Genomic DNA, 72089 nt, shown 5'->3' on the forward strand with positions numbered 1-72089 from the left:
TAAAGACCATCAGTGAAGAAGATTTGATCCTCGTTCCAGAAAATTTATTCCAATGCTTAACTATCCTGACCATCTACAAGCCTTGATTGATACATAACCTTAATCTCCCTTGCTGAAAACTAATGTTTTATTTCTGACATACTAGACACAGAACAGTTCATTCCCTTTCCATTTATATCAATCCTTTTTTCATGTTTTGTGTCATATAAGCAGGTGCTTTCCATACCAGCCCTTCCTTCTTTTGACTGAACTACTCCCACCTGTTCTGTCTTTGATCACACAATATGCCCTTCAGTCTCTGGAATCTCTTACATTGGACCACCTCTTTCTGCAAGTACAGTATCTACAACTGGACACCATATTTCAGTCTGAGTCCCTTTCTCTGGTGTGGCAATATTCTAACATTGCATAGGTGACTACATAACCAAGTCCCAGTTTGCTTCAGGGACTCCTTACACCTGGTCCAAACCTGATTGAGAGGATTTAAATTCCCTGTGTATCTGTTACCTCCCCAAGCTTTCTTCAACTCTCCACTCCTTAAATGTAGAGAGGCTATAACAAGTTGTGCAATGATGTAATATGAAGTTACATTACTGTAGCAGACGTAAGCAACAAGAAATGTTAAAAACAACTCTTGTGATTCTCTTTCCAAACTCAGTCAAACTTCTAAGTAAGGTTGAAGGGACAGGGTTCCGGTTTAAGGGATGGGTACAATCATAGAACACGATTCATTATCACAAGGCCAGAAAGAGGCAAAACGAGACAATGCAGAAGAATGATGCAAGATCACTTTTCCAAGTGTTACAGTTGTGTGTGCACTGGTGGACTTACTCTCCTCAGAGAGCCTCCTGATATAGTTGTATGTGCATTCTCTAGAGCTCCGGTAACTTTGTTGTAACCTGAGTGATCAAATGTGCAGACAAAAATGGCAAAGCTCAGAGCAAACCATGGACAATGGAAGGCATACAGGAGTCTTCTGACTGGGGAGAGGAATGGTGGGGAGCCTGCCATTCAGCAAATAAAATGGGTCATTTCCCAGAAATCAAAGAAGGCTACAGTCAGAAAGCAGGAAAGTTCAGAAAACACTTTCCAAAATTCCCTGAACAACTCTAGTTTAGTGTTGACACTAAGGAAAGACCGCTGCTCTTCCCAAGGCGAGGCTCTAACCCTGTAGCAATCCCTTTTCAACAGTCAAAAAGCCCTGCAGACCCCCACACACCCCCGTAGGTGTGTAACTGCCATTGAAAAATGGTTATATCAGAGGCTCAGTTAAAAAGAGGATGAAATGAGCTTTTCTACAGTGCCATAAAGATTTAGCAAAGATAAGAGTAGGAGTCAACAGCATTACTAAGAGCCGGCTTCTAGCCTGCTCAATTCCTCGTGCCGTTTGACTGAGTTCAATGGAGTCAGGCATAGCTCAGGTCAGGGGAGAGTTTGGCCCCCAGTGGCTCCCTTGAACTTTTTGATCTGGCCTTCAGGGCTCCTACCTGTCTGTGTCTGTAGAGCTGGAAGAGAAAAACTATCCCAACGAAAAAGAAAAAGAAACAAAATGAAATAAAATCCAAGTACAAAAATGAGAAAAATCAAACATTACACGTTACAGATAATACATTTGTTAGACTTGGTTAAAACAGGAGGGAAAGTCACTGTAATTTCCACTTTCTGAGGAAGTCTGTTAGGCCAGTCACTGGATCTGTGGGCAGCACACTCTCTTCTTTACAAACTATTGGCCTGCCTTTGTTCCCACCTTGTGAAAAAGTTAATGAAGAACAGCCAGTTCTAGTGGCATTTGTGGAAAACAAGCAAGTACCCCCAGAGACTTTGCCTATGAGGTAACGAGCTTTAATATTACTGCAACATGGGAAGTGTCCATGGAATTTGTGGCTCAAAAAAACCCCTCCATCCACATCCATTGAAACCTGTAACCCTAGAACTTGCTTAGACCAGAGTGAGCTAGGCGGGCAAAAACAAAGATACGTTTATCAGGACATTTTCATAATGTATTGAATGGAACAATTGATAGGCACAGTGCCTTGGAAGCTACTTTCCCTTGCAGGAATATTAAAAACAACTATTTTCCTCTGACTTCCTACTAAGCAGCATTATCATAAATTATCATTATCATATCAACACCTATAACCAAGGAGTTTCACAGATTAGAAGCCGGATTTTGAAAACTTTGTGAGCACCTGCAGCCGATGTCCACAGCCGGAGTACATCCTGGGTGTTCATCGATTCTCTAACCAGAGTTAAGAGTTGCTGAGCCATTCCACACGTCTCTCAAGTGCAACACATTAGCCTGAGGGTTAGAAAGGAAAAATGCTTTTGGTCACACAAGGCTGATTTCATTTGTAGAAAGCCCAAATTGGACCATACAAAGAGGATTCATAAGAAGCAACTCTGATAGCTGCAATTCCCAGACACAGATTCTGGCAAGGAGAAAAATCCTGGCCAGAATGACTGCTTGTGCAAAACTGTAAGCAGAATATCACAAGCTGGGCTGAAGCTCTTTTGAAAATGTGGCAACCTGTTTTATTCATCTCTCTTTCTTAGATGGGGAATATGTTGCTAATTACGTACTGGACTGCACAGCATTCTACTGAGTAGCAAACTCTGTTTTCTGACAGCTGTTACTGTACTTTTAGGACACCTTGATCCTTTAGAAGATACTGTGCTGTCTCAGACAGTTATATTAAAACCTTTTTCTCTGAGAACAAAATCTGAAAAAGAGGAATGAGTTGGGCATTTGGGTTCTTCTCCTCTAACAGGCTTCCAAAAGCACGAGGTCTCGCAAAAACCATTCCCAACAGTTATCTTTTCTCCAAGAGGCATATGGTCCCGCAGAATAAAGATCTGCTCTATCCTTTCTTGATGGGGGTGAGTTTTGCAAAGTGCTTTTGTATTGTGTTTAAGGGAAGATTACAATAGCAAACAGGAACAATAAGCATATCAGCTGGAAGGCAAAAACAGACAATGACACAACGCAGGGAGTGGAGATCCTAATCATAAAGATTTTGGCAAGTATAGTCACACAAATACTCAGTTGTTGAAATAGTGGGCGACAGTGCAGATCTTAAGAATATTTTTCTGGAGGAGATAAAGAAAATAGGCAACAGTTGTACCCAAACTTGGGGTGAACAGACATGATTTGCAAGGAATCTACACATGCAGAAAAATGAGGTGTGTAGGAGGAAGAATCCCTATTTTGGGGCTCAAGATGAGAAGATTTTTCAAAATCTAAGACTGAAGAAAGCTGTCAGACTCTTCACCTCCTTAAATTGTTATTCTTTTTCTTGTAAGAACATGTAATACTATCACAACTCCACTGTAACTTGGAGGTACCAGAAATATGAAAGAAAACTCTCAAAGCAGTATCTGTTCTTGTATGAGTTCACGAAAACCCAGGTAAATTTCATCCTGAGCATCTGAACACATCCATGATTATCCTGTCTATAGGTTTTACAGCCCATCACTACGTAAACAATACTCTGATATCAAAAGCCAATTAAAAGTCCTATAGACCTCGTTTGATTAGATTCAAAGGGTAAATACTGAAAGTTAGGCACACTGTATGCATTTTACTGAATTCATTCATTACTGAGTGAATTGTACTTAATCTCTTAATTTGAGGTTTATACAGTGTAAACCATATATTTCATAGCGAGTTTTACCTTAGAAACACACAAATTTTCCTCTCAGAAAATTCAGTTAAAATGCTTCTTTGGTGTTTAAAGTCATTCATCCTTCAGCCTCATCCTTTATAAAACCAAGACCTACAATAGTCGCTGCTTAGTTTTTAATAATAGCAAGCTAATGATAATGGCATTTAACTCATAACCAGCACATAAATTAAACAGTTTCAAGGTTGTGCTTATGCGCTCTGTTACATTTTTTTGTTTCTTTTGTTCAATGTTCATCTACATCTCTTAGTTTTCTGGAGCTATGCTGGCTTATGAAAATTCAGTGTGGTTATTCAGATAGTTTCATCATTAGTAACAAGAGGTAAGTAATTAAAGTCAAAATACACCTTTTAATATTCAGGGAACAGTAAGAGTATAAAAATAACAAAACCAAAAAAGGAAAAAATTACCATTGAAAATACACTTAGGCATGGAATAGTAGAATAAAAACCAATAAAACACCACCACCACAATATGGCATAAAGAGCAGAAAATGCAAAGCATATAAAAAAATCCCTCTAAACTAAATCATCTGCAACAAGGCCTGTTTTTCAATGGAGCTCCAGCTTTTGTAAATGACTGAAGATTAGCCCTTGATTGTACAGTATGTTCACCAGGAATTCTGCTGCTCTCTTATTGCAATGGACAACAACTGTAAAAATAACCTGTGCCTGGTAGTGCTGGAGAAGGTGGTGGAGCATGGAACACTAAACACTTGAATCAATAAAGCTGATGACAAAAGGAGTGTTTCCAATTATCGGGATCTCCTTGAGTCAAATACAGAGATTCAGTACTGAGGTATGCACTGTCAGTTTTTTTAATCATATCTGCCAATTCAACTCCCTAAAGTCAGATCCCGACATGTACTTGGCTCGGTGTAAAACAAGGGATAGAATATGCCTTTGAAATTGGTACAATGGCTGCCTTCAAAATGCTGGTCAGGTACCTGGAGGTCCTTTCCAGCTCTTTATAACGGGGTGTGACTAACGCTCTTGAAAGCCCATGTTGTAGCCTTCTAGACAAACCACTGAGAACTGCCAACGTCGCACCAGACTGGAGTGCCACAAAAAGCCTGTTGACCAAATCCATGGAAACATTTTTTTGGATCAGCTAAAGACTTTGTGTGCTATCTTGGACAACGAGGATATTCATTCTCCTTAGGTGTCTAACCCAGAGTAACTGGGACCCCCATTTTGGAGGCTACAGGACACCCAAGAGCCTACTTCAGTAACTACTGAGAGAATCTACCTCCTAATTTCAGGTGGTTTGCATCCTAGTGAAACACCTGCAACAGCACTAAGGAGGTAGAGTGAACATCTTCCTTAATGTTACCTTGCCTCCATCTCTCACCTGTAGAATGGGAATCAGAGTGCTTTTCTACCTTACCAATGTTGGTGAAAACGGAGGCACATTAAATTGAAACAAAATCAGATATTCCTTTTCTGGGAAGAAAGGGAATTTCTGGGGAGAAGATAAGGACCTTATATAGTTAGTATTTTTAAATAAAAGTGTATCATTTGAAAACTTAATTATTTTGGTAGTGAAAAATGCTAATTATGAAAGTCTAATTAAAAGAAAACAATTTTCATTTTAATTATCTTTCATAACTGTAACACATTTATGAGAAAGTCTGCAGTAGCAATGGCTTATGCACTTTTAAGCAATTAAATTTCCTACTTGTCTGATTTTGTTAGACTAATAAATTATACCAGAAATTTAATAAAGTGGTCAGTTAAAGGAATTTAATCTATTCTCTCTAGAACAAACAAGATTAACAAGATAAGGTTCAGATTTGAGAAAAATATTTAAGAGATAAGCTAAATTAGAAAGTGAAAAAAGCTCTTGTGACTCCCAAGCAGTCACACAACTGAAGGAAATAATTAAAAAAAAAAAAAACAACTAAAAAAAAACCCAAAGGTTAACAGGCAATATAGGAGTAATTTCTTTTCTCATAAAATAATTAACCTTTGGAAAAGGCTTCCTGTCAACACAGAGGCTTTTACGGTGCCATTTAAGGAACTAGGCACATTCCTGAAAAATGAACAATAGGGAAACTTAAATAAGCCTTTGAAAATAAAGCATCTTAGATGTAGGCAGTTCCTGTAAAAGTGGTTCTTTGCAGCATGGAAACCAAACCATTCTCTCCATCTCTTGAACAGGGAAAACAAACTAAACAGGTATTTTATAAGTAGGAGAAAAGATGAAGCAACCTATTTTAAGTCTCTTCTCCTTCATACATCCTTTAGTGGTTGGTTTAATTTCAGGACTATGATTTTCCACTAGGTGGATTTGCTGATTAACCATATGCAGGTCTGAACACCAAACTCGAATGATTGAAGTATCATCCATACCATGACTAGCTCCCTTCATATGAGTTGCCCTGCCAAAGGTCTATTTTGTGAACAATGCTTGCATATTCTCTGTATTATAATTCTCATTTTGAATTAAATAATGAGAGAAACTCCTACTTTCAAAGCAGATTTCAGAGATAAATACCTCATTCTTACTGAAAATAGGTAGGATTGAGGTGCCTGACTCCCCTGGACTCCTCTGACACTTCTGGAAGAAGTCTCTTATGATGAATAATCAGCAGGCTTACCAAAAAAAAAAAAAAAAAAAGAAGAAGATAAAGTAAGATCCTAATAAATCTGGGGGAAAACTTTTAAATTCCATAAAGGACATTTATTTTATGTGAAGAAAGAATCATAAAGAAAAGCTGTATTGGAACAGCAGTAAAACACCATTCATTGGTAAAGCATTTCATTTCTGGGCAGATGGGAGAGCTGAACACATTCACCATCTATCTAGGAATCAAATATCACATACATCTACTTGCTCTTTATTACTTAATTCTATGCTGTGTATAGGTTACAGTGATTTCTCCAGGGTGAAATTGTCCTTCCCCATCTCACCATATTCTGATAATGACTGGAATGAGTTTGATATATTGAAACACTTTTGCTTTGATTGTGTTTTCATTCATTACTAAAGCTGAGAATATTGGAGTTCCAAATAGTATACAATATTTTATTAGAAAAATAAGTGGTTCCAGGTCTCAAACAAAAGACTGGCAACTGACATTGTAATAAACTGATACAGTACCCTATGCTGAAATAATTATTCTACGGACCTGATGCAGAAAAATAGAAAACCATTACATTCACATTTGATAATTATATTTGGAAGATGCCCCAGGACACAACAACCAAGCAGTGAACTATTCATCTCACTTATAAGAGCCACTGTGTTAAAGTGGAAGCTAACATACTCAAGAAAGACGGATAAAATGATGGAATGTGAACTGCAAGACTTGAACAAAATGGCTGTAACCCGGCAAGGAAGAAACCATTTCCTCTGAAACAGTGGAAAGATTCATGATGCATCTCTCCACATCAGCTTCCCCCCTACAGCTCTGCTTCAACAGAAAGTACAAGAAAAGTATTTCTACCGAGGGCTTTCACAAGGCTTTAAGCAAGCAACAATTTGGGGTATATTGATAATTTTCCCTTTTTAAAGGTATTCTGTTTGCTGTAAAGATGGGACTGCTGCAAAACACGGAGTGGTAGCACATCATGACTATACAGTATTCCTCAGACTACTGAGCGCACAGTGAAGATGATAGTGCAAATCAGGTGTGCTGATCTCTATGGAGCTCTGTCGTTTTACTTCACTTGAGGGTCTTTAAATAGGCACCAGATACAAAAAGGAATATTCATTACTCATACGTCTGTATTTTGAGGCATGAAGGGCTGGGAAAGATATATCAAGGAACAGCAGAAGTCCGCTTAATTAAGGCTGCAACATGGATTTCCATTATAACATAAAATTTGGCTCCTATCCCCAGTTTTAAATTCCAGATTCACAAATCATATTGGCCTCAAGATTTGTAGTCTAGGTCTCAAGCTGAGGTAGGGTTTTTCTACCAAATTTGCAGTAAATCAGACAAGGAGTTCATGAATTATGAGCCTACAAAATAGAGATGTTCAGCATAGTTCAAAAAGTCTCAACTTTTTTGTCACTTCATAGCCAAAAAAAGTAAATAACAATAACTGTAACCTGGAAAAAAAAGAAGGCAGATAAGACTTCATTTAGTAGACTGTTGTGGTTGAGGTCTGTGGCACAGCACAAAAACTGCTTGATAGCAATCATATCAGACACATCATTAACATTTATATAGGAATGCTGATGTAAGTTATTCGTCCCATGGAAGAGACGTGTAGCAGATACTTGTCCCTTGAATCTGGTTTCATTCAGGCAAGCATGACTACTCATCAATTTTATGTGTCCACAGAAAGTAGCCACACACACACAGACACACACACATACACCCCCTGTCCTAAGGCCTTCTTGTAATTGGAAAACTGTGCTTCTCTAGGAATGAATGGAGGTGGGGGAAAGGCAAATATCTAACTACCATCCTAAATCCTAAGTCTCAAAAGGTGAGTTAATACACATTTCTTCAAAACCACTCAGGTGAATCTATCAACACAGGCTCCTAATCTATTTTATTTAATGTTTAATATATTAAAAATATATTGTGCAGAGTATAAATACAACAGTGGGGCCATTGTTGTCTTTATTTATAATCTCTTAGAGCATAATCCTGCAAATTTTTCCCATGGGGTCTTGTGAGGTAATGATCAGACAAAAGCATTTGCAGGGGTACACCTTTAAAGCATGTTTGCAGCATGATTTTAGTTAAGGTAACAGGTATTTTGGAGCTGACTAATTTTACTGACTTTTATGATATAACAATAGCATGACAATAAAAATAAGAAGAGTCATAAGGATTGGCATAAAAACATGCCTAATACCACATCAGGTTTGTTTATTACGCAGCCCTCCAGAGATACAGCCAGTGTTACCCAGGGCTGTACAATAGACCAAGCTCTTTATGTTACAAACCATCCTTTTTGATTCTCCTAATCGCTCTACCTCCAATTTTTGGCAGGACAGAGACAGCTGGTTAAAAAACAATGAAAAGAAGCTGCCAGGCGTGACAGCACTGTCGTACCTTGAGCCTGGTGCAAGCCGAGGAAGAGGAAGGGTCAGCACCGTGGAGCGCTCTGCCCAGCGGAGGAGCCTCCCCACTTCCCCATTTCTATTCAGCAGCAGTCCTTGCATACGGATTGCGAATGGGCTCCTGGCCAGCCAACGCAGAGGTGCCCAGTAATTTGCTTTTGTGCATTCTCTCAGCCAAGGATTATTTCTGTGCCAAACAGGAGATGGACCAACCGCTGTGTCAGGAACAACAAATACCCTGTTCCTTATCCAGCCTCTCTTCTCCACCCAAATGAATACTAAATGTTCAAACCAGAAGCCTTCGCATTTTCACACACGCACCAGGCTGGAGAAGTGCATCTTTTCCAGAGCTGGTTGAAAGAGTAGGGCAAAATGGTCTTTAACAAAGGCAGTCTTTTTCCAAAAGTGAACCATTTTGTAATGGAGAAAATATTGGTTTGAAATATTCCAGTTTTCAGTGAGCTCTTATTTTTCACTCTTCGCTTTTTCATTTCTGTCCAGTGACGTCATGGAAAACAGACCTTCTATCCCTCTCTAACCTTTACACATAGAGGTTTCCTCCCCTCCTCCTTCCATTTTGGAAGCACTGACTGTGTTTAATGGCCGTTCTTGATGTACAGGATCATGAAAACATCAGAGATGCCTTTCTAGGCTTTATTCAGGAGTGGACTATCTTCTGTGTTAGGAAGCTTCCAACTTCTAGAAAAAAATTTAAATTGCTTTAAGCTGTTTCAATAGGAAAATGAAGGGCACATTAAGAAATAAACAGCTGCTTTGACATTACTGTGATATATGAAAAGCAGGTAAAATTCAGCTTAATTTATTTTTCCTTCTGAGACATGTAGGTGGCTGAAACCAGCTTTTCTAAAGATGACTGAGAAATTTACTTGAAAGTGTATAACCAATAGAACAGTCCTTTATTAACAAAAAACAGGAAAACAACAAAAGAATTTTTACAATTTCTTCAGTGCTTGAACATAATCCCTAACTGTGACTTTTGCTCCCAATGCTGTTCTGCAACATTTCCTTGTACAACCAGCCTAGAGCTTGAAAAAGAACACTACAATAGCATTAAGGCTCAACATGGTGTGCATTAATAAGTGACTGGTGCATACCTTGGATTTGTTGCATTAGGTAAGAGGATGAAAGCACAATGCCTTCCCTTTTGGCCACCTAAGAAGCATGCAGCCAGCTTAATAACACACATCCTGAGGAGGTTAATTACTGGTATAGTGGATTTTTTTTTTTAATTATTAAAAAAAAAAAACCCTATTAATTTTGGTTTTTTTAAAACTTTTTAAAAACAGTGTTATATGGCTTTTTTTTTTTTTTCCCCCAGAGTGCCTTTCCACTCTAAAAAGTGGGTCTCAGCAAAGAGATGTCAAGAAAATAAGAATGGACAGATTATTCATACCTCCTTCTGTGTTATTCCAAATAAACATTTGTTAATTTGCTTACTTAAAATTTCCTAAAATTCTTATTCTCTTCTCTTTATTCCCATGAAGCTAGTAGCCTTTTTAGCCATAGTTACTGGCCTCAACAGCAAGTTTTAATTCATTTTCCTTTGTAAAAATTAGACTAAACTTTTATTACTGAGCCACTTCTGGTGTTAGACAAAAAAAACCCACCAAAAATCCCACAAAAACCTTAGAAGTAGCTGAAAACTCAGAACCTGCTGCTGAAATAGCAACAGAGCACTCTAAAGGGCTGTCGTTTTCCCTGTCCTACTCAAAGCTCTGCCTTTTCTCAAGCACCTATTTAGTCTTCTACCACATTAATGTCCTCTTCCCAATGATACTTTTTTGTGTCTTGAGCTGTGTAAGGGACGGCTGGGGAGCAAGTGTGGGCAGGAGAAGCAGCAGCCCTGCAGGTATCCTGCTGGATCCTTTTAGATGAAATGCCTCTGGCTGCAGAAGCGATTCACTGGCACACGTGGTCCCATCGCCTTCTATATTCTCCTCAGAAATACCCATCAATGGGCATGGGAAGTTCTCAGACCGTTAGTGAGCAGCAAGATATCAGGGTACAGTACTGGGAGTGGAAATTAAGTTCACCTGCCCACAAAGAAGGCCCAGCTAATCAGTCCAACTGTAGCTTTGAAAAGTCAATATTCTTACCTAGACAATAACAATGACTATTTCTGACAGCTCTTTAAGGAGCACGTGCCAGTCAGAGCTTACTAGCACTGCAGATGAGAGGAAAAAAAAACAAAACCAAACAGCTTTGAAGACTTTACATTGTAACAACACCAACCTGCAAAGCTGTATGCAAATGATTATCTCTGCATGCTGTGCAAGCATGCCTACTGACTTGCACAGGTGCATAAAGTCAAGCTTAGGTTTTAAGAATTTTCCAGATGAAGATCTGTTTAGACAGACCACACTCCATCAGGTTTTCCCAGCCTTTTACAGTAGCATTAACCATAGTCCCTCAGCTCTTGCGACAGGTTACCACACCTATAATTCTTTTCATCAGCTCTAACTGATCTGCCACGGGCCCAATGACAGCCTTGTCAGGAGATTTCTGACAGATCCACCATCGGGATTATTTCTGAATTGAACAGGGGAGGAAATATAGTTGCTGTTACCTTAGGAGGTAGCAGCAATCCTTCTCTATCTGCTGTGGAGAAAGGTTAAAAAACACAAGAGCAATTAAAAAAAAAAAAACAAACCACAAACAAACAAACAAACAAAAAACCCCAACCAAAGAAGAAAAGCAAAGGAGAGGAGGTTATAGACACATTAGAATCAGGAAGAAAAAAAAAAAAAATCATCCCCCCCCGAAAACTGTACATTTTTCACACTAATACCAAAAAAGGTACAAAAATAAGATTTTATGACTTTACATAGGAACATCCCCATGCATACTTCCTGTATTACATGATGCATGTGCATGGCAAGGAAATAAATTATTATCTTTCCTTTGGGGTCTTTATTTTGTTTCCTCCTTAAATAAATAAATAAACCCCCAACAACAGAAAAAGATTCAATAGAGGGAGATATTCAGAAAAGCTCAGAATGAGAAGAAAGCAGGGTTAACTATTCTTTCACATTTCTATTAGCCTTTCCACCTATGTGAGGATATCCACCTTGGCAGGGCTTGTGTAGATTTACTCTGAAGAATTTATGCCTTTGGTCTGAATAAGTTAAGTTAGTAACAAGGCTAGATCTCAGTCTCACAACAAAAGCTATTGCTTCAAAGGCTGCTGTGTTGCAAATTCACATGCATACCCTCTTCCCCCCAGAAAACAAACAAACAAACAAAAATCCCAGTCATTTGATAAATCTTTACATATGCTACTCTAATAAATGGATGCATACATTTTAGGAGAAATTTAAATGTATATGAAATGAAGCGGGAAGGGAAAGGGGAAAAATAAGTTTCTCACTTCAAAAAACCTGTAATAAAATCATGTTCATTGCTGTGGTGTGCACTTTATCAGTTACACTTCTGAAGGTTTTGAAAAATGTGACTGGGAGTTTTTAACAGTACAGTGTTCACAGTTAATCATCAACAACTTAAAAAGACATTGACATCTGTTGTCTAGAGAGAAAAAGAAAAATGTAGGGGGGAAGTGGGCAGGGGGGGATTGAAAGTTAAATCAGTTTGAATCCTCCTTAGTGTTACAGGGTCAATAGCAGGAAATTTGCTCTCAGAAAAATGTGGGGTTGTGACCTTCTGTGTTTCAAGACATCCTAATTTAGCTTGATCCTTCACGCTCTCTGCTCCTCCTACTTGTACCCTAGAGGCAGGTTTTGTCCTACTGAGAAAGAGATTCAGGGGGAAAGTGCTGAAAGAGGGAGGGAGAGAAAGAAGATAAGACAGGAATAAACTGGAACTGAAGTCCTAAAAATCTAAGAGATTATTAAAATTCAACCACTCTGCAACGAAACTTATTTTTATGCAGACACCAACGACTTCTTTGAACTGATGTTGAAAGGTAACATGAAAACTTTTTATTAGTGTTTGAGACCATTTCCTGAGGACACCAAAGAGCTGTTTTTGACATATACAAGTAGTGCTCATACACTATATAATGAGTATATATCTACCAAGATACTTTTCTTCATCTCAGTATGGACCATATGAGTGAATCAACTTCCCAATTAAGTGGTAAACTGTGCAGGCTATGAGACAGCTGACAAATGGTAGCTCCCTAGCAATTAGTGAAGGGGGAAAAAAAAAAAAGCCTATATAGAAGACACTAACAAAATTAATCAGTTGTTAATACTACTCAGCTCCAAACCCACTAACTATTGTTGCATTGCTTATCCAAGTAGTGTATTTATGACTTTCCAAGCAGATGACACCATTATGTGGCTGAGTAGAAGCTCCCCAGCTTGCAGAGATAAGCCTGGGCAGCCCCCTGCAAATAGCAGAGCAAGGAGGGATGAGGAGGTGTGGGAAGTGAGTGCAGCCTTGACTCTTCTGCCTTTTCCCATTCATTAACTACTCAGAGAAGTGTACCTCTGGCAAGTCACCTCCCCTATGCGGTCCACGGGAACTCAGAGGAAACAGAAGTCCATTGGTATTTAAAGTGCCTCCTCAAGGCTAGGCTGGAGATGAGATCCCACTCTTCACTCCCAGCAGCACACCAACAAACAAGGATTTCCATGCATAGCACCCAGCTCCCTCTGCTCTGACTGCGCCTGGGCTCCATGCCTGGCCCACCATATGTCCCTGCCTCTGTCCTCCCAGCTCTATCCCAGCGAAAGAGATGGGTAGACTAGACAGCTCACGTCCCACACTGTGGCATGTCCCAGTGCAAAGGCAGGCTCCTGCTGGCCCAGGCAACCTGCAAGGGCAGCAGGTCTCAGAAGTCCAGCAGGTTTTGTCCGCTGTCAGGTTCAGACTGCACATGCAGTGTTGACCACCCCACCAGTGCTGGTGTACACTAGCACATTACCAGAGGAGATAAAAGGGGCTGGAGTAACCTACCGGAGTCCAGGTTTCTAAGGTCTGATCATAATGCATTTGTGGTATGATCTGAAACTCCGTAAATTCAGCAGTTGTCTTTCCATAGATGTCGAGGATTTTTGCTTCAGGTTCATAAACGGCACCATCGATTGCATTGAAGTTACTTGACACATGACAATATCCACCTCAGAAAATGTTCCAGAACTGGGCACTTAAACTTGTGACCAAACACTGATATCAATGTCTGTGGGGATCATCTTCGCAAGCTGATTGTATATCAGTTTGATAGAGATAAATTATAAAATAGGCTGTCCTTGACTGACAGCTTTACTATCTAGCCAGGGAAAAAATCAAAAGAGGACAGTTTAGATCAAAGTTTAAATTGTTCCTATTCATAGATGTTGGGGGGGAAAAAAGAAACCACACACATTCATCCAGCCTGACCTCCCACATATCATGGGCAAAAAAATTTTATATTCTACCCATAACTTCTGGGTAACCATAAACATATTTTTAGAAAGACATGCCATCTCAATTAATATCATTCAAGATAGGAAGAATTTGTTGCATGCTTAGGTAAATTGTTTCGAAGTCAATTACCTTCACTATTAAAAACATGGTATTGAATTCAAGTCTGGATTTAACTAGGCTAGCCGACTGTCATTAAAAGCTGCTCTGCTGTATTCGAGAGCTCTTGATGCACCCTGAAGTGCAAAGAAACACAAGAGAAAAGGAAATCCCCCTTTTCCCAATGAAATACTAGAATCATCCTATACCACTAATAGAGCTTTATATAAAACATTCTAATTTGGTGAACTATGTTCAGTTCCAGTAATATTTTTTTTCAGTTTGATAAGCAAACAAAAAAATATTGGGAATATGCATTCTGTATCAACCAGAAATTAGTTTTGGTGTGCCTCTGAAAAGAACCTGGGTCAAATATATTTTTTTAATTACACTTTGGCACATCTAATGTAAAGAACTGATTTGAAAATTAAAAAAAACTAAAACATTTTTTCTGAAAATTTTGGAATAAAATTTCTAGTTTGCTCTTGGCCAAAACAGTTTACAAAACTTATGAATCATTTCAGTCAGCCTATCTGAAAATGAATAAATAATTTGAAAGGTTCACTCAACTGTAATGGTACCTAATAATAGTAGCCACATAATTAATACTTACTGTATATTTTTATTTTCACAGAAAGAGTTTACAACTGATTCTTATCTTACATCTTAAGCAGACACTGATATTTTTCATAAATATTCATCATGAATGCTCATAAATATTTGATTAATATTAATTGTTTGTTTGTTTTTTAAAACAAATGCAAATACCTTCCTCTATAGTCATGACAACTAAAGGAAAAGCTATGTAAACATAGGAAAAAAAGTGGAGAGGAAAAGCTTTCAAAGATCCAGAAGCAGAAATGAGAGACTAAGGCAGCACATTACTTCCTAGATTTTGATTGAACAAACAATTCTCTCCTTGTGATAGCAGTCTGGAAGGATGCATATTTGCCCTGTATTGTGTTCTGTCCTTTGCAACACAATGGGGAGCTTATGGATATCTTGTGGTAGCTACATCAAGTCAAATGAACTCAGGATGTCGCAAACACATAGGTGATATTGGATTTTATTGTTCTAAGGATAACTGGGAATAAAAGTAGGCTCCTCCCACCATGGAAAAGGGAGTAGGACAGGGAAGAGTATAGCTAGGTTGCATGTGTGTCTTCCACACTCATGCACACTGCATATCTACACAAATTATGTAAGATTTGGAAATCACTGGCTATAAACTAAACATGAATTTCCAATTAATTTCTGTTGCCAAAAACAAGTTAAGTTCTGGAGGACAGAAACTGCACAGGAACCTCTAACAGGGCAGGTCAGGTCATATTTCTTCTGTACCCTCAGTTACTACAGCTGCACTTGGAATACTGATGGCAGTCTGGGTCTCTTAAACTTAATATCTGCATTGGAAAGATAGAAAAAGCTTAGCTAAAATGAATAACTTTGTTTAGTTTTGAAACAGACATTCGAGAAAGTAGTTGTCATGAGAACTTTTGCATTTTTTACAAAGAAAACTATATTAGGACTACAAAGTCAAATACTCAGGAGTTAGAAAATGGCAGAATTAAGCTCACCTTTTCAACCTTCATTATGTTCTTCCCTGAAAATATCTTTAATTACACGATAACATAGTGTTTTTTCCAAGCAAACCCCTCCTTCAATCAGCCTGTAACGTGGAAGGTGCTTACTAAATATGCAGCTCTTCAATCTGTGTTTTTATCCCAACCATTCATGCTCCCAATACACTTTACAAACATGACTGAATACACATATCTTAGTTCCAGCTAGAGGTTTCATACATGGGCTGCACTGTAGTACTTGAAAAAATGGAAAGTATTCACGATTTTAATTTTGTTTCCACAGCACTCAATTTTAAAGGTGGCAAGTTGAACTTCAGTGATATTCAGGTGAAATTCCTTACTAATATCCTAATGTTCCAGACCACCTGAACATTTGCAACAGGTGGAAAGAAAAAATATCATTGCAGTTGTCAATTATTTAAAGGTTTTTGCCCTAGGAGGTTATACATGCAATGTTTATAGCATTTTAAAAGAATCAGTATATTTACTTCTAAGACTGCTGCAGACCAACAAACAATTTCTCATTCACTGCCCAACTGATTGTCTTCATGGGGAGCTGATGTAAGGTAAATGTTAGTTTATCCTTACATTCAGTCCCCTAATGTCTTCTGAATTATCAGTGGAGATATGGCAGAATGATATCAATGATCTGCATAACAATAAAAATGAAATACATTTTGTTCAAATCTAACAGATGAAACCTGAGTCATATTGCCTGGAGTGGCATGAGTGGAAAATGTGATTAAAAACATAAAAGTGAAAGGGAAAGAGAACAGCAAAAGTAGTTTCTAGTTTACAGCTATTAAAGTGCATGAAAATTACTAGAGTTACTGCACTTCAGAAGGTCTGGTTTGTGCCTCTGAGATTCCAAAACCCTCAAACAGCAATAAACTCAATATTGGATATAAAGACACATGCATAATATTTCCACCTCAAAATGAACAAGCAAGAGAAAATCTTCACAATACCTGAGAGAACCGATATTTAAAAACTTGGTATTTAAATACTTCACAAAATAAATATAAAAGTTGTGCTTCTGTGTGGTTTTTTTCTCATTTTTACAAATAGAGAAATGAGCTAAGACCCCAAAAATTTCTGATCTCATCTGGTTTTTAGATACCAGTGAGTTCAGCCTCGCATAGATCAATGGTTCTAGGTTGATACATTACAAAAGTGCAATCTTTCTGGGGAATGTAGATACAGGTTTGAATTTCCGAATGTACAGAAAAACTTGCAATGGGTCAATTTAGGTACTTGTCTAATTGCAAATATCATTAAGGTTAGCTGATTTTCTTCTGTCAATATTGGCATTTTACATAAAAATATACTACATATATCTCAGCCCTTCCCTCTTCTTTCAGCAACTGAATCTCCCAAAATCTATTATTTGCCAGTTCTACTCAGAAACAGAGAACAAAATCCTCTTGCTATCTCCTGGTGAAAAGTCAATAACAGCTTATTAACATCGGTCTTAGTTTAAAGCAGAATCCAGGCTGCAGGAATGCGGTCAAGTAAACCACCAGTGCGATGACCCCCAGATGACCATGGAGCCAGAGAAGTGCGGTACGGGGCAGTGTATACAAAGCAAGATGTTCTGCTTAGATATCTTAATAGGAGGCCAGAGTTCCTCACAGACAGCTTGAAAATTGCCTTCTGCATCACAAATATTACCTTTCCCTGAAAGGAAAATATATCAATTTTATGCAGCTGGAAAAGCAGTTAAGTAAACCCAGGAATCTAGTCACAAAATACTAGGTTTAGGTCCTCCTTTTCTACTCCCTCTTCCTTCTCCATTGTTAAAGTTTTTTGGTACAGTCTGTAATAATATGTGCTTGACAAATGGTCATTAACTGCAATTAAGCAATTCTAATCCTGTAAAAATTAGTCAGGTTGTTATTGCTACTGATCTGATGAGTCTGCTAAAATTAGTGTAACACTGTGGTTTGCTCTGAAAACATGTTATTGATTGGATGCTTATTCTGCCATTTGACTACAAAACCCCACCACAGCCAATATCCCAGTCTCAGTGAGGTCAGTCCATAGATTCATTGTCTTGTCAAGGAAGAGAAATATCAGTTAAACACAGCCCTCTGTGCTTTGGACCACTTAAACAAGAGTATGGAATGGCAATTGAAGAAACACCAGTATTTCCCTAAAGTAGGGTTACTATATGTTGTCCCTAGCCAGTACATCTTTGACCTTTGGAAGGCACTGTTAAAGGTGCAGTCATGGAGTCCCTATGTAAAACAAAATTACATTTATTTCAAATATTTTAAGATCTCCTTATGGCCAAGGAAAACACAAGACTTTTACAAAAAAATCCGAGTATTCTGATAGGTCTTACTGCTCCGTTATGATGTGAACCATGATTGAGTTGCAGCAATCTAAGAGGCTACTGCTTGTCAGCTGAGCAGTAATGACCCTGTGGGTAGGTTCTCACTCTGCTCTAACTCTGAGATGAAATTTAGTTGTTTACGCAGCTACAAAAGCTCAGCTGATTTGTGGATACCTTGCCTACTTGCTGTAACCTAACTGTTAGTACAAGCCGTTTGGCTCGGTCTACACATTGTCTGCAAAGTAAAACTATTTTGGTTAAAGGTAGATGATTTTTTTAAACCAAATATTTTTACTCATTTATAACCTCAAGGTTATATATGTGGCTATAGCTATCTACAGATGCTTTATTGCTATGGTGAGTCATTTTCTTTCATAAACAAGATCTATTCTGCTTTTATAAGAAGATAACTGCAGTCGCACTAAACTAAGCAGGGCCATTCCCTGTTAAATATATTACTATACATGAAGGTTTCCCAAATTTTGCTTATAAAAAAAACGGAAAAACACATTTTTCAGCGCTTCCCCCCTCCCCTTCCCATTAAGTGTCATAAGCAATATTGGAGGAGGGAGGTTGTAAAGTGTCCCCCACCCTTGCGGTTTCTCAGGCAAGCAGAATAAGTCAGAAACTATTATTTGGTTACTAGAATTTTTCATCCTCCATTGAACAACTTACATGACCTTTAGTGTAGGTTTTAAAGCTCAGTTGCCCATTCATTAGGTTGACAAACTTGTCAAAACCCTGCAGAACTATGTCAATTATGTCGAAAATGCTTACAGGTGCTACAATACGTGTCAGCACTCAACTGACTCCTGTCAGCCATTGCTGAAATGACAAGAAACCCTTCTGGGGACAAAAGGCAGCAGAGGGAAAGGAGAGAATCCCACTCATTTTGTTGATGCCAGCCACTCTTTTACACTAGTGAGGGTTATTGCAATCCTTTCTTTTACTGGAATCTGCAGCATTGTTCTTTAATGAAATGAGTAATTAGTTAGTTTCCTCCTTCACATCCCTGCTGTTGATCATATTATACTCCGACCATACAGGTCAGATAACTTAATAGTTGGGTTCTAGCTTCAGTACTAGCTTTGGGAAATGTAACCAGAAGTCAGTGAGTTCTAGGCCTGGGTAGAACATGTCAAAAAAAGTTAACGTTTCATGATTATTTAATTGTTTGTTACAATAGCATTCTGATAAACACCTTTGAAAAAAAAACAAAAACAACAAAAAAAACAGAACAAACCCTTGTGGTTAAGATAAAATTTGATTAAAAGTACTAATATATTCAGAAATTTTCTGGAAAACTCTTTTCCCATTTTGCAGCCAGTAATAATCTGCAGTGAAGTTTCTGAATATCAGCAAATACACCGTAAATTGCCACATAGATATGAATCTACAAAATGCAAACAGTTTCCCTGTGCTCTCATTCATGTGATGATTAGAATTATTTCCCTCCATTTAAACCATCCATAAGGAATGCAGGGAAATAAACAGCAGCTGGAGGAGAAACAGCAGATGCAAACAGATTGGACAGTAGGTAGCAGTTGTCATTCTCCTTGCCTATTTAGACTGCCCTGAACTATTACCTAACTAAACAATCCTGTTTTCTTTCTCCATAAAACCTTTCCAGTAAATGACAGAGAGTGCTTTACAGGCCAACCTGGTGACAGCAGAAGGGTTTACAATGTCACTGGCTAATAGCAGGGCAGAAGAAAGTGGCTAGATGAAGTGTCCTAGAGATTTTAGATTAAATACAAACCAGAAGCTGTTGTGTATTAACTTCCCCCCCCCGCTTCCCGCGACCTTTTCTCCAGAAGGTAGCTGGTTCTTCTCCATCTCATTCAGCTCACTAGAACACCTAGTAGGGATGAGGGCTCCGCTGGGCTTGATATACAATGAATATGATACACAACAGTGACCAGCAAAGTATATCCAGAGACATAAGACTTAGAAAGTAATTATACAGCAGGGACAAGCAGAGATAGGGAACACAGCAGGGAACAAATGGTTTACCAAAGTTTTCTTGGCATGGTGTTCTTTTCCATCTTTTACAATAGCAAAAAAAAAAAAAATAGTCAGCATATGGTTAGCATTTTTCACCCACAGGTCTCAAGGAGCTTCACAGACATCATCACCATTCCCAGCTTTTGTATGTTGGGAAAAGAAAGTATGTGGCTTGCCTGAGGACTCATGGTGACATGATGGCACTGTCAGGAACTTTGCATATTTCACCAAGTATCCTTCATATTGCTTTTCCTTTGTTTTTTCATTGTTTTGGTTGGGGTTTTTTTTGGTGGGTTTGTTGTTTTTTTTTTCATAAATGAGAAAGTATTACTTTTACCTCCTCTCATTCAGTTGTCTTCTTTACTTTGAGGAGCAAACCAAAGGACAGTAGATCCTATCCCTTTTTCTACTGCAGAAAGGGCTCTGGAACAAGAATGAACACACAGAAGATATGCCTTCCACATAGGCATGCTATAGATGTATGGGGACCTGGCTGCATTGCTCTCCTTTTGAGAAATGTGGGTAAGACTATGGAAAACAGCTTGCTTATGTCCTAAATTTCCTTGTGAGGGCCAAATGCTGCTGTCGCGTCAAGCACATAGATCAGACTAGTAATTTGACATGGAAAGGATAAGAAAATTGTGCCTGGAAAGCCTAGTAGCCATACACACTTCTGGTTCTCACAGGCGACTTGTTTAATGTCATACCTAAACAGAGCTGCAAGTGCTCTGTAAAATATTTCCCTTCCCATTCACTTCAGTATAAGACTTCGAATAGGAAAATGAAGGCCAACTGGGCTCACAGAGACATGGCTTAAAACTTCAATGCATTGAGAGAAAATGGATTGGCTCTGGACATTTACAAAAGGAAGCTTAAGAAAAGGTCTTGGTCTAGACTCTTCCAGATCTTGGAAATATTTGTAGCAGAGGTTTTATTCAGTTATATTTATGGTCTGAAAAATGAGTGCTGAAGCAGGAACCTTGTATACACTTGGTGCCCTGAGGGCTTGCCTCTCTGATCATGCAAAGGCATGATCAAAAAAAGAGAGCTTATGAACTTTGGAAGAAGGGGCAGGGAACTCAGGAGGACTACAAGGATGTTGTGAGGCTATGCAAGGAGAAAATTAGAAGAGCCAAAGCCCAACTAGAATTTAATCTGGCTACTGCTGTAAGAGACAATAAAAGATGTTTCTATAAATACATTCACAACAAAAGAAGAGCTAAGGAGAATCTCCATCCTTTATTGGATGTGGGGGGAAACATAGTGACAAAGGCCTTCTTTGCCTCAGTCTTTAATAGTAAGACCAGTTGTTCTCCCAATACCCAGCCCCCTGAGCTGGAAGACAGAGATGGGGAGCAGAACGAAGCCCCCATAGAATCATAGAATCATAGAATCATTAAGGTTGGAAAAGACCTCTAAGATCATCGAGTCCAACCGTCAACCCAACACCACCATGCCCACTAAACCATGTCCCTAAGTGCCTCATCTACACGTCTTTTAAATACCTCCAGGGATGGGGACTCAACCACTTCCCTGGGCAGCCTCTTCCAATGCTTGACAACCCTCTCAGCGAAGAAATTTTTCCTCATGTCCAATCTAAACCTCCCCTGGTGCAACTTGAGGCCATTTCCTCTCGTCCTATCGCTTGTTACTTGGGAGAAGAGACCGACACCCACCTCGCTACAACCTCCTTTCAGGGAGTTGTAGAGAGCGATGAGGTCTTCCCTCAGCCTCCTTTTCTCCAGGCTAAACAACCCCAGTTCCCTCAGCCGCTCCTCATAAGACTTGTTCTCCAGACCCCTCACCAGCCTCGTTGCCCTTCTCTGGACACGCTCCAGCACCTCAACATCCTTCTTGCAGTGAGGGGCCCAAAACTGAACACAGTATTTGAGGTGCGGCCTCACCAGGGCCGAGTACAGGGGCACGATCACTTCCCTACTCCTGCTGGCCACACTAGTTCTGATACAGGCCAGGATGCCATTGGCCTTCTTGGCTGCCTGGGCACACTGCCGGCTCATGTTCAGCCGGCTGTCGACCAACACCCCAAGGTCCTTTTCCGACAGGCAGCTTTCCAGCCACTCTTCCCCAAGCCTGTAGCGCTGCATGGCGTTGTTGTGGCCAAAGTGCAGGACCCGGCACTTGGCCTTGTTGAACCTCATACAATTGGCCTCGACCCATCAATCCAGCCTGTCCAGGTCCCTCTGCAGAGCCTTCCTACCCTCAAGCAGATCAACACTCCCGCCCAACTTGGTGTCGTCTGCAAACTTACTGAGGGTGCACTCGATCCCCTCATCCAGATCACTGATAAAGATATTGAACAAGACCGGCCCCAAAACTGAGCCCTGGGGAACACCGCTTGTGACCAGCCGCCAACTGGATTTAACTCCATTCACCACAACTCTCTGGGCCCGGCCATCCAGACAGTTTTTGACCCAGCGCAGAGTACACCTGTCTAGGCCGTGAGCCACCAGCTTCTCTAGGAGAATGCTGTGGGAGACGGTGTCAAAGGCCTTACTGAAGTCCAGGTAGACCACATCCACAGCCTTTCCCTCATCCACTAGGCGGGTCACCTGGTCATAGAAGGAGATCGGGTTGGTCAAGCAGGACCTGCCTCTCATGAACCCATGCGGGCTGGGCCTGATCCCCTGGTTGTCCCGGACAAGCCTCGTTGGGAGGGGAATCACCCTAGAATTACCATAATCCAAGGGGAAATGGTTAGCGACCTGCTACACCACTTAGACACACACAAGCCTATGGGGCTGGATGGGATCCACCTAAGGGTACTGAGGGAGCTGGCCGAAGTGCTCACCAAGCCACTTTCAATCATTTATCAGCAGTCCTGGTTAACGGGGGAGGTCCCAGTTGACTGGAAGTTAGCAAATGTGACACCCATCTACAAGAGTGGCTGGAAGGAGGATCTTGGGAACTACAGACCTGTCAGCCTGACCTTGGTGGCAGGGAAGGTTATGGAGCAGGTCATCTTAAGTGCTATCACGCAGCATGACAGGACAATTAGGTGATCAGGCCCAGTCAGCATGGGTTTATGAAAGGCAGGTCCTGCTTGACTAACCTGATCTCCTTTTATGACAAGATGACCTGCTTAGTGGATGAGGGAAAGGCTGTGGATGTTGTTTACCTGGACTTTAGTAAAGCCTTTGACACCATTTCCCACAGCATTCTCCTGCAGAAACTGGCTGCTCATGGCTTGGACGGGTGTACTCTTCACTGGGTAAAAAAATGGCTGGATGGCCGGGCCCAGAGAGTCGTGGTGAATGGAGTTAAATCCAGTTGGCGGCCGGTCACAAGTGGTGTTCCCCAGGGCTCAGTATTGCAGCCAGACCTGTTCAATATCTTTATCAATGATCTGGATGAGGGGATTGAGTGCTCCCTCAGTAAGTTTGCAGACGACACCAAGTTGGGCGGGAGTGTTGATCTGCTCGAGGGTAGGAAGGCTCTGCAGAGGGACCTGGACAGGCTGGATTGATGGGCCAAGGCCAATTGAATGAGGTTCAACAAGGCTAAGTGCTGGGTCCTGCACTTCGGCCACAACAACGCCATGCAGTGCTACAGACTTGGGGAAGAGTGGCTGGAAAGCTGCCTGTCGGAAAAGGACCTGGGGGTGCTGGTTGACAGCCGGCTGAACATGAGCCGGCAGTGTGCCCAGGCGGCCAAGAAGGCCAATGGCATCCTGGCCTGTATCAGAAATGGTGTGGCCAGCAGGAGTAGGGAAGTGATCGTGCCCCTGTACTCAGCCCTGGTGAGGCCACACCTCGAATCCTGTGTTCAGTTTTGGGCCCCTCACTGCAAGAAGGATGTTGAGGTGCTGGAGCGTGTCCAGAGAAGGGCAACGAGGCTGGTGAGGGGTCTGGAGATCAAGTCTTATGAGGAGCGGCTGAGGGAACTGGGGTTGTTTAGCCTGGAGAAAAGGAGGCTGAGGGAAGACCTCATCGCTCTCTACAACTACCTGAAAGGAGGTTGTAGCGAGGTGGGTGTCGGTCTCTTCCCAAGTAACTAGCGATAGGACGAGAGGAAATGGCCTCAAGTTGCACCAGGGGAGGTTTAGATTGGACATGAGGAAAAATTTCTTCGCTGAGAGGGTTGTCAAGCATTGGAAGAGGCTGCCCAGGGAAGTGGTTGAGTCCCCATCCCTGGAGGTATTTAAAAGACGTGTAGATGAGGCACTTAGGGACATGGTTTAGTGTAGAGTTGGCAGTGTTAGTTTTACAGTTGGACTCAATGATCTTAAAGGTCTTTTCCAACCTAAACAATTCTATGATTCTATATGAAGGCAGGGAACAAGCCATCCTTTTCAAGTATCAAAGCTGGGCATTAACAGAAATGCTAAAATCTGCACCAGGGCACAGCAAATGACAAATGCTGACAGTTCAGTGAATGACATCAGGAACAAAGAGTTAAATGATGCACCCAGCAGCTGAAGGGTAGTCATGACAGTCATTAAAAATGAAAAATTACTACCTTAATACATTGTGTCCTCACAAGCAAGTACTTGCCTTTGTCTCTGTTTAGACTTAAAAAATCTACTGAAACAAACAACTAAGAGTGGAAGCCACACAACATCGAGGAGTGGTATCCTGATAAGTTCAGTCATAGCTGAGCGGTGATGCATGCTCAAATGCATGATTAAAAACCTGCCTGAGACTGTTTTACTGGAAAGCCTTCCAGCTCATTTTCGCAATGCTATCTCTGTACTAGAAAGGAACAAAGAATGCTGCTATAGGATTTCCCTAGCTGTGATCATCAACACTATATGCCTGTATGTTCCCTGTGCCACCCTGGGCTGCCAAGCCAGAGGCTCTGTGCCACCATGTGTGCACGATGCACAAGGCAGTGCAACAAAATTCACCACTGAGTATGTTAGAAGATGTATTGGAGGCTGTTTGGATCAAAATCATGGCATGCTGAGGGGTACAGTAAAGAGAAAGAGAGGCACTCCCAGCAATATTTCCAAAAGCAGCAGGTGACTTAAAAACCTCAGACTCACTTTCAGAAGTGAATTGGACAGCTAAACTCTTGAACTAAACTCAGGGTATCCCTTTTACCTTGGAACCCTTCCCTCTTTTCTGTCTAAGCCTTACATTCCTTGCTTTTCACTAGAGCATATTACAGTCAAGAGTGCATCTTTATGGCTTCCAGCAGGTGTGCTAACCCAATCATATCTAGTTTGGACATTTCTTTACTGATGCTATCTGTGCTATTCCAAGAACTTCTCTGCAAAATCAGCCAAACTCTAAGGACCACTGCTGCCTAGAGGTTTCCCATCCATAAACCAGATCTCTTCCCACACAGTTCTTGGGAGGAATTAAGCACTGAAGAAAGAGCAACAGAAATCAGTAGAGTGATCAGAGAATCACCATTAAGACTATTATCAAAAGTAAACGTCCAATGTTAGATTGCTTGGAGCTACCCAACTCCATATTTGTGACTTTCAATCACAATGTGGTTTGTACGGTGGATCACTCCCTTCCTACAGCAGCCCACAACACCCAGTAGTTCGATGGTTATAGCAACTGCTTGGAGTACAGAAGCAACGAGTTCCAAAATTCCCTTCTGATCCTTCCTCATATGTATACATCTTCCAGCTGAGTGATCTGAACTCTCAGATGTGTTGGTGTGGGTCTTTCTCAATCCTTCTACTGACAGCTTTCTACTTTGCCTAAAAAGGAGTTACACAAACTTTAGGTCAGTGAAATATAGCACCACAGATTATGGTTCTTACCTCTGGAGAACAGTACTGAGGTTTCAGTCCTTGTTTTGATCAAGTTTAATGGCTTATGTCAAACACAACTGTTGATAGGAAAGACTGAGTGAGCTATAGTTCAGAGTACTCACGGGGCTGATGACTGGAGCACTTGCTTCTGCTCCAGATGTTTTAGGAATATCTTTGGGATCCAGTTTTGTGATGTAAGTAGAGGAACATGTAATTTATGTAGCTGGGGAAATACAGGAAAGAAGCAGACACCTGTACATTCCATATTATCAAGTCTTCTGACCACTCAGAAGCAGATCTCTGTTGCTGTGAAATCATACTGGTGGAAAATTTTAGATGGGTAGTTTAGGAGAAAAATGTTTAATGCCTCCAAGTTTGTCAGGAAATGAACAAGAATTCTGAGAATTTAAACCTGTGAATTTAAGCACTGATAAGTACATTTTGGAAGGTATGTGGTGCCCAAGTCCTTTTATATATCTAACCTTATTTCTTCTATAGTGCTATCAATTTACCTAGACCTACCCCTGAGTAAAAGTACTACTCTGGGTAAGATTATTATAATTTGACCTTTAAAGACAATTTCAGAACATCCTAGTTAATTTAATTTTATAAGTGACATTAAGACCTATCACATACTACAGATGCTCTTAGAAAATATTAAAATGAACAGTGGATGCGTAAAAAGAGGCAACAGAGCACCTAATGCACCTTAAAATGTAACTACCTCACAAAAATGTCTTCAGTCATATTAACATCCATAAAAGAAAAAATAGTGCTGTGAAGTCCTTTTATTCTAATGCACATCCTTTCGAAACTGTTGTAAGGGAAGACCTGGGAGTAGATCCTCTGAAGTTTCAGCACCTCGTCAGTCCTCACAAACCAGAAAGACAAATGCATTCCAGAAACCAGCGCCTTCCTGTGTCTATCTCTAGGGCGAAGTTCAGACCTGCACAAAGGGTCAGAAGAAGCCTCACTTTCACGTTAGTCTTAATAAAGCCCAACCAAAATACAAAATATTAAGCTCTTTACAAAAGAGACTAAAATGAGGAGCCTGAATGAATTTCCCCTGTAATATGAGGTCCTGCTAATAAGCCTATTTGAAGCTCACATAAAGAAGGCAAGGAACCAGGGTTGCAGGTAATCCAAGTCTCAATCAATCAAGGTTTTAAGAAAGTAATATCAAAACTCTAAATCTTGGAGACTCAACAAACAGCCTTTTCAATGAAATAGTGCCAGTCCTAGGTAGATCTTTTTAAAGGTAATATTTTCTTTTGCAGTTTCCAAGCTAATCTGGGTTCTGACTGGAGTTATGTTTAACTCTTGCTATCTGCTTATCAGATTTCAGAATTTCATAATTAAAACCTGTAGATATTTAGTGCCAAAATTTTGCTTCTTGAGTTAACAGTTTTCCATGATTTACCATATTTGAAAATGTTGGTATGGATACACTGTAAACATTTATTTGAAACTACAAACTTTTGGGTTTTTTTAACAATAGGGATCAAATTAGGAAGAAACCCAAATGTTTTCAGGGGAAAAAAAAAGAAGTCTAATCTAAATAAAAGGCTAGTGAGGCTAAATGAAAAGAGAAATAAAATATTTCTTCACCTGAGCTCATCAAATGCATTTTAAGACCATGGTCTACTACAAATGATACACAACTTTTGAAAACAGTTGTTTTAATTCTGTCCTCCCAAGGCACAGATAGTACAAAGTTTTTTTCACTAGCATTAAGTGTTGTTGCACTAGCAATGAATTATTTTCCAATATTGATGATCAAATGACTCTTCATTTGATGCCTCACCACTTCGTCAGGTAATTTCTGTGAGACAAATGAGAAGACAATTCAGAGTAGCTTCACATTAATTCAGAATTTGGGTCCTCTTCCAAAGGTCATCTGAGTACATGCAAATACATTTCCTCAGTATACCATTGGACAGATGTGAGATCATGTTGATGTGTTATTATATAACTGCAGATGGGCTTTCACTTATTTTCTTTCTCCCACCTCCTACTCGTCATCAACTCTGAAGGATATTAGATTAAGTTCAGCCTGGAGATGTGGATATGCAACCCTACTGCATTCAAACAAGCTGTACGTGGATGGAAAATGATTGATTTGGCCCATGGCTGTTCTGGCTTAGCACATCTTTTTATAATAACTCTTACCACCATTAACCTAGTATTCTAATTTGATATTATTATATATTCATTGCGAGTTTTTGATTTCTCTTGCTCTGCAACCAAGGTCGTATATCTTCTTCTTATTTTCTTTCTTGGCAGACTGCACTGTATTCAGAAGAGTCTGACACTCCTGCATATGCTTGGGGGTTTTTTCCCCTCTAAACAATCACCAACCTTGCAGCTCTACATGCATTTCCTGTGATTTGCTTTAGTTTGTCTACACAGCTGTTGCAAGACAGTAGGCATCTTTTAAATGGAGTTATTCTCATCAGATTTGCATCAGGCACCATCTACTAACCCTTTGACTACCTTTATATAAACCAGTAGTAACCTGCTACAGATTTAAGAAATATAATTTTATTTTTTTGCCTGTAAGATCCATATGTATTTTGGGAGGTGTGAGGTAAACGCTACCTTACCTGCCCTGTCTCTTGATTCTACCCTGTCAGGGACTGATTATTTCATCCTTACAAAAGAAAATTCTGTGGAAGTTTGCACCGCTTAAGCACAGCAGGAAGAGACCTATAAAGACATAATGGCAGAAAAGAATATTTGTCCTTTGCGTTATCAATCCTACTGTCTGACAAAGGCAGGTAGATCCTTCTGCCTCAGGGATTAGAAGAAGGCATAGGGAAAGATGACCAATTGCTCATTTTCCCCATAGCTATCTTTTCACTCTGTAGGTCTCCTACCTACTGAGATTTTTACCTTCCCTCACATTCAAAGTTCCTTCTGTCTAAGCATTTGTGCACTTTTCTTTTTCACAAAATCTTCTTTATCCACATTTGAAAAAGCATACATGAAAGGAATAAGCTTGGAAAATACAAAGCGAGAGTTCCACTCAGCAAACTTCTTTTTCTTACCAAAATTAACTTCCCTTAAAAAATGTATTGTTCTTTATAGCTAAGGTAAATACACGCTTCATATCAAGACTGTAATAAATGCACTAGAGAAGCTGATAAGGAGCATTTAAAACTTTGGAAACAGGAAATATCGCAGCATTATTAAACAATTTTCAGAAATAACATCATGTAACTTTAGGAAAAAGAAAATTACAAAAATGGGACAGAAGTCACAAAATCTATTGGAAATATTTGCAAAAAAGCGGCCAAAAGACTGAAAAATTGGGAAAAGATTTTCCCAGGAACTTTTGGAAATGCTGCTTTTGACCAATCCAGAATAAAAGAAAACTAAGCAGAATGGAACGTCACCCAGAAGAGAAATAACCAGTTCCATTACCTACAAAAAAAGCAGTGAAATCCTTTGGAAATATGACAACACTTAAAATGGCTCTCCTGTGAATACCAAATTCTCTGGTACATCCTTCATCAAAGTTGACAGAACAATGATGATGTTCAGATGCAAAGAATTTAACCCCAAATATATTTGCATTAGAGTCCCATTATGAATATGAAAGCAGTATTTTGACAACAAGCTTTTTTTTTTGATTGGGAAAGTTCTACATTTGTGCCACAAAAGAGGGTCTCTAGAAGGCTGTATACCCTAATTAAAGGCCACAGAGAAAGGTAATCCATTCTGCCTCTGCTGGAGGTGAAACGTCCTACCAATGCCCCAATATAATTTGCAACACTATCATTACTGCTCGTATCCAAGTTCTGTGATCATGAGATATGATTAATGTAGATGGAGTTGCATACACATAAAACAGGAATAGCTCTTTTCAAGATGTCTTTGATCCTACTCATAATTAACCCCCCCACACACAAATATAGGATAGAACAGGCTTTCAGAAACATTTGCATAAAGGTCTCTAACTCTGTTGTACATTTCCTCCACAGCTTCCAGAGGACTAATGATTTCATTTTTCACATTTTGAAATCAATGATGTTTGTGACCAGGTTACGCTGAAATTTTGGGCATTGCTTCACAAAGCCATTTAGAATAGTAAAATAGGATTATGTATCATTTTTAGGTCACTGTGGTGATTTTTCATTCATTTCAGCATGTCACACACGTCTGTGGTAGCTCTTAATCTAGTTTTGGCATACATTTTTGACAGTTTTCTGTAGTTGTTCCATTCTGACTCTGCTGTCTGCTTTCACCCTTCCGGATTCCTCGGCTGTGACAGCAATGACTGCCGATTATGTCTGATATGTACAATATAGTGGCTGAAATGTGTCTCAAGTCATTGCTATGGAAGCTTTTACAAGTACCTGGAACGTATTTTGTTTTACTTGAAGAGCATATGCTTTTATTACATTTTGATATTCCTGATGTTATGAAGCTCTTTTTGTTACGCTATAGAATGGACAGAAGCTACTCAGATATATGTACTTCACATACATACAAATTAATATGCATACAATTGTGCATACACATGTTCTTGACTGAAAATAACCAGGTGATGCTCCTAGGGTGACCTAGAGATTTACAAACATACAGAGTGAAATGGGTGTGACCAGACAGGCAGCCTCTTGAGAGCTACTTTGCCTCTGCATTGGTAGGTTAGGGCAAATGCTCTGAGTCCACCTGAGGTGGCCTCCCTGGAAATGTAGCTCTGGAATTACAGCAAAAAAGATGCTCATTAACACAAAGAGTAAGCGCAGAATTTCTGCCTGCCAGAGTATCCTGGCATTATTAACATCCCCCCGCAGGCAGAAAGAGCGGTTTGTCATTGTTTCGCTTTTTTGTGGTTGAAATGTGGTCCTTTGCAGAGATCCTACAACTGTATCTGCATATCACTTATATCTAGCTCTGATCCTCAAATCTGGGCTTACGTGGATTTAAATAATGTGGCAGCCTTTTGCTAGAACTCTGTTTGGGAAGAATGTCCCTCTGTTGTGGAACAATAATTTTTTTTTTTCCCATAGTCATCTATACTTTTAGTATAGATGTTATTGAAGATAGCATATAAAAAAGCCTATGCTACAGCTATCACATCAGCCTTATTCCTGGCCTGTGATTTGTCAGGAGGGTCTTTACACTATCAGGTACACCACCTTTGTTCATTGTCTTGGTGCTTCATACTTGCAAAGTGCATAGACTCCTTTGTGCCAGACTAAACAGTCCTTGTTTGATAACTTGAGTAAACATAAAACCACCAGAAGCACACTGGCACTTGACAGATTCATGGGACAAACTGCTGGGTCCCACACAGTGTATTTATCCAAGTTGCTGGCAGGAAGTTTTCCTTTGCAAGTGTAAAAGGACTGATCACTGTGCTTGTAGAGGAGGGATGGTTCCTTATTGTGCCACATCCTTTTACCATTTCTTGCAGTGATATCTGTGGCAAGAAATGCCACGGAGACAAGAACAGTTACACTAGAGCCAGTTGTTGCTGTTACTTAATTAGATTCTCGTTCTGCCTGTTAAATTCCAGTAATGTTTCCTGTTTGTTTTCATTAAATTAGATATTTTCTTCTGTACAGTATCCACTAAATTATGTTGAAATGCAATGTTTATGTACCCACAGAGGACGACCAGAACTCATTGTCTGCTCTAAAGCAACGCAGTAAGATGGCAGCAAGACTGATGAAACAGACTAGTCCCTCCCTTTCCCACGTCTATAGCCCTACAAAACCCACGGCGATGTCCCATGTGTAACAGGTCAATACAGCTGCAGTCCTCAATACTCCTTGCACTCCAGAAGAGACTAAGGTCAATCAGCCACCAATTTATTCCTCTCTTATCACAGCCTGGCCATAAACTGCAGCTGAGGTTAATACAATTTCTGCAGCGTTCTCTTGGAATTTTTTTTTTATTCTGGCTTTGAAGCAAGTTTTAGGGTTTCGTCTGTTTTACCATTATAACAGAGCTTTGAGAATTCCTGTTGTATGGTAGATGTTTACTAATAAATTGTTTGAAAAACCAAAGAACTGAATCCATATTTAAAACCTAGAGCAAATTAGATTCAGAGAATAACATGCAAATAATGTCATGTAGGTTTCTAGTGGTATCATAAAACAACCCTTGTTTTATTCAAACAATTACATTTTCTGGACACTGTGATTAATGTAGGTGATTTCAAGCTATGTGGCTTTAATTTTAAACAAACCCCCTCCCCCAACCAACAACTACCAATTAAGGATAGATATTTGCAGAGGGACCTGGACAGGCTGGATTGATGGGCCAAGGCCAATTGTATGAGGTTCAACAAGGCCAAGTGCCGGGTCCTGCACTTTGGCCACAACAACGCCATGCAGCGCTACAGGCTTGGGGAAGAGTGGCTGGAAAGCTGCCTGTCGGAAAAGGACCTGGGGGTGTTGGTCGACAGCCGGCTGAACATGAGCCGGCAGTGTGCCCAGGCAGCCAAGAAGGCCAATGGCATCCTGGCCTGTATCAGAAATAGTGTGGCCAGCAGGAGTAGGGAAGTGATCGTGCCCCTGTACTCAGCCCTGGTGAGGCCGCACCTCGAATCCTGTGTTCAGTTTTGGGCCCCTCACTACAAGAAGGACGTTGAGGTGCTGGAGCGTGTCCAGAGGAGGGCAACGAGGCTGGTGAGGGGTCTGGAGAACAAGTCTTATGAGGAGCGGCTGAGGGAACTGGGGTTGTTTAGCCTGGAGAAGAGGAGGCTGAGGGGAGACCTCATTGCTCTCTACAACTACCTGAGAGGAGGTTGTAGCGAGGTGGGTGTTGGTCTCTTCTCCCAAGTAACTAGTGATAGGACGAGAGGAAATGGCCTCAAGTTGCGCCAGGGGAGGTTTAGATTGGACGTGAGGAAAAATTTCTTTCCTGAAAGAGTGGTTAAACATTGGAAGAGGCTGCCCAGGGAAGTGGTGGAGTCCCCATCCCTGGAGGTATTTAAAAGATGTGTAGATGCGGCACTTAGGGACATGGTTTAGTGGGCATGGTGGTGTTGGGTCGACGGTTGGACTCGATGATCTTAGAGGTCTTTTCCAACCTTAATGATTCTATGATTCTATGATTCTATGATTCTATGATATTAAACCTGCATGAAAGAAAGAGAAAGTGAGAAAAAGTCCTTTAATTTCTTAGGATTATTCATCTTTAAAGTACCTTATGCTCAAAAACAACAGAACTATTTCTGTTTTGAAAGCCTGGAAAAGTTACTGGGCATTTTGGCCGTATTTTTACCTTGTCAGGAGGTACACTCTGATTATTGTCATGCCCTGAGTTTGAGTCAATTAGAGTATTGCGAGTAAAGTCATTAGAAGCAGAGGAATTACGAGCCAAAAACCTTCACAATGTCAGCACCCAGGAGGGACACTCAGACAGGGCAATTTTGTAATGAAAGTTTTGTGACTAAGAACAGCCCTAAAGAAGCTTTCTGTGAGAAAATAATGGGGGACGACCTCAGTTTATCTTTTAATTCTGTAAAATTCACTGGGAGTTTTGGTTGGATAAGCGTTTAAGTTACACCAGCAATTTCTAATCTCAGTAAAAGAAATGCAACAGAATTCGTAGCAGCTTTAAACCAAGGAGTGCACTTACATCTGTGTATATTTGTTTGCATAATGACAAATGGTTTTCCCTGTAGTCAGTGGCTGAAAAAACCCTAGCATTTGGTTTTACATAATGCCTGTGGAGTCCAACTATTCTCAAATTCTTTTTCAGATTATAGATCATGATACCTGCTGAGAGAGAGGTTTTCAAATACAACATCTTCTAACCCATGTTTTTAAACCCAAATCTTTCTTGAAGCAATTATCTGTTTTGACTGTACAAAAAATTAACATAAAAGACAATTAAGTGACAAGAATTATTTTTATTTATTTGTTTGTTTATTTTTAGCAATGGGTACATTTGTTTTAAGCATTCCCCATTTTGAAATATGGACTACTTCTGGTCCATGGGTTTACAATACATTTTTATTATTATCAAATAATCCATTGTTGTCTGCACAGTCTATTGCTCTAATCAGTTTTAGTTATTTCCTGGCTTAGCTCTGTTTTCCTGTGTTTCTGCCACTCTTTCCTCCCTGGCTTCATCTTCCAAGTAGGTGACAGATGGATTTTCACCAAAGCAAGACAAGAAGCAGCCATCAGAGACAGCTTGTCATAAGCAAACAGCAAGAAACTCTGCTGCTCTAGGACTGAGAGATGCTCAGCTGTTGTGACAGAAGAGCCTTCCTGGATCACATGAAAGAGCTCTGAGGATGAATCCTGACTCTCTACTGCCTGATGTCTTGCACTATTATTAAAAAATGTCCACAGTGAGTGCAAATGTGATGCAAAGTGCCACCAGCTCTGGATCCCCCCCCTCAAGACTGGGGGGGACCATGGCCACCTTAGAAATATTGCTTAGCACCATAACAAACTGCTTTGCATAGATACGCACTGCACACCTGTAATGAAGTAACACAGGGGAAGTTGCAGTAGCTCTTGCATATGTCAAAGTCCTTCTCACAGCATCTCAGATGGATGGTAGCTTCTGTTTTCCTGAGCAATAGAGCTGGCTAGGTTACAAGAAGTGATAATAAAAGGGTTTGCTTTTACTTTATGATTTTATGCTGGAATTGTATCATTTTGGACAGTATTTCTTCTCCAGATGTCACTAGTTTAATTTTATTAAGAGAATAGCACCTATTCAACTGAAATCTGCTGAGATAAAGCAATTATGTAATGCAGAAGTTCTGCAAATCCGATCCATATATTGCCAATCCATAATTCATGCTCTACATGTCTGAATTGGTTTTAGCACTCCGAGAGCCAGCTTATTTTATTTAGCTTCTGGTTAACACATTTAACAGGGATAACTGAAAGCTAGAAGTGCATGCGTTTCAACTTCTTTCAAGTTTCATGAACATAAAAATAGGAAGATGTCCAAAAGAGGTGCATATATCACTTTTATGGCACAACGGTGCTGTTTTCAAAGCAAATTGGGTGTCTAGTAAAATGTGCAAGTGATGACATAGAATTAGACTGCTGTAAATGCTTTACAAATGTCATGGGCCACCAGGAATAAAGCTGTCCACTTTTTTTACCTTGCTCAGCTGAACACAAGCTGCTCATATTGATGTTTCTACCCTGTGAAGTGGCTTATTTCCAGGCACTTCACCTGGGAGCCAAATCCAGGCAGGAAGGGAGGAGGTCAAGAAAGACCAAAGATGTGAGATCTGCCTCTCCCTTCCCAAAGGAGCTGATCAAGTGCACAAGTACTTTGCATTGGGAAAGGGTGCTGTAAGTTGGGCTTGGGTGTGCAAAAGTCTGACTGCCCAAAGCCTAAGGCAACAGCCTGCTGAGAGCTGGTCAGTGAGGGACGTGTAAGCAACTAGAAATAGATACCAGCTAAAAGCCGAGTCAGAAAAACTGACTGAGACAAAATAGCTGCAGAAATAGTGCTTCTGGGTAATATTTCAAAGCAAAGCACCAGTTTTCATCAGTATAGGATGTCACATAGGAGTCATAGAGGAAGTACTGGGAGCTCTGTGGATACTTCTGCTGATGGCTTGAAAACCTGCCACGCCTGCAAACAAACTACTCAAGTTGAAGACAGGCTGTGACTGCCATCTCCTATGAAATTAACAGTGCTTTACACTTCCAGTGTAAGAAAGGTCTTGATAGATGTTATTACCAGAGTATTGAAATAATAACGGTGCAAAACCTAGGGAGAATTCACAATCACTATTGAGGTTTCCAGATACTTTTTTTCTAAATTCATCTGAATGATTCCTGAAATTCTAGTTAAAGATTTACAGATTTCCATAGCTATCCCAAACACAGTCCTATAGCACTGATGAACAAGGAGATATATGGAATTAACTTTTCATAAATATTGCATGAAATTTTACATCTTTACATGCCACCAATAGAGGAAAGCACCTTTTAAAGCAATATATTGTTCATGCACCACAACTGAATTTAATAGTTTTCCGCTGTATTGCTTTTGGTTCATTAACATTCACACTGTTGTCTGCCACCTCATTTGTTTCAGTGTTTGCTTTGAATTTGCCTTGCTGAAATAGTTTCACACTGTGCTTGCTCTGGCTCATCTGCTGTTTCTATCTGACTAATGCTTTTACTGTATGTGTATATTTTATATATTTATGTAGATTCTGTGCTGACTTATGCACATCCATACACACAGTTGCATTTTGGGGCAAAATCAGACAGCCCAAATTCAGTCTTGTGAGTGGTCTTTCCTAAGAATAATGGAGTCAAATATTCTTTTGCCACAAGCACTGCTTATTGATAATTAACATGTAAAAAACTTCTTTCTCCCCAAATAGTTTCTTTGCTTAGTTCTAAACCTTCAATGCAGGGCTTGACCCAAAGCTAAAATGAAATTGATCCTCTACCTCAGTGCCTGTCAGAGGAGTCCTGGATATCCAGTCCCTTGAGACACAAAGGTCTGATTTGCAAGAAATTTTTTTGGAGGTTTACACGAAGCAGAGGACTTGATCTTTAGCCCAAACGGAATGGAGTTATCAGGCTGCACAGCTTCAATCAGGAGGTGCTATTTTGCAATCTCCAACAATGTCATAGACAATAACTTATGCCGTATACACATGGAATACATGACAATTTGTCTAGCAAAGGTCTTTTACTTTGCACAGTTTAGAGGCATCAGGATATTCTTACAGCCTGCAGTTATACTCTTTCTTGCTCTTCATGGATCAAAGTATCTTGAGAAAGGAAGAGATAATGCTCTCCTAACTTATACAAACATCCAGATCCTACCATTCATTTACAGCTGCTTTGTGTTGCTTTGCAGCAAAAAAGTGGAACAGAAAAAGGCTTAGGTGATGACCATTCTCCATGCACATGGAAATCCCTCAGTAGCACTGACACAGCATATTGGCTTCTTCATCACCCTTTGACTAGGTATTTCTGCAGTCAACGACAAGAGGCGTATTGATGACAAAAAAATATAAATGTCAGATTCTATCCCTTTAGCTCAGACTCTTAAATAACATGCAACCCAAAGAAGTAATTTAGAACTGAAATTTCAAGTCTTCATGATAAGATTTTTTTATATCAACTGTGGAAAGCGAGCATCAAATCTTTCATATATTCAGCCTTGATAAACCAAGTGTATTTAAAATTTAAAAAGTAGTCTTCTCATCTACATCCCACTGTTCTGAACTGGTTTATAGTAAAAGTATTGGATGAGGGTCTAAGTGTCCAGCAGGACATTTAAGACAGCTATCACAGTGAGTACCAGTAACAAAATTGGTCAAATGTTAGTTTAGACTAAGGGAAGAACTAAGGTTAAGAGTCTTTGTGTAAATCAGATGTTTTCAAATAAACTGAACTCTGCCCTAGAAGACTTTGAGAATAATAATTTCAGGACACTTGATACTTATTTCTGAGAATCTACGGAGGGTGGTTGAGGTACCAGAAGACAGAAAAAAAGTAAACATGGTGGATATCTTTACAGAAGAGAAAAGTGAAGATTAGGGAAAAGGAACAAGGAAATTATGGACTAGTCAGATAAACTGCAATTCTTGAAAAAAACTAAGAACAAATAATCAAAATATTTGTAGACTGCTGCGATGGGTTGACCTTGGCCATCAGCCAGATGCCCACCCAGCCATTCTCTCACTCCCCTTCTTCAACAGGGCAGCAGCAGAAAATAAGATGGTAAGTCTCATGAGGAGATCGCTTACCAGTTACCATCATGGGCAAAACAGACTCAACTTGGGAAAAATTGATTCAATTTATTGCCAATTAAAATAGATTTGGACACTGAGAAACAAAGACAAAATGAACACAACACTTTCACCCACTCCATCCCTTTTTGCATGCTGAGCTTCACCCCTTCATTCCTGACTGGGGTCTCTCCGGGGGCCGCAGGGGCATCTCTCTCTCTGCTGGGGCGCCTGGAGCACCTCCTCCCCTCCTCCTGCTCTCCCCCCGGGGCTCGCAGGGCTCTTTCTCACACCGTTTCCCTCAGCCCCGGCTGCCGGGCAGCGTTTTGCCCTTTCTCAGCCAGGCTTTCCCCGAGGCGCCCGCCCGTGGCTGAGGGGCTCAGCCGTGCCCTGCGGTGGGGCTCTTGGAGCCGGCTGGAACCGGCTGTGTCCGGCACGGGGCAGCCCCTGCAGCCGCCCCCACTGCTGCCAGCGCCTGGGCACCTGCACCCCACACAGGGGCATGAGATGAGTCCTGAAACTGCTGAAAGATAACAAGGGAACAGGTGATAGCCAACACGGATTTGTCAAGAACATATCATGTCAACCAATTCTCATTTTGTTATACAATAGGTAATTAGGTTTGTAAATAAAGGAGAGGCAGTAGGTGTCATATCTTGATATCATTTAGGCTTTTGACATAGTCTTACATGACATCCCCAGAGCCAAGCTAGGAAAATATGGGAGACTTAACAGATAAAGCCTAGTTGAACAGCCGTAAGAGAACCTTAATTGCTACAAAATGTCAAAATCCAAGGATACATCAGGCAGGGTAGAGAAGGGGTCTATGAAACATTTTTATTAACAGCCGGGATGAGGGAACAGAGAGCATGCCTGTTTCACTTACAGATAACACAAAGCTAGCAGGAGCAGTGAGTGTAGCAGAGACCAGGATTACAATTCTAAATGATTCTGCCAAACTGGAGAAATGGTCTGAAAAAGATGAAACTAAAGGGGGAACCACCACAGAAATACAAGCTGGGGAAGAGCTAGCTGGGAAGTGTTCCTTTTGATAAGAATTCAGGGGCTGCAGGGGATCACCACACAAGTCAAAAAGTCCTTGCAAAACAAGAAACTTTCTTGCAACCGAAGTGGGGGTTGGGATTGTTTTCTAGTATGTGATATTTAGCTAACCCAGTAGTCCTTTCATCCAGTTCAGCCAGTAAACTGTGTCCTGTCTGGGGACTAAACATCAAGAAACAGGTGGATCCATCAAAAACAATCCAGAAGACTGAAACAGCAATGATCTAGAAAACATTACTCACGAAAGGCTGAAAGAATTGACACTGTTAGGCTAAAGAAAACAAAGTGGAGGCTGACAGGGGTGAGGAGACAAACAGAAGGGGAGACATCAGAACAAACTTCAACTATGCAAAAGCCAAAAGCAAGGAGGAAAGGTATCAATTGTTTTTCATGTTCATTGCTGGCATAAGAACTATGGAGTTTGAACAGCAACAAGGAAGATGTTGGTGAACCACTAGGAGAACCAGTAGGACAAAGCAAGCCCTGGAATAGCATGCCCATGAGAGCTGAGGAACCTCCATCACTGGAGGGCTTTAAAACCAACTTACACGATCACCTACTATGAAAGACATACTTATGGCTGTTTTCACTCTAAAGTAAGGGGATGGACTACATATGACCTTCTGAGTCCTACCATTTTTTGTTATTCTTTCATTTAACATCAAGTGGTAGTAACACAATACCTTTTCTTCATCTATTCTTCCCACAGAGAAGAAAAGACTTGAGAGATTCTTTTCTACTGCTGAATATGCAGTTCCTTTTATCCAGTGTTCAGACTACCAACCTGTGAAATAAGGTAAGATTAAACAAGTGCTTTCTGAGATGAGGCAGAAGAATGCTAAATTAAAGAAAGTCAGGTATGGATAAAGCAGAAAACATAACAACTGTAGAAAGCATGACAGCATAGGAGACTCCAGATCCTACCTTTTGGTCTAGTTTCAAGACCACATCTTTTCCTTCAGCTAGGTTTTTCTAAGACCTTGGTTCAACTACACATATAAAATAAGACAATCCAAATCTTCTACAACAATTTCTGTAATTAAATCCTCTCACAGTATGAAAGGAAACAAACAGATGATATTGATAGCAGTTTACTTAATCTAGGCCAGTTTTAGTTGGAAGAAGGCAGCAAATCCTGACAAAATTCTTCTCTGAACCCTTAGGGTAAGGAGGACTTTCCTCTGCAGAGCACAAGAAATATGAAGGGACATGAAGAATAATTAAATGGAATCTCTAATTAAACAGCAGAGCCTAAGAGATAACTTTGTGTCATCCGGAAATGTTCTCAGGAAGTGACATTGTCTCAAATGAAAGTCCAGATGTCGACTAATTGCAATTCAGGCAACCTTGAAACTAAACAGAAAGTGACATGAAGGTGTGAAGTTTCTGCAAAATGTCCCTGTAGGATTGAAAGAGTAAAACATTTTGAATGGAGATAAGTAGGACAAGAAGTTTGCCACATCACATGTTTTCCCATTTAGGGACTGACAGGACAAACCATAAGCAGTTGCCTTGAGTACTACTTTATATTCAGGGTGCGAAGTTAAGTAAGGAAGAGGAAGTGCAAAGAGAGACATGGTTTAATGTTGGAAATTATCAGGGCTATCTGAAGTGAGTCAATTCATCAGATAGGAAACTAGGAACATTGGGGTAGAGGGCTGAGTATCAAAATATATTTTATCTTTTTTAAAAAAAGAACATTAAGGTAAAAGCTTTAAAGTTTCTTTTATGTTCAGCATAATCTAAGGATTAGAGATAGTTGATACTTTCTGTGAAAGCTCATGCTCAGAAACAATATGTTTGAGCAAAAGAATTGCCGTGTTTAATTATATCAGTGGTCCACCTAATTTGGTACCTTTTCTTCAAGACTTACTAGTATCTCAAAATGTGTCACAGCAAAGTATGAGAAGCACCATATAAGATTACTCTGCCCTTAGCGAACAAGTCTTGCCAACCCCTGTTATTTAGTAGCTGGTTTACATCCTGAATCACAAGGGTTTATATCCCACATAAATTTTCTATCCAGCTTAATACAACTGTTCTTATTCACAGAAATGTTTATTTCTGATACTGTATCTTGTGGTAATGACTTAAGTATGCCAGTTAGTCATTGTACTAAAGAGAAATTAATTTTATTGGTTTTGAATTTGTTTCCTTCCAAATTCATTGAATCTTCTTTTGTTCCTCTCCGATACAGTGACACAGCGTGTGTCAAAATTAGTCATTATTTTATGTATCGCTATCAGTGTTCTCTCTTATTACTAGTCTTCTCAACGTCATTTCACAAGATTATTTTCTATGCTTCTCATGTGAAAACAAAGCATTCTGGATTCCAGTTTTTAAAAGACATACTTTTAATTCATACCCATGTTTTACCACATATGAGCATATGCTTCCAAAACGACAGAGCCTGTGTTCCCCAAGCAAATTGGGGTGCCTGGTTCTCTTGTAGTTAAAAAAAAATACAAATGGTATATGTTATTTTTTGTGTGCCTAAAATTGGGATACAAGTTTAAAGAACAAGTTGTAAATGTGGATATTTCGTTCAGCTAAACTGCCCTTGAAAAGGTGTCATTTTCATGATATACATTTTCATTAGATCTTTACATAGTTTGTCTATTAACTTTACTGCATTATATAGACTTAAAGGATGAAGGTGGAAATATGTGTGCTCGATTTACCCAAGTGTTTGCACCTTTGGTAGCATTCACGCCAGACCAACAGTGCAACAAAAGTTGCAAGAATGGACAAAGCCTGTTCAAAAAGGAACACAGAGAAAGGGAAATTAAGTCAGACAGGAGCTGTTTGGGATGAGCGTTGTAAAACTAAGAGCCACCTGGAAAGACCTATCTGTCTTCAAAAAAAAAAAAAAAAAAGCTAGAAAGGTGTAGGAACTGACGATAGAGCTAACCAGTACCGGGGAATCCTGGCAGAACAACTGCAATGGAGGTATATTGTCACAAAGTCTAAATGATGGCAGCAGGACCAAAAGCCACAGGGAAAACGTTAAAAAAAAATGAAAGTTCTTATGAACCTCAAGGCTCCCTAGAGGTAATCATTAACCCTGGGACTTTCTGCATGTGTGATGTAAATTTTGATATCTCAATGGGAAAACACAAGAGAGATCTTCTTATGGGATTTTCCCAAACACCATGCCCCAAGCCACACTTATAGGAGCAGAGCTGGGCTGACATTCAAGAGTGCTGACTAGCAGCCTCTGCCTTCTGCTTTTAGGAGCGGCAGTAAAGCTAAAGGTCAAGTATTGTATTTTGTTAACAGCCTAGTGAATAAAAACGTAGGATGTGCCTCATTTTGTTGTGTTCACAGTACCAAACATGTAAAATATGCAGTGATGGATGACTCCTAGATTAACTTATTCTCAAATGTTTTTCATTCTTATATTGTTTTCAGTAAATAGTAGTAAAATAGCCCATGTAGTGATCTGAACAATTAGTGCTTAAATATATAGCAATAGTAATCTTACCCGACCCTTCACTATAAAAACTGTCTGATTTAGAAAACTTTTGGGATTGTCCAGCTGTTTGGCATCATCTCCCTTGCATGCTGTTGCTATAGTAGGTCAGACTACTCCCTTCAGATGATAGTCAGCGGTTTCTAGTATTGTTACTTCAGACAAAAACACAAGGACCTGATTCTAGTTTGCACCGTGCCCTTCTACTGTGCTCTGGAAGAGTGAAGAACCCGAGACTGGGCCTTAACCCTATTCACATCAACTACATGGTCCTGTTACAAAATTTTATTAACATCAATAGGCCATAATGTCAATGAAAATCAGGCCCAGCAACGTAAGCCCTACATTTTGCTTAGTCCATGATTTCAAATTCAAAAAAGAATCCAATGTTCTCTGTAAAAACTGAACCAAAATGAAGTTATTATTTAAAGGAGTGAAGCAGCTTTGCAGGCAAAGACAATTGAATATGTGGAAATCAAGTTTACTTGATCAAATGACAAGCAGAACAAAATCAAATTATGCACTCTACTAAAACATTATTTTAATAACAACAGAACAAATCCAAGCCTTCCAAGTTTCCAATGGGTTTTATTAAAGTAACATATTCAGCAGCTAGCTTCCCAGACCCAGGAAGGAGCTAAACACACCTCTTCCCCGCCTTACTTTTCAGTTTTGATGGATTGCTAATTGAAATGAGAGAAGTGTCTAAAAGGGGATTGGAATTATCAAGATTTTTGTGATTTGATTATAGACACTTTCACCTCTGGCTGACCAGATTATTTCCTATGAAGGTTAAGGAGACTGAGGCCTCAAATCACAATTCACCACGTTTGGCATAAGACTAAGCACATGATTATGTTCTATGGCTTCATTAATATGCAGTTGCTAAAATTCTTCCCTAAGCTGAAGCTAGAAGGTCTTCATTCTTTCACAGCTGGTATAAAGTACATCGTGTGTCTCACTCTATTTCCTATTGCATACAGACCTGCAACTGAAAATGACCATCAAAATGGATAAGCCATGGCACTGTTATCATATTGGGCAATGATTAGATTACCCAGAACAGTTTGCTAGACCTTTAACACCAACTTACAGTTCAGCACTGACAGAAGAAGAGATGATATCAGACATTCAAAAGTACATAAACAAAAAGAAGTGTGGATTGAAAATGACACCTCGTTCAGACTCCAGAAAAAAATAGTCCCTACCACTTTAGTTAAATTTAGAGGGAGGTTATGAGCTGAGAACTGATTAGATAATCTAGTTCCCATTCATTTGTGTCAGTTACAATTTACATTTATAGAAATCCTTCAAAATACGTAATCTTACTCTCAGCCTCACATAAACACTTAAGAAATTGGTGAGGTCTGGTCTTAATGTCTTATGTAGCATTTTATATATGAAAAAAAGAAGAAAGTAAACCCAACACTATCAATTATGATAAATGGACTTGCTATAACAATAAAATATATATTTCTCCTTAGAATAAACCTCACCCTAGGTAACTGAGAGCTAAGAGGGACTTGAATATCATTCTTTGGTGATATAGCAGTCTCTCTCCTGTTAAAAACATATGGGTTTAAAACACTTCAAATTCTAATGTATCAGGCACCAAGTTTTAAATTGAGAATTATCCAGTTATTCTGTGTAATTCAAGAAAGGCCATCTTTCTTGCTAAGTTTTCAAAATTTTCACAGCTCTCATTTTACCATGCTTAAGACATATTGTATATTATCACTTCATCTATCATACATTATTACAGATAAAGTTGCACATGACTTCTAAAGGATAAAGACACTGTGCTGCCAACAGTCTTCGAAAACTACTCCAGAAGCAGAAAAAAACTCAAGGAAATCAGTGAAAAGGACAAGGATAAAATAGAAGCAGAGGAAAGAAGAAGAAATGAGATGAAAGGGGGCTTCAAGCAATCTGCTTCTCCTTAATGAGATTAATCCATATGTTTGTTTCTGATTTGCCATGTTTTCTGTTGTTAATAGATTGTATGGGGGGGTGGTTGTGTGTGTGGTTTTTTTTTTCTAATCACTCTACATAATCCTTTTATTATTTCTTTTTCTATTGCACTGCAGAAACCATCACTGTGCTATTTCACGGGCAAAGTGATTAGACCCTCCCAAGGTTGTGTGACTGGCTGAACACTACTGAATACCAGAAGTTGCAGGCTGCTCCAGTGCCTTTTTTATGCAGCAAGCCATTGGTGTCAGAATGTCTTGACTGGACATGGCCACTGAGAATCAAATTTTTCCTGACCTCAGGCTGCACTTTTATTGTCTTTGGAGGGGGAGGGGGTGGAAGAAGTCTGTCCCAGGAGCTTTTAGTTTCTTCAAATAAAGTTCAAAATTGAGATCAACTCGATAAGGAGAACAAGTGCTACTTTATATATTTATCTGATTGCTGCAAGCTGAAAACACACACAGAACTGTATTCACACTATTTTGGGCAGATATATGGTCTCTAGCAATTTCCAAAAGCTATGACCCCAAACTTTATAAGAAAAACAGACACCAGGCTTCCTTTCTGGACCATAGGAATACTTTTTTGCATTTAAGCCAAATGACCATTTGGGGGTCATACATATTCATAATTAACTGGGAACCATTTCAATGTAAACGTTAACTTGTTTAGCAAGAGTATGTTACTGCATAAAGCAGTCTTCTGTGCAACTGATATTACTACAAACTCACTGTTCCCTGAGGAACACAGTTCAAGGAAGCAACATGGAGGAAATAAAAAGGTAAAAAGGTGATTATTTCTCTGGCACCGCTAAGATAAGTTGGCATAATGAATGCAAAAAAAAAAAAAAAAAAAAAGTAACTTTAGCAAAAAGTGTTCCAGACTTTCAAAAGAGTGTGTAAGTGATGTGATCGGAACAATAGCTGCTAATGGATGAAGATGTTTCAGAGTTCTTATGCACCTGCTTATTCTTCTGTTAATTAAAATCTCTGATTGCCAGAGTAATTTTTGCATCACATATATATGCAGCTTCAGAAACAAGTGACACATTTTGCAAAGAAAAATGCAAACCAAAAACCTTGCCAGTAAATTCATAGAAACATAACTTATTTTAGAGTTTCTAGGTGAACAGAGCACTTATAAGGATGCCACAAGAATTAGGATCAAAGTTTCCAAGCTTTATCTAAGTAATATGCAATGGCAAACAGCCTAGGCCTAGGATTGTGTACTGATTCTGAACAGGTGAGATTTTTGTACTGAATGCAAGTTGGAAAAATAAACTGAAATCCATACTAGTTCAGGCTTTAGCCTCTCCACTAGGGCCTCCACCAAAAGGAACCATTAATGCCAGAGTAGACAAGGAGCAGAATTCCACACGAAGGGAAAACTATTTTAGAGTTTGGTCTAAAAACACCATAAAGTTTTTGAGAGGCTTTCAGTTGAATTCAGAGGATTCTGAAGACAATTTATCTTGTGCTTCTTCAGGGGAATAGCAGCTACAGGATTTGTTTTGAAGAGGATGTACACAAATGGTGAGGTATCTGCATTAGCTAGAGGGAAGCTGGAAGTGAACAAATGTAGTTAATTGTAATCTTTCCAAGGATGTGAGCAGTGTGTACAAAAACAGGGCTGGGGGACAAAGGAAACTCCTCCTTAGACACTCAAGCAAAATCCAAAACCTTTCTGATCAGATTATGTCTATTTGGTAGACACAACCAAAAACTCACGTCCACAAAGAACAGTGCAGTCAGTGGTATCTAATAGCTTTAAGGTTTTTCTTTGTAATATGAATAATGGAAGATCACCATACCCAATGGGCTGGCAAGACCTGACACTTACTACAATGTATTGTAAACAACAATTTTTTACGTGACTTTACTGGAAAAGACCTCTTAGATTTCTTAGACCCCTTAGATTCAGGCCCCTGTTCCTGAATGCAACTTTGTCAACTAATCCCTTTCATAAACTGAAGATTAAAGTGCTTTGCATACATTCATTAATTAAGCCCCACAGTTACAGCTGTCAGATGATATCACTGAATAATTTATTTGACAAATTTCACTTTTTATGATAAATTATTCAATGTTCTTAATTCTTATTATTTTCTCCACAATTTATACAGCTGGGCAAGCGATTTGTGAAGCACAGTCATTCAACAGCCTACTAGGTATGTTCTGAAAAGATTAAAAAACCAAACAAAATACAAGTGCAACTAACATCTTCCTATCTATTTTTTCCCAGCTTTAGTCACTGGTGGAGACTATCTTATATTTCAATAGTGGGAAACCTGTAAGATTTGTAGACATCTCTGATATGGGTGAAAGTCAAAGGTTTGAATCACAAGGACAAGATCAGGGGCTGGGAGCAGTGACTGGGGTGACACACAAAGTTTGATTTCTAAAAATTCACAGCAAGAAAAGCAGAATTCGGGTATACTGAAATCACAGAATCACAGAATCATTAAGGTTGGAAAAGACCTCTAAAATCATCGAGTCCAACCGTCAACCCAACACCACCATGCCCACTAAACCATGTCCCTAAGTGCCTCATCTACACGTCTTTTAAATACCTCCAGGGATGGTGGAGGATCCACCTCCTGCATTTCAGTTGCATCTCAGTCACTGCAGCAAATGAACATCAATAAGCAAAATTACAATAAAACACTACTATACAAAGCTCTGCAGTAATATTCAGGACACAACAACTGAATCTTCAAACAAATAATTTCCTTCCCTTCTGTCTAACAAAATTAAGAAGCGGTGAAAAAAAAACCAAATATAACAAGTATGCATTATGCCTTGAAACTTGCTACATTTGGGTCACCAGTGGGAACAGAAAGAAAAAGTAGGAACTCCATTGAAACATATTGTGCTGCTTGCCTGCCTGCAAGAACAGGTATTTGGTCCTGTTGTTCAAGGAACAGTCAGAGGACTGCAATCATTTCATGTAATACCCTCCACATAGCACTTTCATCAGTTGATTTCAAAGCAATCATAGTAGTTAATAAAAGCAAAGATAAGAGAATGCATATGTGGCATGACCCACCACCCACCTCAAGCAAATTTCAAGAAATTCAGGAATGTTATTTGGTGTTCTGGGACCCGAGGGAATCCCAGAGTTCAAAAATCTGAACCCTAATGAGCCAACATTTCAAAAATTGAATTAATTAATGAATTAATTAAAACCTCAGACTATGTTCATTTTTTTCTTGAAACTACACGAGGGGAGAAAACCTGGCATATCCCTGTGTCCTAATGTCTTGACGGTCATAATCAACTTCAGCCTGGCTGATCTTGCAACAGTTTTTCAAGCAAAACTCTCTGTGCAGTCTGAGGTAATTGAGAAAGGATACAAAAAGTCTTTTTTACAAGCTGTGGTTGCAAAGATGGCATAGAAAAACCTAAATTTGGCTTTGCTATATGTCCCCTGTATGTCCAGCTAAAAAAGCAAACCCAAATACAGGTCTTTCCTCAAGAAGCAACAGTTCGTCTCCTCAACCCGTATTGCATTAGGATATATTTGTTAGATGTTGGGCAGTGTGTATGTACTGCCATCCTAATAGACTGCACAGGAGGACACAAAGTGACAGGAAACCTCCTCAGGCCAAGCTCCACCCAAAAATTGTCCCATCTCACCCACGTGCCAGAGGGGTAAGAGACACATAGGAACTGCTTCTCCTACCAATCCGTGATCACAATATGCATAGCTGCACCAAGAGAGTAAGGGAGACATTAGCTAATTGAATTTGTCACAGCTGGATGAGAAAACAAAATGCACAGATACAAGTGGTTCTTGCAAAGAGGACTGCATGATATATGTCAGTCTGAGAAAGCAAGGTATGGATTAATTGCCAGGGATTGACTAAACATTTCAGAGATTAAGTCCAAGATTTACAGTGCATCCTTTTATTTTTTAGGAAAACCTAAGTAAATTGGCCTAATCAGTCAAATTAAGGAGCTCTTCCCCCCTGCATGCTGAATCTTCTTCAATGCTAGTGAATTTTTCTAAGGAAAAATTAATAAAAATGTCTTATCATAGATCAATAGTTGAAAGTGATGGACTTACAGTAGTGAATTTAAATGAGCCTGTGAGTCTAGGATCAAACATTTCCTTCTAGTCTAGGGAGCTGCTTGATTTTTTTCTGTTATCTCTAGTGATTATTTTAAAGTATTACGTTTAAGTTCATTAACCTCCAAAATTATCTTTAAAGTGAAGGAGGAGGAAATGACACGTGCTGGGATATATCAGAATTTAACAGGCTGTTTTAGTGCTGTGTTTCTGAGATTGTCTTATGTCTTGCTTAGGAAAAAAAAATGGGAGGGGAGTATGAAGGGTTTTGAGACAAGAATAAATGGTTTTGGATTTATGTGCTCTCCTGGAGTTACATTCTGTTAATATGGAAAAGGACGTGAGATGTTCTAAATTTTCATAAAAACAAATGTAAGAAGAAGAGGCAATAAAAGCATTTCACAGAAGATGCACCATCTTGCCTGCCGCAGTCACTTCAATGGAAAGTGATGCTCCAGCCTCTGACAGCAATGCTTGTATGAGACGACACACTGCAGAGGTCTGGCCCTTTCACAAGCCCCACTTGTGAAAGCAGCTTAGTTAAACAGTTGCTCTGTCTCTTTCTTCTCTTCTAACACATGATTTTTAATGAAACAATGGTAAGAAAAGAAATTCTGTTTAGTAACAGCACTTAAAATTCCTTTTGGAGACCTCCTTGGCCTCTTCTGTATGCTCCCACAATCTTCCCTTCCACACATCAGCCACTGACATTTCCTTTGAGAGAAAGTTAATCAATTAGGTCTTGAATTCTCAAGTCTGAAAAAGAAATCAGCTTTAGATAGCATGAGAACCTACGACTACCATCATCTCTGAAAATTATTCAGACCTGTAGTTGCAAGATTTTGTAAGCGGCTGATATCATTTAGGTGATTTAGTCTAGTTATATATCCTCCACTGGTCTAAATCAGTACTGCTTTACTGACTCCACCAGCCCTTTGTCATTCTGCATCCATCTGAGCTCGTAGCTCTTTATTTCTTGCCATGAGCAGAAACCATTTATTCCCCAGGATTAACATTAAGAAATAAAGGGAAAGGTACCAAATATCTACTTTAGACCAGAGAAAGGCTTCTCTCCACTTGACTCTTGTTGAATACTCCTGGTGACAATATTTTCACTGCCAGTCAGCCCATTTCTAAGGTTTCCATCTGCACAATTTATTTTTCCCAGAGTAACTGGTTGAAGAGAATTTTTTTTCATCAAAACAGAAATTAAATTGGTTGAAAGTTAACCCTTCCAGAAGTCTAACTGATGTTTTATAAAAGTCTTCTGCAAGTAGCTATCTGAATTAATTATATGAATGAGACAGGCATATATTTTGGAACAAAGACATTCTTAAGTGCTTCATATTTACATTATGAATATTTATTTAGTGTACTCTGGTAGACAACCAGATGTACATCTTGTCTTGCAGGACCATTTGAAGTAGTATTAACACATTTAGTACAGCTGGATAGTAAAATGATAAGTTGCCTTATCTAAACCCTTGCCCACTAACTCTGCACCAGACAGTGTATTTCCTAATGTTCTAAAATTCTGAGCAGCTTTGAATAACCATCAGTCTCTGTACAGCTTTCCAAAGAAGTATTTATTCTGTCCTGAACATGCAACCTGCTAGTAAATTAGCAGAGGGCTCAGGAAAGAAAACAGATCAGGTTTCACAGACCGGTTTCTCATTTTCTAGCCAAGAGAAAAGGGAGTTTTATAGCACTAGGAAAGGGAGACTCAAATTTCTCCAAGGGATTGCATTATTTGCTTCAAAACATGGTAATTTCAGAGAGTCATACATTGCAGGATGGTAGTTTCAGAAAAAGGAAAAGATCAGTCACTAGAAGAGGACAAGGATCTGTTGCTGTTCCTATCCCAAGGGAAAAAAAAAAAGAAAAAAAAAAAAAAAGAAACAAAGGATTGGTAAAAGACTCTGAGAGATGAAAGAAAGAAGGAAAGAAAACCATACTGCTACAGTATTAATAAGCATACCGGGGCAATGGTGCCACTTCTGAATACAAATCATACATAGGATTAAATGACAACAATTCCATTTAGAATTAAAATAAAATTTATTGCACTTTGCAGCACTTAAATTAATTTATTCCTTTATTCATAGACTGTGTTTTCTCTTTCCCGGCTAACAATGGAATGTAATAATCCACTCAGCGGTAACCCTTCTCTACTGGATAGAAATCCTGCAAAAAGTGTTGAGCTTGACTGAAAAACATTAAAACACATTCCCTGAATTATATTTTCACCAACTACTCCCTTTTGATTCAAGAGCAAATATGGGCACAGCAGAAAGCATTTAAAACATTTTTACCAATAGCAACAGAAAAAAAGCAACCATGAGAAATAACAAGAACGCGATGAATGCTCAGGTATATTGTCAATGATTAAAACCCTACACAAACACAGGCACAGTGCAACTAGACATCAAGACGCGGTTTGCAATGACACAAGCTGTCCTTAAAGGGAACATGCTTAATGTATTCAGGAGCTGTGGGAATGAAAAGTAGCATGGGCATCAGATTTTTTGAACTGGGCATGTGAAGTGTCAGCATTTCTGTCCCCGTCTTGGATTTTTCAGATGAGTTTTGTTCTGTCCTGACTGGAATAAAAAGGAGATTGTAGCTGAAGAAATATGCTGAAACACTTTCATTGTAAGTGTCCCAATGCCTTGCTGATGCAGCCAGCAGAAAAATGGTGAAATGACACCTCAGCATCAGCATTACTGAGAGATATCTAAATGGCATTTTTACAAAACCTTGTGAGGTTTAAGGTTAGTTACCCCCCCCCCCCCGCAATGTTTATATTACTTGCCTCCTACATTGCATTTTCCAACTCATTTCACTCATATTACAAGTTTTTTTAAAAATGCTACTAATTTCAAACTTTCTGTCAGCTCCAGCCTGTTCCAGGCTTGTGTACCCAGAGAAGTCAACACACTTCAGACTAGCAGAGGAGTTCACGGCTCACGAGTTACTATACCCCAAGCTTCCTCATGGATATTCTTACCATATACTGAGAAGGGATTTTTTGTAGCCCAGCCTACTCCAAGTTCTGTGTTTGAAATAAAACATAGTCTTTCTTTGATTTGTAAGCATTATACACAAGGTCTTATGTACTACAAGTATTTTCAGAGGACTCACTTAAAGCAGAATTAGTCATGCCACATAAAGGTACCATTAATAAGTACTACATTTTGCACACAGGGAAATAGCATGGATTTTTGTGATATAAATGAACACCCCTGTACTGAATGAGATATTTCCCAAATAGCTTCTCAGTAAAAGCAGTCTGTACACCTACTGGACCATCTTTTATACACTAATGTGTTACATTAAGCATTCATTTGTGTTTATTCAAGAACCAGAGCATGTGAAATATTTTGAGAGACTTGAAGAATGCAGAGCTAACATGCTCCCAAATGAGAGATGAAAAAGACAGGGACCTTCTTTGGAGTGGTAATAGCAGAAGAACTAAACACGCTTTGCATAAAGCTAACACTGGAGGAAAGGATGTTTTCATACCAGAGTCCTTATTTACAAAGGAAAGTCCTAGAAGTGCCTCTAACTGAAGTGTTGGTAGGAAAGCTTTTAGAATATATTAATAAATGAGCAATAACAAATTACAAGGACAGAGCGATATTCACTCAGGATTTCTAAAGAACACTGTTCAGATCTGAAATTGATGAACTACTAAGAGTAGCATGTGATCAGCCTTGGTATCAGAGGAATGAAAGATGCCCAACGCAGTACCATCTGGTTATGTAAATCTCAGGAGGATCCAGTTTTGGCTTTCATTCAGGACAAACTGATAGAGGGAAAAAAAAAAAATACCAACCAACAAATAACAGAATTAATAGACTGAAGAAAAGGTTACATATTGGAGAACTATAAAATGAGGAAAGATATAGAGAAGGTGAGTTGAAAATAACCCTCTGCTTCTCCTAATATAAAAATTAAGGTATAAAATTACATGACAGCGGGTGCAAAATAATGAAAATTAATTTGTTTTATACATTAATACCTAATATATCTTTTCAATTTAGGTCTTATTAAACAAAAATGTAATTGCAAATAAACTGTCAAAAAGTTTGTCCCTGAAAAATTTCTGAAAATCAATTTTTTCCTCAAATTTATTAAAGTACAGAGGGAAAAACAAAAAAAAGGCAAGCCCTCGTTCCAACTCCTAGGAAAAATAAACGTGGTTTACCTGTTAAAGTACCTCCTCCCACTGTCCCAATCTCCCACCTCCTTCCATGACCACAGCATCCCCCACAGTTCTGAGCCTGCCAAGAATTGATGTTTGGTTTTGGGTACTCCACAAAGCCAAAGCTTTAGAAAGCTGCAAGGCAGTCAAGGCAGAGAGGTGTAACACTGCTGTTCTTTGATCTAGGAGAGGAGAGATGACTTAAGTCACACCTCATCTCCCCCACTCCGGTATTGCCGCAGTGATCGGCCGTTTAGCTGAACAGAGTTAAACCCATCGGCATACTCTCTTCTTGGCATTCACCAGACTTCGGATTTCCTCTGAGAGGGCCTGCTTATTACAGAGAGTGGTTTGTATCGTGGGTATTCTCGACCCTGTCAGTCTGATTTACTTGTGAAACCAGACAAGAATAACAAAACCCTTTGTGAAAGTGTTGAATGCCTGAAAAGCATATTGTTTGTAATGGCTTCCAGAAAATGGACTGGAAGCCACACTACTGAATGACTTGTGTTTGAAAGCTACTTGGTATAAAAGCTAAAACATTATATAGAAAAAACTTGCACAGAACTGAAGAAGCAAGAAGGCATCTGCAGAAATCAATACCTGAACAACAATAAACACAGAACAAGGTCTTTCTTGTAAATTTAACATCTATCCCAAACTAGGATCTCATTCCAAGAACTACTGATAGGATAGAATTACTTGCCTCACCATTATAGTCTCTTTGTGCTCCAGACTCATTAGCTTTTCCTTGCCTAAATGAGTTCAGAATTAGCTCCTCACCTACGCTGGCTCATTCCTCCAGTCAGGTCAGCAGTGTCACGAGACAGATCTTCTCCACCTCTGTGCTCTGACCACGCCGTTACCTGCTCACCAGAACGGGCACAGGCCTTCTGAAGGTCTCTCTTTCCCCCAGGCTATGGTCTGCAGCAGCCCGTGGCCCCAACACCTCTTTCATGACACATCATGTCACAATGCTTCTTAAAGGAAATTAATAGGTATAGCTTGAAAAACCCAAACTCAGTGCACTACTCTGTGCTTGAGAGTTGTCTGTATCTCTTTGTGAAAGAGACGCTTCAGTTGAAATAGATGTTACAAGGCTCAACTGCAGTTTTCTGAGAAAATTGTATGAATTATGCTGTGTCATCTGGCTGGCCGGACTGTCCCTTATACACTTAATGTATATTCAAACATCAATTTGCATGCTGTGTGTATTGCATAAAATATCTTAAATGGGTAACAGGTATGATTTGGTAATTAATACATTCAGACATACTTGCACGTGTACTTATATGCATATGTTTCCCAGGCTCACATGTACATGTACAAAGATAATAATAAAGATGACAAAGGGTCACTTTTTCAGAAAAATGAATATTTCAAAGTTCTAGATTTCATAAACTATTGTTAATATTTGTGAGGAATTATAGGGATTAGTAGAAAACAATTGCTGAGATCTTTAGTTAAATAATCATTTGTTCTCATCATCATTAAAAATAAGTCTTCACCTGCTACTTATTTTCTTTTTGGTTACAAAAGCTAGCGTTTGTTTGAATAAGGATGGAAAAGAAGCTGTTAGAAGTTGTTTACACAGAAAAGAACAAGGTGCCAACAGGAGGAAGCATATTTAATACTATTGTGAAATAGTTATATTTTGAGTGCAGGCTTACTGCCTCATTCAGAAGCATGTTGATACAGGCATCTGGTGGCTTCTTGTCTGGAGTAGTGCTGCTATTCTCAAATATTTTAAAATCATGAGTTTTCTTATTCCTGAGGCTTCAAAGAGCACACTTTCAAGCTTAACTCTGCAACTTTTAGGACTAGGAACTCACTTTTTTTTTCTTAGTAAAAACTGAAGGTCAAAATAAACCTGTGACTTTGAACTCCAGGACTTTAAGGGCAAAAGATGAGGAGACAGGCAGGAAGACAGAATAAGACAGAAATGCCAGGAGGCTTCAACAGCAGCCTAAGAAAATACTGTGTGAGTGAACCCCACAACTCTCATTTTTCTGTTGTGCAAGTCATTTGAACTTCTCCTAATTATAGGTTCACCACGCTTCATTTTGAGCAGAGGTCAGCACTGAAGTGCTGCATTTCAGAGAAAGAGAGAGAGGTGCCAATTTTCTACTGATGTAAAATGACACTGCTTCATTGGCCCAAACGATTCCTCTGCAATTCTCCAGCTTCTGCAGAGGACACATGCTGACTCCTGCACTCCCATAAGAGTACATTCCCTTCAGGCACACAGCCACAGCTCGTGGCCCTGCAGAGCAGAGACAGCCCTTAAGATGGAGGGAGCACTCTGGCTTCACTAGTCTGTCTTTCCTTTGCAAAAAGAGAGGTTTTTCAAGCTATCCTCCTCCCACACACACCGACCATGTGAGACAACATGCTGCAACTGTGGTATCTCGTGGTCTCTGTCCTCAGTCACAGGGACCAGCAGCTCCTGGGTTCTCACAGAGCCTGCTGGCTAAAGACTTAAGTAAAAAACGTCACTACTTTGTGTGTGTGTGTGTTCACGGTTGCTTAATTTGTCCATTGCTCTATTTTAACTCAACAGGGATTTCCCCATTTCTGTGGGAGTTCAATGATATTTGAGGAAGAAAGGAAAAACTAAAAATGCCCCAAACTCTGCTCTTCTCATCTGACAAACTGGCACATGTTTGCATACACATCCTTACTTTTTGTGAATACGAGTTGCTACCTGGAGAAGCCTAAGTCTTTAATTCTGTTTAGGTTTGCAATATGGTTTGGTTCAATTTTAATCTAATTTATTTCCTATTTCCAGCAGGAATTTCACAAAGTACAAAGCAGGATAGAAAATGGTCCAGTAATCTGTATCTTTTTTTTATTGTGGCAATTGCCAAAATTACTTAATGTATAATGTGGATTTTGTGATTTCACAAAATCACCAAATTTGCATCATATAATTTTGGTAATATTGATTCTGTTACATGACATTTTTTATCCATGAACTATGCTTCTGTCTATGTAATATAAAATATAATTCCTGCAGTAGTCTCCAATTTAACTCCCTGAATCATGTAGTGGTAGGAATTCCCTTCGTTAACCTTAATAGTGTCAAAGAACAACAACTGAGACATATTAAATAGTTCAATGTGTAACAATAACTCAGAAGAGGTTCTTCTTTCACAAATGACAGCAGCCTCCCAACCTTTTTATTTTACTTATTAGAATTGAACTTAACCTTTCCCTTCCCTGGAGTGGCAGTCATGGTTCCCGACCTACTTCTTAGCCGTTTCCCTAAAGAAAATGAAATACCCTCCTGAATTTTGAAAGTGGTGAAAAAAACCAATGTCGATAATGTTTAATAAATAACCTTTGTTAAAACAGTCTAAATCTATGTAGAGTAAGCCCCAACAGCCCTCTCACATCCCACAGCTGATTTGCATATTGGGTCATGGAACATGTTTCAGGATATTTGACTGCAGACCTCACTGAAAAATTCATAATACTGTGTTCGAAGTAACATTTAGTATAAATTGTCATTAGACAAAGACTCCTTGTTGTGAACACCCAAAACACCTCTGAATTTGTATTTTTAAAAAGTCAAATCTTAAATATGTTCTGTACTTGAAACCAGCTTTTAGTAGCCTTATTTATATTAAACGCAAATTTCCCATGTCATAAGAGTTCTGCAGCCCTGAACGTACCTACACATGCTGCTTAATTGAGAAAGACTATCAGAAACTGACCTGGAACGGCTAACTGTGCTGTCTCTAAGGGAAGAGAGATCTAGAAACTAGGAAGAATGTATTCTGACATGGTATGAAAAGGGTATGTGTTACCAGCATGGTTTTCAAATATCTGGGCTGCTCGCTGGTGACAAATCCTTTTTTCTGTGTGTGTGTTGTAGAGATGATCTCAACCAAACCAATAACACTTTCAGAGATTATTAATGCAATGAAATGCATTGATAATCCACTTATGCTGTGTGATAATTCACTTATGCCACGTGAATTTTATCTGTTGTCTATGTTGTTTCCAACACAATTGCTCATCTTTCTATCTTTAAAGTAGAGGTTTTACAGAAACATTTTCAATTTCTTTGAGGTAGGAAAATTATAAATGCCACATTTTATATAAGTAAGTCCAAAATGCTCTAATATATTCTTCTATAGGAAATGAATGAATTTAATGGAAACACTTTTTTTTTTGTTTTTTAAAAAGAGCTCTTTCTTATTACCTGTGGTCTCACAACATAATGGGGTCAACAGAAAGCATGAGAAATTTCTGCTTACAAAACAAGCATCTCTAACTTCAATGCATTCACAGATTATTGGACATTACATCTGGTTCAGTGCTAGCCAGCAGACTAACAGGCAATTTTGTGAGGGATCTTCCCACATAAGAGAATAAATGCAAAATATTTGTAGGTGATGACTTATTTTTATTAAAGGTATTCACCGTCAATGCTCAAAGGCCAATGACGTCAGACATAGTCCTGGTAGAAATGGAGAAGTGAGAAAGTGAGGAGGTAAATATTTCTCTCCTCATGCAAATTCACTTGCAATTTTAAACAAATTTATTCCAACTGTCACCCTATTATTATCCTTTGTTTGTTCAGCAACAAGATTCTAGTGGATGCATTTACTAAACTTTAATACTCACTGCAAAGCTGTTTTTGTTTTAACTGCCCAGAAAGTTTGCTTCCCAGCACCATCCTATTCAATAAGTATCACACAGGAAGATTCTGCAGCAGAAATCTCCACTGGAAATGGCTGAGTCAGGAAGAACCTCTGCAGAGTTTCCCGCTGTTCAGCCACCCCACTTCAGAGACGGAAAAATAAGTAAGTCTTTCACAAACATGAGTTTGATATAGCTGTATTACCCATGACTAGCGAAACCACAATTGCATCAGGCAAATTATTTCATATAGTCTAGGTAAAAGCTTTATGTCATGCCAGAGTATATTTCTGTGCAGTGAAAGACCACACATGTCACAGGCACATTCTTTTAGCATCATTTGAAAGCTGAGAAATGTTATTGGTGTTGTGTGTCATATATTGCTCACAAAGAAACAGGGTTTCCTTAATACCCTAAGTCCCATTTTAAAAACCTCAGAAGGAGAGATAAAAGCATATGCATTTTGGAAAGGTGTAAAGACTACCAGAAATAACTTTTCCATATTGAATAATATTCCAGGATTAACACTTGATGTCATAGGACCTATCATGTCTAGAAACAGAAGCCTCCTCCTATTGGACAGAGGAAAAAGCCTTTGCAGCATTCTAACAGTATGAAGCGCCTGCCTCTAATACTGATGAGTTATCAGACCTTAATCCTTTTACTAATCTGGAAAAATTGCCAGAATACCGTCACTTTCAACACAAAACCAAGTGAAACTTGGCAACTTCAATGAACATCGCTTTGGAGAATTTAAATAAACTCAAGTCCAGAATTCAAAACAAAACTCAAGGAATGTGAAGCTATGCAAATCAAACCACTCAACAAAAACTATTCCCATGAGTCACTAGGAAACAAAGCTCTGTTAATGCAGGGACCTTGCTCAACATCAGTCACTAGCTGCCTGTCTGGAAAAACCCAGGTGGCAATGAGAGAAGCCACAGTTTGCATCACGTGCATCGGCTCCATTTTATCTTTCCTTTACGCTCTAAGTATAATGCTAAAAGCTGTCCAGGGGTCTGAACTTGCTGGAAAGACAACATATATTGCATCTTTACACAGTACACTCAACAACAGGGTGAGAGAAGTCTCTTCCCATTAATTGGTTGGGGCTCCTTTGTCCAGATCAGCCCCATCCTCTTCAGTGTTTAGCAGTTCAGTGGGATAGGTACAAGTACCAGAGACAACAGGGTCTACACCTTTGCTGGAGGCTGATATACCCTTACTATTTTATGAAATATGTGAGCTCAGCCATAGTATTGCCAGAGCCAGCGAGAGGCAGAACATCAAATAATCCCTGGCAATGGTATCCAGCCCTTCATAAATTTGGTTAGTTCCTGAAAATCAAAACATGGCTCTCCTGTTCACCATATCAACACAGTGACTGGTAGGATCCATAAAGCAAGCTACAGTATCTTTTATGCAAATTTAAAACTATGCATCATATTTAAAACAAATTGATGCATAAGAAAATGTATTTTCATATTTTGAAGGATGAATTTTTAATAACTTAATTACAACTTCACAAAAGAAAAAATCATTACTTGTTACACATTCCAAATCTTTCTATATCAAACACGTGTCTCCAAAATTGCCCTCTACATGTATATTAATGATGCCATCAGATGCTTAAAAGACATGCCCTGAATAATACATACAATTTAAATTAACTCCCATTCTTAATGTTCCCAAAGAAAAGTGGAAGCAATCAAGTGGTAAGTCAGGTTCACTCACAATTATTATAATTTCAGTATTATTATTTATTATTAATACAAAATTCAGTGATCAGTATGTATTTACAAGCAATCTCAGTGAATCTACTCAGAACCCAGACCTTGCAAGTCACATCAACATTGTAGGACAATTCAAGGCTCAATGAGCAGAAAGAAATCTCTGGCAGCTTGACAATAAACTGGCTCAGACAACTTACAAAACCAATGACCGCTCATGGTTTAGAGAATTATCATTCTCTCTTGCTGCTGGTGCAAAGATCTTTCCAAAAGAAATGAGAAGTCATCAGAGCTTCAGCTATCCTCCAGGACAGAAAGGCCAGTGGACAGATCAGGCCATCATGGTCCTGAATTGTAGTAACATCAGCATAGCAGCTGATCAATTGGTACTCGGATCTCTCGCATTTGAGACATTCCTCTTTGCTGTCACCCAACTACACTGGGTCTTTTTCAGATGATATCAGAACTTCAGTGATGCTCCAATCCCACTTGGGAAAAAATATCTTGAGGGGGAGCAGCAAGTCTGTTATCTAAAGAATTGCCCATAGCTAGCTAACTGAAGATGCAGAGGTAGTTGCTTTTATATCAATGTATATAAGTAGTTAAGCGTAGTAGGGAGAGAAGGGACTAGAGAAAAATTGCAGAAGGGACATAAAAATAGATACAATCAAAACAGAGAATACAACTTTACATTCCTTTAGGGAACAGGATTTGAGGAACTAAGAACTCAGGGGCAGAAAATTTTGTAGAGAATCTTAAGAAAATTATCATCACTTTCTTCTTCTCATCCACACAGTCAAAATCTGCAAGATTTTCCAGGGGAAGGTCACATGATTTCATGGGGGAAGTGATGTTCTAGCTATTAATGTAATTACATGCTCATTCAGCATGAGGCTTTGCTTCTGATTTATGGAATCAATACCTGGGAGAAACCGTACTTTGAAGAAGGGTGGGTTGTCAAATTATCCAAAGAGCTTGAAAGCCTGGTTTTATTTGGCAAAGAGATGGCTTAGAGTCCCTTCAGGGATGGCTCTCTTTCTTACACTTAATGTCAGGACAAAGGGATCCTTAATGGAGGAAGGGATTAGAAAAAAACTCTCTAGGGTAGTGAACTCCACTCTCTGCTCTCATAGAGAAGCAATTTGGGTGAAACACTGCAAAAAGAACCTCTCACAGCGGTTGTCCTGCTCGTTGCAGGAGACAGAGCCAAGAAAATCTTCAGGGTTTCCCTTGTGACTGGTAAATGCCAGTTATCAACTTAATGAAGTCATGGATGTATGGGGAGCTTACTACTGTGCCAGGAAACAACAATCTGAAAAGTAACAACTACAAATATTAGACAGCGAGAATAGTCCCTGGTACAAAAATTGGCGATAACCTCACTGAGATTCTACCGGATTCATTTCAGTTCCATATACTTCATACATAGTGTCATTTCTGTATATTTTGGAGTGTGATTTTTAACCCTTGAGCTCAGTCCTGTCCATGTTGATGGCCATAGGATCTTTAGGACTGAAATCAGTGAAAGACAGACTGAATACCCAATCACCAAGACACTGAAGTTGACTTCTGTTAAATTTGACTTCTTTTAAATTTCAAGTTGGAGGGTCACCTCAAGTCTGTAGACACATTGACAATCTTGGTATTTTTTTGCATAATACTTCTCCCCTTCCACACTAGATTTTTTGCAAACTGCTTACAGAGAGAAATAAGGTTCAAATTTCTATCAAACCCCCCTCCTTATCCATAATCCCTGACTTATCTGTGGCCACTATGATTTTCTTTTTTCTTTTTACTCCCAGAGTCCTTTAACCAGTGAACTGGAAGTGGTGACTCAGGACACAGGGGGTTAAACAGATGTCCAACCTTCCCACGGCATTTAAAACAGAAGCATGGTGTCACATAATTCACTGCTGGGAAGGGAGCACACCTAGATCAAGGGCCAAATAGTAGCTTTCTCTGTACTATTAAAGTAAGTAGAAAAGACAAGGATTGTAATTATATTTAAATCCTGGCCTCAGTGTAAAGCCCACCGCACATTTCCCACTTCGGGAGCAGTAAGCAGAGAGGCATTTTGCCTGATAATGTGCTCAAGAGGATCACCAGACATTTCTCCTTGAAGGACGCATTCATGCCCCTCTCCAGCAAGAACCATCCTCACTGATGGCTTTTTCCATCAGAGCCCTTGGAGGTAAATCACTGCAGTAGCTGCTGGCTGGAAAGTTCTGGCTCTGCAGCAGCGAGCGACAAGGAGCAGAAGATGGAGTGATCTGCATACTGCACAGCATTTACAGTCCAAAAGGAGAGCATGTTGCAAGTGTGAACTGAATTTCAATTAAAAAAACTTGGAATCCAAACTAAAAAAAGAAAGGTTAATGACGTTTACCTCTTAAAAAGGCCAGCACGCATATGCTAGAGGGGTTGTCTGTAAGGAATGACTGATTGGCAAGTACTTTCTGTATTGCTTCTGTTGAATCACCAGCTTTATAATGCAGAGCCCTGCATTTTGAGTGACTGCATAGAGGAGAAAAAAAAAACAGCAACTTGGAAATCCCACCTTTCTGGGAGAGATCACCCACCAAGCATCCATCTCATGTAGATTTTGACAGGGCTAGCCCTAACCACACCAGTTAAATCTTGAAGATATGAGGCTTTAATGTCTTGAGATTACTGTTTCCCTTGGTCACTGACTCTGTTCAGCACTGATTATTTTTAGGACACAGAGGTTGCCAGCTTCGAAGGAATGTCCTAAAGGACTGCCTTAACAGCCACAGTCAGCCAAATAAAGTATGACAACAGCTAGCATTACCATTTACCTGGCTGTATAACTTAACCCTCCTGACTATGCATAGCTTGGCAAAGACAGAGTCTCTTGGCCTTCCAGGTGTGCTATAAGGTCAGTCTATTTCCACAGTCTTTCCTCTGAAGATCACGACAGCTGTAAACTGGGGCACTGATCCAAACTGAGAGCAACTATCATTTGGCAATGGGTTCAGCTGAGTGCTTTTCACTCTCTATTTTTCAAGTGTCTAAAAAATACAGGCATTAAAAACCTGCAACTGGCAAATATCATACATCAAATTAAGATCCCAGAGATACGTTCAGCAAAAGCACAGCTTGCCCAGGCTGGCAGTTATAAACTGCCAACCCTAAAGAGAAGGTGGGGAGGAGAGATCACTTTGAGCTTGGGGACAGTGTGCTTCTCACCCAACTAAAGCAAGTTTTCACCTTTGCAGTCCCTCATCACTAGATACTACAAAAACAGGGTACATCTTACTTTACATTGTCCCTCCTTTGAGAGCCACAAGTCTGCTTGCAGCTTGTTAGGTAAATTCAAGCCAGCATTAAATTGGAATTAGGCAACAGCACAATGGTATCGATGTGGGGTTTGGTCGCTGAAATAATTACTCATGGCTTACAAAGACTGAAGTAAAACTTGTGCTTTCTTGACTATGTTCCTACTGAAATCCATGTTAGCCACTTGAAATCTTGTTCAGGTACACCTACCTGTGATACAGATCCAGCTGCACTGCAGTACAGACAACTCAGCTACTAACCAAATTACCACTGGGGACAGTCAATAATTAGACTATGCATGAGATTACACAAAGGTAATATGAAGGAGGATCCTTTGAAAGCCAATGCCATGCTATCATATAAAGGACAAAAGAACAAAAAAAGAAAAAAAGAAAAAAAAAAAAAAAAGGCAGCAATCTTCCTGCTCATCCCTCTGGGAATGTAATTCCTTCCTTTCAGCACAGCAAAGCTCAAATATATAGGACACAGTGTGGGACAGAGGGTCAGTGGGTTACACTTATTTATACACTATCTGTATTTGGTTCAAGGACTCTCAGATAGAAAAAAGAAAGAAAAAAGCCTTTCCCTGATGGAGCTTTCAGCCAGTAGAAACTGAAGACAATATTGTACTTTTACGACATGCAGTAGATCACCAAATTCATTTTTACTGGGGTCATAACAAAGGATTTTAGCTCTAGCCTTCAGAGGTAAGGAGCTGGTGCACTAATCGTATGGATTTGTCATCTGAGGTGCCTGATTGCTATTGTGGTTTGGGGGGTTTGGGGGGGGGGGGGGAGGGGTGGTGTTTGTTTTTCCACTCAGCTGCATATTGGTCTTGAGTTTGAGACTAATTATATTGTTGCCATATCTGAAAACAATACATATTAAGGGAAAATGTATACTTTCACATAAGCCAAAGGACAGCAATCTGAAAAGTTCAAAAAAGCAAACCTGTCCTAACCTATATTCCCTTATTTACTAGCATTGTTAGTGCTTTCTATGATTTTTTTTTTTTTTCCTGTTTAAACATCTCTGTACTTCTGCTGTGTCCCCATGTGTATGAATGGTCTCTAGGTGTAGGCTGTAGAAAAGCTGTTACAGCTACACCACATATCTTACTGTTTCCAGGTCAGCTTTCAGCTTGTGGGCGTTGCCAAGGCACTGTGCGTGTTTGCTCTGAACTTTTGGGCTCGTCCTTCCATTCTGCCAGGATCAATTACAAGGTTTGCTGTTACAACACTGGGTCTAGTGACCTGGGCACTTTGCTGCATCCCTGGTGACCTAGAGAAAGAAAAAAACAAACTCCTGAGAAGAAATTTAAAAAAAAAAAAAAAAAAAACACAAGAAAAACAGCTCGAGTTTGATGTTTAGGAGAAGCAATTAATCCACATGCACAGAAAACAACAGCAAAACAAATCTTACCATGATAAGTATAGTTGGTATACGGAAAAAAATCAACAAAAATCTTCTATCCCCTCTTTAAAATCCTCTATTCTAAAACTCTTTCAATGCACCTTGTTAAAAGAACCTTCTCACATACTCTCCGATTATATGAATATGCGTTTCTTCCTCCTTTGTCCAGAATTCTAAAGTAGAGAACCATAGCATTTTCATTTTTTTCTTTCTCCTCTCCTCAGCTTTTGCCTGTGGCTGGCAGAATTCAAGCCATATATGTCTAATACCTGGGGGAAAGGCAGAAAAACAAATCTAAGAATATGTACATCCAAAAGGGTCCCTGTTTTTGCTGGGAGCATTGGAAGGTAAGGACAATTAAACCTGTAACCCAAGCTAGATATAAAAGCTAAAAACCATTTGAGAAAAAGGCTATGATTTCTTTAAAAATAAAACACAATTAATACAAATGGAGACCGTGATTACATTATTTAGCTCCCTTCATAAGAAATAAACCTCAAAGTACTCTACACTTTTAAATTAAACTTCATAAAAGCCTTTCATGTAAGCAAGTCACATTGCCCCCGTTTTTACAAAAAAGCCGGAACTAGCACAAATTATATAGTATATATTATGCTCTGATCCATACTTTTAAAGCATATTGGCCTATACTCAGTGAGAAATAGGATTAGGATTATGCACCTGATCTTTTAAGGACTTTTAGACAAATGTAAAGTTTCTTTCACACAAACGCGTGAGACACTTCCCCCCAGTTTCCCTATTCTTGCTCAAAAGAAAATGTTGGCCTGCAACTATGTAATCCATGTTACAGATTTTTCACAGGGGGAGAGTGGTTCCCTGGAGGCAGATCCGTAAAAGGACAGAGGTCAAACGGCGGGTTTAGGAGCTGTATGCTCAGTCTGCGCCTCACTAGTAAATCAGGCCTTTTAATTATTTGCAGTCTGGGGCAGAATTTCACGGATATGCCTATTTTTACAGTGCTCACTCCTGAGCTCAAGCTCCTTTACTCAAAGGGATGGAAATCCAGACTCTGAATAGCAAATCTTTGGACTTCATCAAGTAGCCTTTAAAGTTTCCTATTGCTAGCCCAAGTACTGAACTTTGTCTTCTTAAATGCACGTTAGAGTATCACAGTCTCTACTAGGCTAGTTATCATTATCATCTCTTATTCACTGCCAGAAAGTTGACAAGTGCCTTCAATCAATCCATTATGTGAATTTTCATCATCCAATAGTTTTACTTTAAAAACAAGTATCCGTAAATATATGCAAAACTATCCCATTATTTTATTTCATAGATGTCTTTAAAATGCTTCTGAAGTATAACATCAGTTCATATATATATATTTCTTATTTTTTTACAAATCTACATCCACTCACTGTTTCCTTGTTTTCCACCTGTATCTGCCCACTGCCTCTTGTCTTAGCTGCTTTGAGGCAGAGCCCACCTTTCTATTCAATATTTGAACAAACTCCTGCAAAATCTACTTGGCCATGATTACAGCTCTTAAAAATACAGCAATACATGCTCTATCAGCAATAAATAAATGCAGCAGTGATTCCTTTCACTAAACTGAACAATATGTTCTTAAAATCACAGGTCATCTGATTTTGCTGATTCACTACAGGTAATCTAGCCAGAAAGATTCAAATGAACATTTTCTGACTCTTGCACTGCTGTTTCAAACATCACCTTCAGTGTCCTTTTATATACAAGCTCTTTAGTAGAGGTAGGTTTACTTTAGCTCTTACGCATATTTATAATGGTCCTCTAATCATCATTGTAAACAATAAACCAAGGCTGACAAACTCTGTTACAAGAGCAACCCCAGTAAAATCAGTGGGATGTGCACCTGATTTAGGACTTTTCCAAACATTGAGTACTTGCTGACTCCATTCATGCCATATATTGTAAATGTTTATTGCCTCATTACTTAGAGCTGTAATAAAAAAGCCCAGTTCCACCATATCCAAAAAAAAAAAAAAAAAAGTATCTTCAAAAACCATGAGATTGGCTTTAAATCATGTATTATCTTTAACATAAAAGAAAAAGTTTATGGGTCTTTTTCTCTTTATGTTGTCTTGGTATTTACTATATGCTTTTATGGCTAGAAACTCACTAATTATTTTTCATTTAAAGACAAGGGTCTTGTGTAAATGCATGAGCTGGGGATTTAAGAAAAACCTGAATATCACAGGAGTGCATAAGGATAACGCCATGTTTTTATACATTTTATGAAGCAGCAAAAACAAATTCCTTTTTTTCTTCCATGAAAGATCTACTATCATTTGCTGAATTAGACTATTTGATATGATAGTTGTTTCAACTTAATTTGAAGAAGAAAGGCAATCCAGAGGAAGGAAAGCTTTATTCACACACAGAAAATTAACACACGCCTTTTTTATGGGTTGATTGCCTTTCAGTGTTTTTCAAGTGATGACTCAGGTTTTCCTTTTGTTTATCCATCCACAATTCCCTTCTAGCTAGCTTATTTTATTTTTTAATGGAACATGTTAATGAAGTAACATATTTTGTCAGACAACCCTTGATTTCTCCCCTCTCTCTCACTCTCCCTCCCACAATTAAAAAGCAACCACATCCCCAGAGCATCACTATCTACTGAAATTGGAAGTCTTTAGGGTGTTTTGGAAGCAGGAGACTGCAAAGTTTGAACGAGGTACTCCACTGGCAAGCTTTCAAACTTATTTGCAGATCAGGACCTCTTTTGTAAAAGTCTCCCCAGGAGGAAGGCAGTTAGACACCTGCCAGTAGCCTGCAGTGGCACCATCCCACTGTGATGTTAATGAGATGAATGAGAGCACTACGGAGAGCTGCAATAATTACAGGGTGAAGAGCTTGTCTTTTCCTGGCCCTCCTCTCTGGGCTGCCTGTTCTATAAAGCAGGGTCTTTTGTAATACTAATTACAAATGTTAATTAAACATTTCTTTGGAACTTTGCCCTCCATTAATAGGTCAGATAAACAGGGAATAGCAATGACAGGCACAAGTCATTATCAGCCACATGAGAAAAATACCATTTATTTGCTCCCTTCCATTGGTCCCTCCAAAGACATAACTTCTGGTTTTGTTTTGATTTATTAAACAGACACTAAAACCACTGAAGTATAGCTTTTCTGCACAGAAATAAAATAAAAAATAATTCCTACAATAATGGAATTAAACCTAGTTCTAAGGCCCCTTTCACCACAACTCACTCTGGTCCATGTTGGCTTGACCCCAAATTTTAAGCATAATCATGAATCTATCTCTAAGGCTACATGAAACCCCTTCCAAACACAGATTTAAGGAAACATTCATGACAGCTGTTGATGATAGCACAAAATCTAGCTTGACGGCTTGGTCTGGCATGAGCAGCACATGGCATTTCAAATCGTTGCACTAATCCCATTTTTAACCCAGTCCCTAGAATTACAGGAGTGACCCCTGCTCAGATCAGAACTGAGCACAATTGCTTGGCAGACATCGCCACAAAAAGCTCTACCCAATTCCAAACAGTCTGCCACAGCCAGATGCTCCCATCCAGGCTCACATGGAGCAGTAATTTAACACATCAGCAATACTATCTATTTCAGTGAAATAACTTCTGCTGGGCCAGCTCCTCTTACCTTTCCTTATAGTCTACATTGCTAGGGCACAGGAGGGGACCAGAAGAATTCTAAATTCCTCCTTTTGATATTTTTCTCAAATATGTGTATGTGGTTTTAAAAAGCATTTGATGACACCAAACAGAAACAATTCCTTTTGGATGAAATTAAGCCAGAAGATGCACTTCAAGAGCACAACTAATGCACTCCAACAAAGATATGAAGGAACTTCTCTGCAACCGCTAGCAGAGTGGGCACAGGGTTTTACTCTGTGGATTCATTTCTTCTGGGCCACGTCACTTGTGAACGTAGACATAGCCCTTCTCTAATTTAATCCTGTTTTTATTACCCCAAGATAAGAATCTTCCATTTATTTCACTTTGTCAGATAACCTGAAGTCAGTTTCTTTTCCTGTTTTGACAGGGAACGGGGATTGGCACAAAACTGAAGAATCCATTATTTTCCCATACAGCTGCATTGCTTTGACAGCAGCACACCATGTGAGAAATATTGGCAGGACAAAACCTATAATATAGTATGAGTCAATACCAGAAACTTCTGAAGACTTATGACTTAAAGGTACCTTTATTTATACTACTAGTATCCATGGCATGGTTGGCTGTGGCCACCAGACTTCATCTTTACTCATATCTTCCTCCATACAATGGACTTGGAAAACAGTCTGGCTTATGAATCACCTAAACACCACAAGACTTGCACCACTGCAGTGCAGGATGGACATATACACAAAAACTGATGGAGGTTTATTTATAGATTCATAGAATTGACCCGAGTTTTGATTCTTTCCTCAGACGGAGAGGTTTGAATGAGTTATTACCACCCCAGCTCTGACTGCTTTTGTTTCATGAAGCAGAAAATGTGACTGGGCAGAGCCCTGAGTACCCCCACCATTTCCAAAATGCCCCAAAATGCACCATGAGCCTAACTCTCTCCTCAGCAGCCTTTTATCACCCTCTTCTAATGCAAAAAGACAAAACGAAGAAAGCCCTTGTCTCACAAAGCCCACACTACTTAGCTGTTCTGCACTGCCACAGCCTCTGTGAAAATGCAGTCTCATGTGCTTTGTTGAGTCAAATAACTGTTTTCTCCTACAGTTGCTGATCCAGGTGTGCATTGTCAGCTCCAGTGATAGAAATGCAAGGACACTACCCAGTCTAACACTGAAAACATGGTCATGATCATCGAGACTCTGGTCAGGGCTTTTCTACTCTGCTGAAGTTCACAAAAACTAGCAAAGTATCTCTTACATCTCTGGTAGTTTGCTTGTCCTTGCTTATCATATCCACCATTTCAGCTATGTTTGCAATTATTCTACAATGATTGTCACGATACTAAAACAAGCTTGCAGTTAGGAAATGATATGGCATTTAAACAGAAAAGTCACAAATAAGAGCATATACAGCACTGATGCACGTAAGAGACAATTTTGATTATCTAGTCTGATTTCTTAACACAGGTCATAGCTTTTTAGTGCAGAAATCTGTACATCAGTCTATAACTTCTGAATTAGAGTACACAGTTTTCAAAAGATTCATTCTTGATTTACAAACTTCAATTGATATATAATTCAAAGTATTCTTTAATAAGTTGCTATAATGATTATATATCTCAATGATTAAAATTTGCCTTTTTAAAATCTGAATTTATCTGGTTTCAGCTTCTGGACACGTGATCTTGTTACACCTTTTTCTGCTAAGATTAAAGAACCATGGCTTTCTCCACGTAGGTATTTTCAGATCATGACCCAGTCACCTCTCAACCTTATCTTTGATAAGCTAAGCAGATTGATTTTCTTAAAATCCTCACTGGAAGAGCACGGTTTTCTTCAGAAGAGAGAAGATATTACTTCATAGGACTTCTCTCAAACATTATGATACAGCTAGGCAGATTTTCACAGAAAAAGTATCACACTTCCATCTTTGTTTTTAAACCACACTATGAAAATTATTACTAACAGAGCAGGAGGCTGGACCTCCTGAGCACCCTCCCAATCTGAATTATCCTATGATCCTGTAATTTCTCAATTCTTCAAGACAGCGAACAAAGCAGAAAGTGAGTTTAAAAGCAAGATAATCAGTATGTTTAAGTAGAAGGCTACACCAGCTGAGGCTCTAGTTCCAAGGGCAATAGAAAGGATATAAATCATCATGGTCCAAGCATAAATCTGACTTAATAGGGAGGTACAACAGTTGCAAAAAAAAAAAAAAAAAGAAAGAAAGAAAAATAAAATATTTGTTACTATGATAGTCTTCTGAAGTATATGTTATAAAGACTATAGGAGACATACTAATTGCACTATACAATATGACAGTTCCCATCTTTCTGAAGAGACTGAAAATATTTCAGTCTCTATAAAAGGCTGAATGTTTCAGAAATAGTTTTACAGACCAGTTATTTAGCTTCATTTCCATTACATTTTGCAAGACACCATAATAACTGTGTGCTGAATGTATGGCAATTTCTTCCATTTCATTTTGCAAGACACTGTAATAACTGTGTGCTAAATGTATGGCAATTTCCTGGGAAATCACTTTTCACTGGACAAGACTTTAACTATGCCAGGGAATGTACCAGCACATTGCAGCAAAGCAACATCCATGCCACTATGGCCGCTGTATTTACCAGATACATCATCAGCTGCTTTAACCTAACTCATCTGCCTTGTAAATCTGTCCCAGAGGCTATGTTATATTCATACTAACCTTAACTTCTGTCAATGTCATTCTAAGGAGTCTTAATTTTTAAAATGAATAAGTTACTACATTGGATTACTGCTTTGAATGCAGGTCTTTAGATCAGGTGCAGTTTGGGTAAGTTTACATCAGTGATTCTGTGTGGATCATGGTGTGCTTTTGAAGTGAACATCTCAGTCCTTCCCTATTTACCTCACTTTGGTTTGCATTCCAGGACAGTCTCAGAGCAGAAGATCTGTATCCCTTTTGGATGAAATTAAGCCAGAAGACCCACTTCAGAGCTGGTATGAAGGAACCTCCCCACAAACGCTTACAGGGTGGCCACAGGGTTTTGCTCTGCAGATTCACTTGCTAACATAGACATAGACTTTCTATAATTTAATCCTATTTTGATCACTCTCATCTGTCAAAATAAGCTGAGAGAGAAACACCTCGGAGCCAGTTGTTTGTAACTGCTTTCTATGGTTCTCTCTTTTCAGCACGGTTATAAGCTAATTCAAATGTATTCAACCTAGTGTGTATGTGTGCTTTTGGGTTTAGAGGCCCAAGGAAGCAGGAATTGCTGTTTAAAGAAGCAAGCATTTCACGCATGTGCTCAGTTTTTCATAGACTTTTTTAGTGTGCATACTTACTGTGAATGCATGGTTTATCCTGTCAATGGTCTGTGGTTAACACTCCCTATGTTCCTATTGGCATGATAAACTGTAATGACTTCATAATAAAGTTAAAAGCCCAACATAACTACAGAAAAGCAAGGAATTTGGGGGGTAAGACTTGAGTTTCATCCCTCACCCTTCCTTGTATTGGAACTTTATGAAACAGTTACATACTAGTTTCTTTAGGCACAAATATAGAAAACAGCATGACAGGAATATAAACAGTGAAAATTGTGTGTGTTCTGACAGGTTCCCATATTTCCTCAGAATTGACATATTTTCTGTCATTTTGCAATTTCCCAAACATTTTTGTTGTAGTTTTGTCCTTTATCTCAATGATAACTGTACCATTTCTTACTGAGGCAGAACTGAAATAAATTGATACTTTTTGGGAAAAAAAAAAAAATCTAGTTGACAGTTTACGCTATTGAAGAACATGATAATAAAAGAAGGATGTCAGACCATGTATCACCACTTAATACTGAGTTGTGATGCCTGTGACATAAATGCCATGAAAGAACTCTGGGTTTTTGGTTGTTTTGTTTTGATTTTTTTTTTTTTATTTTGGGATTTTGCTTGGTTTTTGTTTTTGTTTTTAGCTGGAGAAACAGTAGCATACTTTAAGGCAAGTCTCACTTAAGGTTTGTTCGTTTTGCATTCCCCTATCACCTATAGAGCTAATGTTCTGGCATTGTGTTACATTATGCAAAACATAGGCTTACTTATTGATTATTGGCATAAAAAGAGGATTTGGATACCAGGATCTACCAGCAAGTACTCCTGAAATCATGACCTTACAAATTGATCTTAGGTGCCTTGCTTTCTATTTGTGTGACCTAGCAGGCTTTCTGCAGTTTTCAAAAGTAACAAGCAAAATGCCAACTGAAATCCAACAGCTCTGCAGATGCTCAGCATTTTCCAAAATCAGCCCCAAATCACATTACTTATACTGACTGAGGATCTTGGTGTCTGATCTTCTTTTACGTATCTTTCCAGCTCACCTCTGCAGCCTGCTTCCCCACCCTATAACTTTTTTGCTGAAAGCAAAAGATGTTAATGTTCTTTCTACCTTTTTTACTAGATCTGATGCTGTTGGACAAGATTCTTCTGACCTATTATGAAAAGCTTCCAAATTGCTGGAAGGGAATTTGGCTGAAAGATTCTCACTAAGTGTTCATGCAATGCTTTGAAATTTTGCCTGTGAATGATTAGTCAGTGGTTAGATGAATAAAAGAAAATCTAAATACCAGGATGTGGTGGGATTTCAATTCCCTACAAGATACTATTTATAAATTATTCTGTATTATATTCAAGTCATTCATAGACCTTTGGTTTCTTCTGCTGAAATAATAGAGAATATTCTAATTTTACTGCAATAACATAGAATTCTAGAATCAGTTACTTGGAAACATCATTTCTAGAACAGTGTATAAATCTTTCAACAAGTGTTTTCATAGGAAGAAGATTCCCTGAAAATATAAGGTCACAGAATTTTGTTTGGGGTGGGGATTTTTCAACTTAAATCTCTGAAAACTTTCAAAATTCAAAAAAGTTTTAGTTCTACATTTTGAGATGAAAAATTGGAATTCTTTTAGGACAAATGCATTTTCCATACTGCAAAATAAATGAGGGGAAAAGAGTCTAATATTACTGTTACTTCTGTGTAGGAAATGAAAGTTTTGAAGACACACCAAGCTGAGTGATCATGCTTTAGGACTT

The sequence above is a fragment of the Aptenodytes patagonicus genome, chromosome 2 (assembly GCF_965638725.1).
Source record: "Aptenodytes patagonicus chromosome 2, bAptPat1.pri.cur, whole genome shotgun sequence".
Lineage (NCBI taxonomy): Eukaryota > Metazoa > Chordata > Aves > Sphenisciformes > Spheniscidae > Aptenodytes > Aptenodytes patagonicus.